A 72,089-nucleotide genomic window follows, 5' to 3' on the forward strand; every position below is an offset into this window, starting at 1 on the left:
CGGTCTGCTGAAGGCCTGCAGTCAAGGCACATATGAGAAAGCAATCAATGAACAACTAAGGTGTTGCAATGCGCAATGAAAAACTAATGATTGATGCTTCTCATCTCTCTCCATTCCTGTCTGTCTATCCCTGTCTATCCCTCTCTGAAAAAAAAAAAAAAAAGTAAAGAAATGTTGATTTGGAAAACTGTTCTGTGCTGGTCCCTTATGATTACCATTTCTTGATTATTATCTATTAATCTGGTACATATTTCTCCTGAGTTGAGATAAAAATCTCCAGACCTCCTTACTTTATTTTTGAAGAATCAGGAAAAGTGCATTCCCTCTCTAGTTCTCTAGCAACTGAGCTTCTCATTCCGCATCTTTACCTTAACATTGTAGGTTACACTTCGTTTGTTAAATGTGTATATTCATTGAGAATTTTGGTTGCAGATATTCGGAGTCCTTTCACAGAAACAGTGTGATATGATGGAATAATTACCACACAGGGAGTCAAAGAGGTGATTCTAAGCCAAACGTAGCCACTGATTTCCTGGGTGACTTTAGCCATTTATCATTCCAAAGCCTCAGTTTCTCATCTGTACAGTAAAAGCACTGATTCATTAATCAGGGTCTGCTGTTTCTCTAGACTCTAGAGTCTAGGATTCTCTCAAATTCTACTGTGCTCTCTTAGAATACTGAGAGTTGATCTTAGCTTTTCATGAAACTGAGCAATTGCGCTTGACTTTAAAGGTCAGTGCTCAACTCAATGTGGGAGTAGGCGCTATAGCCCTCTGATTTGTTTAGGCACTGCTTGGATATTTCCTGTACTTTGACCTTACTTCTGCAAGAGGTATCTCATTTTGTTCAAAATAACTCTCACTGCAAGTTTTCCATTGACCGTAGTCATATTTAATTTTCTGTAGCTTCTATGGCTTGATTCTGCTTTTGCCTGTGGAGTTTCTCTTTTACATTTGACATATCTCCAGATATTTGAAGGCAATGATAACATGCCAACCACAAATCTCTTATTCTCCAGGTTAAAAATACCTAGTTTCTTTAACAATTTCTCATGACCATATTGCTCTTATTCCTGCTGAAGCATAATTGTGTGTTTGCATCTTAGAGACTTCGGACCTGCCATTCTTCTGCTAATAGGACCCTTCCTGCCTTTCTCCACACACTGATTTACTCATTCTTCAAGGCCCAATTTAAACTTTCGCCTCTTCCAGCCATATTTTCTTCCTCTGTGCTTTATAGATACTTTGCTATGTCTTACATTCTCTTTACTACAATGACTTTCATACTGTAGTTTAAATTTTCTTTTTCTTTTCTTTTCTTTTTTTTAAAACATACCTGTGTGCTCTGATTGCAGAGACCTCAACTGACTTGTTCACGGTGCCTGGAACATGATGAGAATGCAGGAGTGAGTAAATGAATAAATCAATGAATAAATCTATTTTTTAATGTATAATATGGGCTACAGTGTAAAGTATGTGCTCAGGAAGTATTCATTGAAGAATAAATGAATTAATGACTGAACAAATGAATATACAATAGCTTTGGTGTACTTCATGATCCTTTGAATCCTCTTAAAATGTTTAACCTAGAGAAAAACTTAAAACTCTCAATGTAATACAACTGGTGTAGGGTGTAGAGCAGTGGTCCCCAACCCCTGGGCCCCAGACCAGTACCGATCTGTGGGCCATTTGGTACTGGTCCGCAGAGAAAGAATAAATAAATAACTTACATTATTTCTGTTATATTTATATTTAAGTCTGAACAATGTTTTATTTTTAAAAAATGACCAGATTCCCTCTGTTACATCTGTCTAAGACTCACTCTTGATGCTTGTCTCGGTTACATGATATATTTATCCGTCCCACCCTAAAGGATGGTCCGTGAAAATATTTTCTGACATTAAACTGGTCCGTGGCCCAAAAAAGGTTGGGGACCAGAGGATCAGTGACTCACCTTATTCTTGAAATGACCTTCTTTTAACTTCATATTCACATGCACATTAACAGAGAAAAGAGAAACTAAGCTCTGACATAAGTAATTTTGTTTTGCTTTCTAACCTAACTCATAGCACTCTGAGACATTCTTTTGTTTTCACTTTTGTTCTTTTTCCTGTCTTTCAAACTTGTCTGGTAAAACATGCTTGCTTTTTGCGTTTATTATAACTGATTATTCTTATAGTGTGGTAACTTCATGTTCAAGGTCCATCTGACACACATGAACTATATCATTCTTTAACACATCTTGTAAGAGTTAAAGAAAAGTGATTATTTAGAAACCCTGTTATGTTTTAATGTAATATAAGCTTTTTCAAAAATAAAAATTATAATTTAATGCAGTTCTAGTATACTTAATGCAGTATAGATTCATGTGTAATTTGCTCAGAACTACTTAGAATGACATTTCCTCCAATTATTAAAATGCAAATAATTTTCATGCCTTCCACATCTTATATGTGTAAGCAAATGCCTACAGATAACAGGTGGCAATCACCAAATGGATCAAGGTACAAGTGAAACAGAAATATAGAATATAGGTTTGAGTGTGAGAATAATAGAAAAATGCAAAATGAGACGACACCAACTATTGCTATAGGTGCCATGAGCTGTCTGTCCTGTTTCTTTGATTAGAAAAAAATGCATGAATAAAAGCCAGTCAGGCTAAGGGGAAACAAACAAATTGTTCAGAATTTTTATATATGCACATATACCGAATGGGAAAAAAATAGAAGTATTTTAGAAGTATAAACAAAAATTTATTGTATTACTTTACTGGAAAATTATATATTATCTACAACCCAATTTCCAGAGAGTAATTAAATGGGAAGAATGACAAGAAGAAAGAGAAAACTACAACGAGCCAGATTCTAGCAATGGCATGACCTTCAACTTAAAATGCAAATTTAGAAAATTATTCAACTACTTAAAAAATAGAAATGGTGAAGGAGTCCCTCTCATATCTAGAAGTAAATGAGAGAACAGCAGAAATCAGTATTTCAATCAATAACTACTTCTTTTAAATATTAAACTCTATACAGAGAATTAAACTCTATATAGAACATAAACAGAATGATCTGTTCATGTTTTTATGGTGGATGAGATAAATATGTCAGGGAAATTTGTTCATCCACTTTATGGGTTGGTCTGACCCTTCTAAAAGTCAGGCTGGAGAAGAACAGTTCATTATAACATAGAAAGTCAGTCCACTATTAACTGAGAATCCTGCCTGACCAGTGATGGAACAGTATATACAGCATTGACTTGGGACATTGAAGTCCCAGGCTCGAAACCCCAAGGTCACTGGCTTGAGTGCAGACTCATCAGCTTGAGTGCAGGGTCACTGGCCTGAGTATGGGATCATCAACATGATCCCATGGTCACTGGCTTCAAGCCCAAGGTCACTCACTAGCTTTGAGCCCAAGGTTGCTAAATTGACCAAGGGGCCACTGGCTCAGCTGCTCCACCCCCCAGTCAATGCTTAGATGAGAAGCATTCAATGAACAACTAAAATCCTACAACTATGAGTTGATACTTCTCATCTGTCTCCCTTTCTGTCTCTTTATCACTAAAAAAACAAAACAAACAAAAACCCTGAGAGTCCACTGTTCTCTACCTTCTCATAACCATTATTTACTAGCTTTTAAAGAGCTCTGGATTACAACCCAGATGATTTACCTGGAGGATTTCCAGGATTTGTCATAAGGTCCTAATAAAATAAGGCATGGCAAAGCATGTTATAAAATCTAAACTGCTAATTGGTACTTTCAAATGGTATTAACCTCAGTTTGTAATGTGATTTGAAACTAGTCTAATGAATATGTCACCTTAAAATTTCTACAACTATAATTAACACATTACATACCATTTAATAAACTTTTAAAACTGGTTGGTGGTTTGAACCTATTCAGTTGATGAAGAGACAAGTTGCTTGGAATGTGGGGATACCAATTTTCCAGAAAGACCGTCTTGCTAATGCAAAAGGAAATTTGCAATGACTAAACAAGGGTGGAATTTGCATTTAAGTCATTGGGTTTTGCTTGTAAATCTGGGAGAAGATCAGAGATGTTTGGAATTGTAAATATTATCCAGAAGAGTTTCCCAAAAACTCAATTGCAAAAATATCTCTTGATTTTTATGACTTGTTGGTAAGTTTAAGTGATAGAAGCTGTAATTCCTAAACTCACTTGATAAATCTGGTTATTTCTGATAAATCTGGTTATTACCATAATGCAAGATTACAGTAGACACATTTTGTATTAGGGCATTGGGTTACTCTGGCATTGCTTATTAAATTTTTTTTCTTTCTTTTTCCAAGTGAGAAGAGGGGAGAGAGAGAGAGACTCCCTCATGTGCCCTGGCGGGGATCCACCTGGTAACCCCCATCTAGAGCTGATGCTCGCAACTGAGCTATGTTTAGCACCTGAGGCAGAGCCATCTCAGTTCCTGGGGCCGATGAGCACAAATTAATTGAGACATGGCTGCAGGAGGGAGAGAGAGAAAGAGAGAGAAGGGGGTAGGGACAGGGATGGAGAAGCAGATGGCTGCTTCTCCTGTGTTCCCTGTCCAGGAATTGAACTCGAGACATCCACACAATGGGTCAATGCTCTACCATTGAGCCAACCGGCTGGGGCTGCTTATTAAATTCTTAAGTGGCTTTCTTCTCATACCACTTTCTGTGCTTCCTCTGTTCCACACTACTTGACTCCTCATTCTCTTAGTCTAAGATCTAAGTTTATAAATCTTTTTTTTCATCAATACTACTAATTTAAAAATGTATACATAAGGCCTGTATATGTAAAGTTTGTATTGAATATTCAGTAGAAATTTTTTTAAGCTAGATTTTTAAAATGTCTTTTATTTATTTATTTATTTATTTATTTATTTATTTATTTATTCAATTTTAAAGAAAGGAGAGAGAGAGAGAAAGAAGGGGGGATGAGCAGAAAGCATCAACTTCCATATGTACCTTGACCAGGCAAGCCCAGGGTTTCGAACTGGTGACTTTAGCATGCCAGGTCGATACTTTATCCACTGTGCCACCACAGGTCAGGCCAGGAATTTCTTAATTGTAACTCTTAAAATTTACTTTCAACTGATTGAATATTCTGTTCAAAGAAAATAAAAGCTACTTTCTTTCCTTAAAAAAAAATCCATTAAGCAATGTTTATTGGGCATTTCCAACAGTTACGTGTGAAATCTTGGTTTAGAGTTATTTTTATTGCCATTTCAACTGCCTAGTTTTAAACAAAAAGCAACAATTCAATATATATCTATAAACTCATGATGTTTCTTCAAATGTCACAACACTAAAAGTACTTATGATTCACGTTATAATTTTTTAAAATATTTAAAAATTACACAAAGTTCATATTTCATTCTTGTCATAAAATAATTAAAACAATTTTATTATCTGGTAGAAAATTACTGAAACAGAGTCCTTCCAATATAACTATATATAACCTCGGTAAAACTCCAAACAACAACAGAAAAAACCAGAACATGATGAAATAAGGATTTCTAAGTCACTGGGAGTGTTTGAACTTTAAAATAAGAAATGGATTGGTATTCAATTGTTTTCTGTGACTTTAGAGCTTATCGATAGCATTGGGATGATTTACATGGCTTTCACCTTGGTTTGTTTCATTTTCATTTCCTTCTTTTCCAATGTCTTTTGTTCATATCTCAAGACAGCTTCCTCCAGCCTGTGCTGTTTCTCAGATCTTCCTCACTTAAGATTTGCTCTTTCTCCTCACACCGAGGATGAGGCACTTCTGGTCTTTGCACATGCAGCAGCGCCAGCAAGTTCTCTTTGACTTGAGCTCTGTTCCTATCCACTCTTTGTTTGCCTTCTCTGTTGAGTCAGAACTTTTTGGCTTTGTCAATAGAATAAATCACCATGTTCATTAGAGGTAGAAAAGCCTCCATATCCTTTAGGTAAATGTCACCTGAGCCAGGCACAATAAATGTAAGCAGCAGTGTCCTCTTAGTGCCCAGTAGATTTAAAGGCTGACCTTTCTCTCGCATAATTTTTGGACTGAAGAATGGAATAAAAAATGAATGGGTTGAATCTTGTCAGCGTACTATATAAGAAAGTCAACCGTCCTTGTATCCATCATTCTCTCTGTGACTTCTCCCACCTCTGACAGGATGGCCAGGGAGCCATACTTTGCTCCAGAATTAAGTTTGTTACTATCATACTTACTCCTGCATCTCAGCAGTCTCACAGCAAACACATAGGTATTTATGTCCTTACCATTCATGGTTACTTTTATTTGCACTTGATCCCTCATGAGCCTCACTGTCTAAGCTAGGAGCCTGAGCTGGATAAGCATCCCTTCAGTGCACTCAACCACAACACCCCAGAGCAGGAGTCGGGAACCTTTTTGGCTGAGAGAGCCATGAACGCCACATATTTTAAAATGTAATTCCCTGAGAGCCATACAACAACCCGTGTAGGTTACACATTATCCAATAAAAATTTGGTGTTGTCCCAGAGGACAGCTGTGATTGGCTCCAGCCACCCACAACCATGAACATGAGTGGTAGGAAATGAATGGATTGTAACACATGAGAATGTTTTATATTTTTAACGTTATTATTTTTTAATTAAAGATTTGTCTGCGAGCCAGATACAGCCATCAAAAGAGCCACATCTGGCTCGCAAGCCATAGGTTCCCGACCCCTGCCCCAGAGGCTTAGATATGCTCATTCTTCTGGTTCAGTTTTCCTGTGCTTGTGCTTCTACTAAGATAAAGTAGCTCTCCAAAAGCTTTTTATGATCGTTGAACCAAGTCTGAGCAAGGTGACTGTTTTCATTCTTCCCAGTGATGGAGAGAAGAATATTATCTAGAAATATTCTATTATCTAGAACAGTGGTCCCCATCCTCCGGGCAGGGGACCGGTACCAGTCCGTGGGCCCTTTGGTACCGGTCCACAGAGAAAGAATAAATAACTTACATTATTTCCGTTATATTTATATTTAAGTCTGAATGATGTTTTATTTTTAAAAAATGACTAGATTCCCTCTGTTACATCCATCTAAGACTCACTCTTGAACTTGTCTCGGTCATGTGATACATTTTTCCGTTCCACCCTAAAGGCCAGTCTGTGAAAATATTTTCTGACATTAAACCAGTTCGTGACCCAAAAAAGGTTGGGGACCACTGATCTAGAAGATACTTCTATTATCTAGAGATTTTGATAATAACAACTATTCTGGGGTTGTGCAAGAACATCAGCAATTATTACTAGGTCTTTATTTTCTCTGGGAGATGTATCTATTTGTCTTCATAACCTTTAAATTTTTCATCATCATCTAGCTCACTGTCAGTATCTCCCTCCTGGGTATAAGCATCTTCAAAATCTCCCTCTTGGTTTTCATCCTGCCTTCCGACTCCACAGTGGTCTCGTTTTCATCATCTTCAGTGTAAGAGAGATCAGTAACAGCCTCTTCTGTGATATCCTCAAATTCAGCAAAATCACTATCATCATACTCTACCATGTCTTCTTCAGCCTCGAAACATCAAACTTGGCTACACTCCCGAACACCAAAGGACAAGACGGCATGGAAGGCTCTCGCTCTCAATGCACCTGTATGGGGGCGAGAAACCGGCCCAGCGTTCCTGTGGCCACCACTTTACCGGCCTTCATCGAAGCCTGACAGCCGTCTGCGCGGGATCGCGTTTTACTGCCCCTGGTGCCTCTAAAACACAACTGTACCAGCTAGCTCAGGTGGCTGCATCACTTCACACAGCCTGCGCCATCCATTCAGCGCTATTTTCCTGAAGCAAATTTCTTTGATGCAAAAATAAGCAGGAAGTATTAAAATTGACTAAATGAAATTAATCTTTTATTTAAAAATTCTAGTTTTAGAGGGTGATGGGCTGTTTAGAATCCTGGTGGTATGGTGGAAGGTGTTCTTACCTCACAGTGTTCTTAGAGGATTAAAGGAATTAATACATGTAAGTGCTTGGAATAATATAGTGTCTGGTGCGTGATATGTGCTATAAATATTTGCTATTTTCTTCTGATTATTACTTTAAATAAACCCAGGGGTATTCGGTGAGAAAATGTTTTGCCTGCCTAATACAACTAGTAGGAATTATTTTTTTTTCCATATGGAAATTAATTTTTCCCTTTTTCTGTATATCTTATTCTCCTTGCGCTATTCTCCTTTCTCTATTGGATTTTATTGTTGAAAACCTAAACTTGTGCTTTGGTGACCCCAAAACAACAGCTTAATTTAACCTGGCCATCTGTTAAGTAATATGCTTTGGGTTTGGTTATTCAACTAGACACTCACCCATCTACCTTGGCCAACTTCAACTTACACTTTTTGTTTTTTTAACTCATAAAAGTACTAAGCAAGAGTTGGTCAGATATATCCCAAAACAATGGAAGTGATTCCTTGGTCTACTGTTATAGAAGGAAATTAGATCTGCTAATATGACATGATTCTAGTGACCCCATTCGTACTTATTTATAGTTGATGCCTATTTCTCTTCAAGTCTTCACATACCTCTGTTTAATTGTTTTTTCTAGACTTTGGTTCATCTTCTCCTTAGCTAATTCCCATATGTACCTCCCGGGGATGCACACGCATGCAAATATTCTCTCCAACATCATCCTTGCTCTCTGTTTTTGCTCTTTTCTCAGCTCAATCAATCTTTTCAAGTTAGTTGTTTATCTTAAATGCATTATTGAAATAGACTCCTTTCTATCTTTAGTTCTCCAATTTTTATCCCTCTCTTTTTCTACCTGGATTCTTCCCTTCTTTGGACCAAAATTGAATATATTTATATATAATGTGTTAAATAAAATTTTATGTTTACAAGTATTATTTTTTATAAAAAACTGAAAAAAATATACTTTCTTTCCACCTAAACAAAACCAAAATCTCTGCAACCAATACAATTATATATTTTTTAAATTCTGTTGACAGATGAGTGGGTCAGTAGTCCTCAGATGGAGAGTCTTTGTTTTCTGGGGGACTTATTACAATCTGGATGATCAACAAAGATCCAAGAAGTAACCTCCTGCATAATTTTGATTTGTGATTTTTAATATTTATTTATTTATTTATTAAGTGAGAGGACAGGACAGTGAGACAGACTCCTGCATGCACCCAGGCTGGGATCCACCCTGCAACCCCTGTCTGGGGCCAGTGCTCAATCACCAAGCTATCTTAGGTTCCTGAGGCAGATAGTTGAACCAATCTGTGAGAGGGGACAAGGGGAGAAGGGGGAGAGGGAGGATAGGAAAAGTAGATGGTCACTTCTCCTGTGTGCTTTGACCAGGGATTCAACCTGGAACCTCTGCATGCTGGGCCAACACTCTATCCACTGAGCCAACTGGCCAGAGCTGATCTGTGATATTTTATAAGGTTAGTTGTGTTTTCTTCAGAAAACTAAGAATATCCTATTAAATCATTATGAACCCTGTCTTGTTTACCATTACCTCTTGAGTCACAGCTTAGGTTTCTGTCATACAAGGAGGCAGGTATGCCTCAGACTGGAAATAGAGTTAATGAGGCCACTGATAAGAATCTGTGTTTAGCTTAAAGAAGTATCCTCTCATTTACTGAAATTGGATATACAATCCTCTGCTATTTCCTGTATTTTGATAAATTGTAATATTTTCTGGGGTAGAAAATATGTGTCATTCTCTTAAAGACTTGATGTGATTTTAATCTGAAAGTAATTAGTAAGCACATTTCTTCAGATATATTCATACATTTTACCAATAGTCTTTACTGGGAATTCCATGAGTACCATCAATAATACATTACATTTTAATCCACATGCCAGCTTTTTGAAAAGTTTGTCCATGATGATAATATCTTTTATATTTGAGTTATTTTCTGTTTTCTTTTTCATGTAAGAAGTATATGAATTTACACTTAGAATGTTGGCTTACCCCATCTGGTAGTTGTCATGTGACAGTATGTAATCTCTGAATTCAATTAGTGGAAAAATACATGAATCAGAAAGTACAGAAAGCAATGCAAAAGAAGTCTTATAATGCAGTCTTATAAGTTGTGCCTTGATCAGGAACTAAGTTAACATGTGACATAAGGACTACATCTGCTACTAGGCACACTCTTAGAATCTCCGCTAGCATTGACCTGACCACACCTCAGGTGTTAAGTACTGTACGCCTAGGATACCATTGAAGCTTTATTAACTTCACTTATTTATCTGCTTTTTCTTTTTCGTATTTTTCTGAAGCTGGAAACAGGGAGGCAGTCAGACAGACTCTCACATGTGCCCGACTGGGATCCACCCGGCACGCTCACCAGGGGGCGATGCTCTGCCCAGCAGGGGCATCACTCTGTTGCTACCAGAGCCACTCTAGTGCCTGAGGCAGAGGCCATGGAGCCATCCCCAGAGCCCGGGCCATCTTTGCTACAATGGAGCCTTGGTTGCGAGAGGGGAAGAGAGAGACAGAGAGGAAGGAGAGGAGGAGGGGTGGAGAAACAGATGGGCGCTTCTTCTGTGTGCCCTGGCCGGGAATCGAACCTGGGACTCCTGCACGCCAGGCCAATGCTCTACCACTGAGCCAACCGGCCAGGGCTATCTGCTTTTTCTATTAGACTGTATGCTTTTTGGATGCCGGGTCTATAAAAAGTATTTATAAGAGAACCAGAGTACTTAATAGTCTAGTTTAAACAATGCCTCTAATGAAGTATATAACCTTGAGTAATTAACCTTTTGATGTCGCTGTAATAAACTATTGAAGAAGAATAACAGTGTCTCTTTTGTAGTTACTGTAGTTTTCATGAAGATAAAATAAAATCATATAGATGAAAATAATTAAAGTAACTTGAAATATAAAGAATTTATACAAAAGGAGAAACTATGAATGAAAAGACTTAAGTATTTAGCTATAAATATAATTAAAAGGTAAATGGCAAACCAGGCAAAAATATTGGTAAGAATATAGGACAGATGAAGCATCATTAAATATATAAAATATATAAGTATATATATAGGAAAAAAATACTAAAAAATATGGGAAAAAAGACCTACATAAATGGACAGATATATTGTACTATGTTCACAGATTAGAAGACAATTTTGTTAAGATAAATTTTCTCCCCAGATTAAATTGTAGATTCTTCAATTCCAAATAAGATCCTAGCATGCTATTTTTGTAGAAATCTGCATGTTGATTCCAACTTTTATATAAAAAAAACAAAAACACTAGAAAAGTCAAAACAGTTTTGAAAAAATAACAAGGTTGAAGAATTTCCACTACTTGATTTTAAGACATCATAAATTGAGAGTAATCAAAGTAGTATGGTATTATAAAGAGGGTAAACCAAGAGATAAATGTAGAACTAGAGTAGAGAAATAGATCTACACACGTATAGCTAATTGATTTTTTTTATGAAGGTACTAAGGCAATTTAAAAGAGAGAAGAAAATTTATTTTTTTTTAATTATCGGTAACAATTAGACATCCAGATGCCAAAATAAAAAAAGTAAATAAGTAAGTAAATAAGTAAATAAATAAATAATAAGGTACTTTGACCCGTTCCTTACATCAGAGGCATAAATAACTGAAAGGTGATTATAGACCTAAATGTGAAACCTAAATTCATAAAACTTCTGGAAGACAACATAGGGAAAATTTTTGTAACTTTGTGATAGGCAAATATTTCTTAGCTAAGACACAAAACATATTAATCATAAAAGAAGCAACTGATAAATTTGACCTAATGAAAATTAAAGACTTAAGTTCTTTAAAAATATATGGTTAGGAGAAAAGACAAGCTACAGACTGGGAAAAATATTTATAAAACAAATATCTGAAAAAGAACTGGCATGTAGAGTATGTAAAGACATTCATAACTAAACAATAAAAAAACAAACAACCTCATTTTAAAAATAAGCAAAAGATTTAAACACTTGACCAAAGATGTAAGACTGACAAATAAACACACGAAAAATGTTCACCATTATTCGTTAGAGAAGTGAAAATTAAAACCACAAGATACTACCATACACTTATTAGAATGGGTGAAATGGAAAAAGAAAAAAAGGAAAAAGAAAACAAACTTGACAATGTCAAGTAATGTCAAGGACAGGGAGCAGAGGCAGTTGGAACTCTGGTAGGAATGCAAAATAGAACAGCCACTTTGGAAAAGAGTTTGGCACTTCTTACAGAGTTCACTATACCATGCTCCTAGGTATTTAACCACAGGAAATAAAAGAAATAAAAACGTGTCTATCAAAAATTGTTATGTTAATGTTAATGGACACCTTTATTTTTTAATTCGTCATCATCAAACACTGAAAACAATCAAAATGTCCATCAAGTGATAAATGGATAGAAAACTGTGGAATGCACAGACTAAAACCTACTCAGCAATAGAAGGAAACAATTACTGATACGTGGATAAATCTTAAATATATCATGCTAAATGAACAAAGCCAGCTTCGAAAGGCTACATACTGTAAGATTTTATTTACATGACATTTTGGACAAGGCAAGACTAGAGGAACAGAAGACAAATCACTGATGATGAGAGAGAGAAAGGTGGGGAGAGGAGGGAGCAAGAGGGAACTTCTTGAAGATGATGCAACTACTTTGTATTTTAATTGTGGTGATGGTTGCATGCGTATATGCATAGAAAAGGGAAATTCTCACTTTTTCTAAATTATATCTTAATTAACTGACCTTTAAAATATAATAACTTCTAAAAAACAAATGACAAGTTGGGCAAAAGTAATTGTAGCACGTGAAGTAGATAAAAGTTATTTAATATATAAAAACTTTAATACATTTATAAGGAAAAGACAAACAGTCCAATTTATAAATATCTAAAACAGAGGTCAGGAACCTATGGCTTGCGAGCCAGATGTGTCTCTTTTGATAGCTGAATCTGGCTCGCAGACAAATCTTTAATAAAAAAAAAATAATAATGTTAAAAATATAAAACATTCTCATGTATTACAATCCATTCATTTCCTACTGCTCATGTTCATGGTTGTGGGTGGCTGGAGCCAATCACAGCTGTCCTCTGGGACAACACCAATTTTTTTTTTTTTTGTATTTTTCCGAAGCTGGAAATGGGGAGGCAGTCAGACAGACTCCTACATACGCCCGACCAGGATCCACCCAGCATGCCCACCAGGGGGCGATGCTCTGCCCATCTTGGGGCCTCGCTCTGCCGCAATCAGAGCCATTCTAGTGCCTGAGGCAGAGGCCACAGAGCCATCCTCAGCGCCCGGGCAAACTTTGCTCCAATGGAGCCTTGTCTGCGGGAGGAGAAGAGAGAGACAGAGAGGAAGGAAAGGGGGAGGGGTGGAGAAGCAGATGGGTGCTTCCCTTGTGTGCCCTGGCTGGGAATTGAACCTGGGACTTCTGCACACCAGGCCGACGCTCTACCACTGAGCCAGCCAGCCAGGGCTTTTGGATAATGCATAATGTACACGGGTTGTTGTATGGCTCTCACGGAATTACATTTTAAAATATGTGGCATTCATGGCTCTCTCAGCCAAAATGGTTCCCAACCTCTGATCTAAAGCATTTAAAATAACAATATACAAAAGAAAAAATACAAGTGGCCAATCAACATAAAAAAGAGTGGATCCAAACTTATCAAACTGACAATTATAAAAAAGAATAGTAACCATGATTGAGAGTGCAGAGAAAGGCCACTCACACACTGCTGATGAGAGTACAGTATAAACCAACACCTCCTTTTCACAGGTAATTTAGCAATATGTTTCAAGACCTTAAAATTTTACAATCATTTTGGCAAGAAATTTCACAGCAAAATATCTAAAATATTAAAATAACTTAAATTATATTAAAAATATTAAATGTGTGCATCAAAATTATCTACAAAATTTTTCATACATCTAATAATTTGTAGAAATCTAAAATGCTGACTCATTGACATAAAGTGAAGTGGTGACCGGGGGAGGCAGGTGTAGGGGAGGGAGATGGGGAAGGAAGGGGAGAAACGGTATAAAGAGGGACAAATATAAGGTGATGGAAAATAATTTTACTTTGGGTGTTCAAATGCTATAAAAATGTTCACTTGAAACCTATGTACTCTTATTGATCAATGTCACTCTGTTAAATTTAATTTTCTAAAAAAAAAAAGAAATCTAAAATGCTCTCACCAATAGGGCACTGGATATGTAAATTGTTTCTTAATACAGTGGAGGCCCTGGCCGGTTGGCTCAGCGGTAGAGCATTGGCCTGGCATGCGGGGGACCTGGGTTCGATTCCCGGCCAGGGCACATAGGAGAAGCGCCCATTTGCTTCTCCACCCCCCCTCCTTCCTCTCTGTCTCTCTCTTCCCCTCCCGCAGCCAAGGCTCCATTGGAGCAAAGATGGTCCGGGCGCTGGGAATGGCTCCTTGGCCTCTGCCCCAGGCGCTAGAGTGGCTCTGGTCACAACAGAGCGACCCCCCAGAGGGGCAGAGCATCGCCCCCTGGTGGGCAGAGCGTCGCCCCTGGTGGGCGTGCCGGGTGGATCCCGGTCAGGCGCATGCGGGAGTCTGTCTGACTGTCTCTCCCCGTTTCCAGCTTCAGAAAAGAAAAAAAAAAATCAATTATTTGGTTGACAATGATCTAATTTGGTAAATTATCTAAACCTCCTCGTTTGCTCCTCTCTGTAAACTTTTTCAAATCTCTACTCCCTCTGGTGTGGAAATTTTGTTCTGCGAGTGATGCTTCTGTGAGCCACTTAATGCAAATGCATGTTGAAAGTTTATCTGTGTTCAGAGTTTGTGATACCCTCTCAGTTCTGTGTCCAGGCTATGCCTGTCTCCTTTCATCATCAGCCACTGAGAGTACTTTAGCTTCAAAGGCATGAAAACACTCATCAATAAGACAGGTAATAACAAGTGTTGAAGAGGCTGTGGAGAAAAAGAAACACTCATTCACTGCTGGTGGGACTGTAAACTGGTACAGCCATTATGGAAAAGAAGTATGGTGGTCTTTCAAAAAATTAAGAATAGAACTACCATATGACCCAGCAATCTCTCTACTAGGCATCTACACAAGACACTCAAGAATGCTGGTACTTACACCCCCATGTTCATCAGAGCATTATTCACAGTGGCCAAGACATGGAAACAACTGAAGTGTCCCTTGATAGAGGATTGGATATAGAAGATGTGGTTTATACACACACACACACACACACACACACACACACACACACACACACACACACAATGGAATACTACTCAGCCATAAGAAATGATGACATAGAGACATTTACGACAACATGGATGGAACTTGAGGACATTTTACTAAGTGAAATAAATAAATCAGAAAAAGCTAAGAACTATATGATTTCACACATAGGTGGGGTATAAAAATGAAACTCATAGACATAGACATAAGTGAAGTGGTCAACAGGAGGAGTGGGTATGGGGGAATGGGAGTAGAGAGCAACAAATATACGGTGACAGAAAATGATGTGACTGTGGGTGATGGGCATACAACACAATCAGCAGTTCAATGCTATAGAAATGTTTACCTGAAACCTGTGTAACACCTATTGATCAATGTCACCCCATTAAATTTAATTTTCTAAATAAAAATTATTAGTTCTATAAATAAAATTGGAGCGAGGGCAAGCAAGAGTTGGGGAGGAGGGAGTACCGTTCAAACAACAGAAACTGGGCATACACAGACAAGCAAGCAATAGAAAGCCTGGCAATTTAACAGAATTATATGTCATTTAGGCTGGAGTGCCACAGGGGGGAGTCAAGGCTGAAGATCCAAAGAGGCAGAAACCAGGTACTTAAGGAAGTTGCTTATGTGGTATGTCAAAGGGTTTGAAACAAAAGAGGAACGTAGTTACTCCAACCAGGTTGGGAGATGAATCCAAAGTCCCTAAGACAGAAACCAGGAAAAGGTCATTGCCATGATCCACAGGATGACTCGATCTATTTGGTGCTGAGGAGGTATGATCTGTTCCAAGATCTATAAATTGGAAAGAAAAGTATGTTCTCTAAAATATGAAAAACTGCAAAAATACAAATTAATTTGCTTAATTAAAATTTCTATCAAATGTACAGTGTCTATCTAATAAATTATTTAATGTAACAGTGGCAAACATCCCATTGCTTTCAAAACAGTTAATAATGTAGGTTTTCTCACTCTGCAAGAGTTGCAAAGAATGCAAAATTATTGCTGAGAAATCATAGCAAACCAAAAGACTAGTAATTTCGAAAGGAAATTCTTTAAAAAGCCCTTGTTCATGAAAAGAAATATTACTTCGTGGAGTTGTGGGTGCATTTTTACGTGTTTCATATGGTGTGGGACAGGGCTCCTGAAAGAGTCGGAATGCCCAGAGTTCCCAATGTCTTAAAATGGCCCTAACCTCCGCAAGAGCAGCTGGAGGTAGAATTGGTGGTGCGAGAGGATGAAGAGGCTCTATAGTGTGCTGTTACTGGACAAAGAAGAAAGTTTGGGCAGAAAGAAAGCACAACCAAGAGTGTGTATGTGCTCTAATATAGGTTCTTCCACTGATTGGCAGTGATCTCAGAAAAATCACTCACATTTCTGTGCCTGTTTCCTTTTCTGTCAAATGCAAGGTTGGTCTAAAATCAGCTGGCACATGGCCCACAGAAATATTATAATTGACTGGCATAATATCTTTTTAATTTACTTTTTTGCTCTTTTCCTCCTATTTTTAATATGAATTTAAATGAGGTGACATTGATCAATAAGAGTACATAGGTTTCAGGTGAACATATCTATAGCATTTGAACTGTTGATTGTATTGTGTGCCCGTCACCCGAAGTCAACTCATTTTCCATCACTGTATATTTGTTCCCTTTTATAATTTAATTTTTTAAATTAAATTAGTACATTCAGTTTCAAAAGTCAATTAATACGTCAAGGCTTATAGCAATAAAAAAAAAGTGGTCCTCTGCTTTACCCTCCTTCCCTTTAAGTCCTGTTTCCAAGATGCAATAACTCTTAATTCCTTTAGCAGTTTTTCCTGGTATTCCTAGCTTTCATTTTTTTTTTTTTTTTTTCTGAAGCTGGAAACAGGGAGAGACAGACAGACTCCCGCATGCGCCCGACCGGGATCCACCCGGCACGCCCACCATGGGGCGACGCTCTGCCCATCCTGGGTGTCGCCATGTTGCGACCAGAGCCCCTCTAGCGCCTGAGGCAGAGGCCACAGAGCCATCCTCAGCGCCCGGGCCATCTTTGCTCCAATGGAGCCTTGGCTGCGGGAGGGGAAGAGAGAGACAGAGAGGAAGGCGCGGTGGAGGGGTGGAGAAGCAAATGGGCGCTTCTCCTGTGTGCCCTGGCCGGGAATCGAACCCGGGTCCTCCGCACGCTAGGCCGACGCTCTACCACTGAGCCAGCCGGCCAGGGCCCTAGCTTTCATTTTTAAGCAGTATGTTATTATATCATTTCTTAGTTTTTCAATTTTATATCCTATGAGAGCCGGAATTATGGTTAGGTAGTGAGGCACTTAACTTCAGGCACAAATTTATAGGGGTGCCCCAAAACTCAGTTATCAAAATAAATAACATTTTAATGCAATATTTTAAAAATCAAAATTTTGCAAAAAAAATTATGTATGTTAAGCAAAATATCAAAATTTTCCATGAAAGAAAGTTGTGACAGGACTAAGATTAAGGGTTATAGAGTGAAGTCAAGTTGTATAGGACAGGGCTAAATTCTCTCTGTATTTCAACTTTTGATATTGGGTAGTAAGAATGCCTGCTATGCAAATTATAATTAGCTGTCCTGTATCACACACCAACTCCCCTTCTTTCCTCCTTTGCCCCATCCAAGTAATGGAGCACACTGGAATTGCCTAAAGGCCTTTTAAAACTGTCAGTGTATCCAAACCAATTAAATCAGAATGTCTGGGTTAAAAGGCAGGTGTCAGTATTTTTTTTTTAAAAGCTGTCTGCATCGGGGCTAGAATGGCTCTGGCCAGACGGAGCAGCGTGTCAGATGAGCAGAGCGTCGCCCCCAGGTGGGCATGCCGGGTGGATCCTGGTCAGGCACATGCATGCGGGAGTCTGACTGCCTCTCCGCTTCTAACTTCGGAAAAATACAAAAACAAAACAAAAAAACCCAAAAAACACCTGTCTGCATCTTTGCAATGTGCAGCTGTGAACCACTGTAATAGAGGTGACAGCACATTTTTGGTTGAATCACTCTAAAGTGCTCACGTCAATCATTTGAACCAGGTACAAACTGTTCACAGCTGAGTCCTGTAGTAAATTATAATTAATGCTTTGATATTGTATACGTTTAAGTTCTCTTGTAAATAAAAAAGAAAAGCCTTAATTCTACAGTTGTTTAACTCTTTATACACTGATCACTCATTTATCAAGAACTGTCTGGAGAACTCTGAAATGTTTCTCATACACATTAGGTAACTTATCAGGGGCATATTTTTTCCTGGAAACACCCCTGCTAGAGTCTATTTCATGTTCTGTCTTGTCCTGCTCTGCAGCTGTCCTCTGGGGCATCCTTCCTGCTTCTCCTGGCTTAGGTCCCCTGTTTCCTGGGGTCTGCGTCATTTATGCTTCGTTGTTCAAAACTTTCTGTTCTGGAACATTTCCCTGTATTATTTCTTTTATAATTTTCTCCCTTTCATTGTTTTTCCTCTGAAACTTATTATTTAGTTGTCAGATCTCCTGCATTGGTACAACAATTTTCTAATCTTTTCTCTATGGTCTTTTTTTGTTTTATTTCCTAGAAAATGTCCTCAAATTTTCTCTCTCTGGTCTGCTATGATTTTTTAATGTCTCATTCACTATATTTTTATCTCCTAAGTTTTCTCCTCAGTGCTCCTTTTTTTTCCTTAACATCCACTCCTTATTTCATGAATACAATAATAACTAATCCATTTCTGAGGACTTTAATATTTTCATTACAATCAATTTTTTCAACAATTTCTGTTTCCTCAAAGTTTCCTGTGGTTTGTCAGTTTTGGCACTTTGCTTTCACAGTATTACCTTTCCTTAAATATCGGGCAATTCTTTTTTTAATTTTTGTGACAAAGACAGAGAGAGGGACAGATAGGGACAGACAGACTGGAAGGAAGAGAGATGAGAAGCATCAATCAATTCTTTGTTGCAGCACCTTAGTTTCTCATTGATTGCTTTCTCATATGTGTCTTAACTGGGGGTGGGCAACAGCAGACTGAATAATATTGGACAATTCTTGAACTCTGCAGACCTTTTTAAGAGTGAGAAACTTAAGAACAAGGGTCCCCAAACTACGGCCCGCAGGCTGCATGCAGCCCCCTGAGGCCATGTATCCGGCTCCGCTGCACTTTCGGAAGGGGCACCTCTTTCATTGGTGGTCAGTGAGAAGAGCACATTGACCATCTCATTAGCCAAAAGCAGGCCCATAGTTCCCATTGAAATACTGGTCAGTTTGTTGATTTAAATTTACTTGTTCTTTATTTTAAATATTGTATTTGTTCCCGTTTCGTTTTTTTACTTTAAAATAAGATACGTGCAGTGTGCATAGGGATTTGTTCATAGTTTTTTTTATAGTCCAGCTCTCCAGCGGTCTGAGGACAGTGAACTGGCCCCCTGTGTAAAAAGTTTGGGGACCCCTGCTTAAGAAGCTGGTTGGAACAGTGTTGACTGGTGGCCGGCCCACAGTGGGCTGAACCAGCTTTTTTGCTTTTTTTTTATTTTTATTTTTGCCTTTGCCCCTTTCTACCCTTCAAATATCACCATCTATAGGTCTTTCCTCTTGGGCTGCCTTGATAGTATAAGCCTGAATGTCAAGGCTCCTAGAGTTGAGGATAATGGTGGAAAGTGAGGTGGACAGGGACGTCTATATATTTTACTGTTCAGAATGCAGAATTTTAACTCAATCTCTGTTTTTAGTAAAATACCAATGACAGAACTGGCTCTACCCACAGAATTGTATTTTATTTGGTCTAGGAGTCCTTGTTTTAATAACTTTTAAAGGCTCACCAGTTGACTCTAACCCACAGTCCAGGAGGATGGAAAGTCTACTATGGTAAAGTAGCCATTAACAGAAGGGGGTAGGGCACAAAAGACTGAGTACTTACATGTGTCCTGGGGAAGGTGGAGAGGCCTCCAAGAAAAGGTCACCTTTAAACTGAGTTCCCTTGTGAATTTAGAATTTGAAACCTTAGGAAAAGGTAACTGGAGATCTGGCTTTATATTTTGTGTGTGTGTCTGTTGGGAGAAAGAGGTGCTATGGCCATCAAGGGGCAACAACCTGACTTGTGCCAGCGCTGCTGGGGAAACGCAGGAATGAGGTCAGAGTCTTATCCTCCAGCCCCCTCACTGGTCCTCAGAGTGGTCTCTCATTATTTTATAATTCCCCAAATTATGCCTTATGATCTATTGATATTTTCAATTTATAGTTTCTCAATTAAAATTTATATCTTAATCTTATTGGCAATATATTTACAAATTATTGTGTAGAAAGGTTTTGCAGAAAACAAATGCCACTGGCTGCAATTTTTGGTCTTCTCAGTGCACAGTGATACTCATCCTGGTTTCAGTGCCTGGGCTCTCTCCATTTTTCACACAGTCAAGCATAACTGGATCCTTTATTTCACTTGATATCATCAATGCCAGGCACAGTGTTCATCCTTATGTGGCTCTTTTAATATGCCTCTTCTGTGCATGCGGAAAGATAGTGGCTATGGCCTCCTGAGAGTGGTGGATCACCCTGCTCTCCTCAAATCTGTGTTATAACCCCCAAGCGCAGGCAGTGGTGTGTTCGACCGCACCTGGCCTAGGTGAGCACACTGCACACTCTGTTCCTGTGTGGCTCGGAATGATGTGTTGCCAGCGGTGTTCGATCTACTAGAAGAAGGCAGGAGAGCGGGGCAGGGCCGGGTTGTGGGGGAAGAGGGTGAAGGGTGGCCAGCTGAGCAGCAGGAATCAGAATGGGCTGTTGCAGAAACTGCCCAGCCTGCTGGTGGACCCAGCAGACGAGACGTCTGCCTCCAGTGCCGAGACCCCATCAATGTGTAGTGCTCACTATAAAAAATAACGATTAAGGCCCCTGGATGGGTTGCTCAGTGTGTATAAGTCGTGTGCTGAGGTTGTGCGTTAGATCCTGGATAGGGGCACATAGGAGAAGCAATCAATGAGTGCAAAACGAAATGGAATAACTAAGTGGAACAATGAGTTGATGTTTCTTTCTTTCTCTCCCTTCCTCCTTCACCTCTCCTCTCCCTTTCTCCCAAATCAATGGAAAAGTTTTAAAGAAAGGATTAAGCTCTGTCAGGATAGATGAGATGGTTAGAGTGTGTTCCCCGTAAGCCAAGGGTGCAGGTTGGATTCCCAGTCAGGGCACATATAAGAATCAACCAATGAGTGCATAAATGAGTGTATTTGTGGGAAGTGGAACAGAATCACTTAAGTAGTAAAGTGTCTGAAGGTTAGGGACCTCGTCATCTACAAACAAACACCCAGTGAGGGGATTAGCCAAATTATATATACATAACACATAGATACAGACAACAGGGCTGCAAGTCCCAGAGGAAAAGGGGGGATGGAGGTAGGGGCAGGGGAACAAAAGGGGTGAAATGGAAATGGAAACTTTGCATGGGGAATGAGGGGCATGTTATGGAGGGTTGGGGGTGTTATATTGAGTGGGACACTTGAAACCATGTCAACACAGTGAATTAAAAATAAAATAAAATAAATAAATAAAAACATCCAGAAAACCCTGATAAAGAAGAAAATCCCCCACAGCAAAGTAAAGAATTGCTTGAAGTGAGCAATTGATAGGACATGAAAATTCATGTATTGAGTGTTTTGGGGAAATTTGGTATGGCAGATTACTCATCAAGTTTGATTCTCAGAGCTGTAAATCACCCGTGGTGTTCCCTCATTCTCAGTCAGTAGCAGCAGTAAGGCCAATAGTGTCTTTGAGTTCTTTACTACTTAGATTACTGGGTTATTATAATTTCCACATTTAAAACAATTCTTCTTATAATTATTCACTGCTTTTTGTTAATGAAAGAGATATCCTGCCCACTGAAATAACTTCATCATAAAGAATATCACTAAAACAGATGGTCAGGCCTGAAATGGACAGTTCTTCATAGACTCTACCCCTTCCTTCAAGGACCACATGTTGTTATCACAAAAGCAATTGCCTTACACAAGTTCCTGTCTGCAATTAGCTGTTATACATTGGATGGGAGTGCACACACATCTAAACGTGATATCTTTGTACATAGCTGTATAATGTTTAGATTACTTATGTGTGTCTAAGTGAATCTTTTCAGCATTGTATATATGGAAATTAACAAATTCTCTAATTTCTGTAGTATCTGTAATTTACTAGAATCCTGTGAATGACAATTAAAGAAGAGTTTTCCCCAAACTTCTCCATGTAGAAGTATCCTAAGTATGCTATACATTTAAAGCTCATGGGCTTAATTAAAGAATTTTAATATGATTCCCAGTGTAAGAATTAGATTTCAAGCTACTTACAGTTATTGTGTCTGAACAGATCCAGTGACATGCCTCAAGTCTTTAGGGACAGGTGTAGAAATGCCATCAGGTAGTGGCTTAATTGATTGTAAGCCACAAATTCAATTACGGTGACAATTGAAAACTATTTTAACCTTTTTTGCCAGCAGATTTTGTAATGTTTCTGTGGGCAGCCTTGCTCTTCAGTCAAATGAGTTTACTCAGGAGTTGCTGAGCCCTGCCCTCTCTCCAGCTCTAGTTCTCCATTTCCAAGTACCTAGCTAATTCAATCTCCTTGGGTAAATAAATCATTTACCACACTGTGCCTCAGTTCACTTAATGGTTTACCATTAGATTGTGAGCTCCTTGAGGAAGTTTATCTTAATCATTGTATGCCCATAGCCTGCACCATGCCTGGAACATACACAGTGCTCAGTAAATATTTGAACAAATCAGTGAGTGAATTGTAAAATTAGATTAGTAACACTTAGCTTGTCTACCATACAGAATTCTTCTGAGCATCATTCAGATTTATATTTTAAACGTCTCTTGCTTTCAAAGAAAAATTTGAAGCCACTTGAAATTAAGACCGTGTATAAAAATATTTAAAATAGGAATCAAAAATCAAAATATTAAAAAATAACACCAAGTGTTTAGGATTGACATACTTCTGTGCTGCCGTGACTTTCACCTGTCTTGTCTCTCTGCTGCGCCCTAGTGTCCTCCCTCCCAGCAATCCCTGCTGGCTTTCTCTCTCGGCCAGGGACTGCTAGTAATGCTGATCATTTGGGACATGCTGGTGAACCTGAGGCTTCAGGGAGGAGTGTGTGTATACAGATCAGGTGCTCAATGAGAAGATCTGGGGTCTGCAAAGTAGAATTGGCAAGTGTCAGTTTGTATGTGATGGCTAAAACCGTGAGCAGATGAGGTCATCTAATGAGGGTATAACAGGAAAGGAGAGGCCCATGAACATCTATATTTAAGGAGAAATAAGGAATAAAAAGCTTTTCCTGAGAAGGAATAATGGGGGTAGGGGGATAAAGAAGGTAGTCGCCCAAAAACCAACAAAGGAAGCATGGCCAAAGGTGATAGCATTATTTCTGAGCAGCGGCTCCTTACTTGTAAAATATGACAAATGTTCTACTTTACAAATTAGTCCAAGGGGTAAAATATCATCTGAACAAAAGTTCTTTGTAAACATAGTTGTGTTACATAAAGGAATATTTCCAATTACTCAAAGAAAAGAAAAGAAAAAATATGCGTCTGTACCTGATAAGTGCTGCCTGTCTATAACCTCATAGAGGAATAAATTCTAAAATGTACTTCCATCCTGCCCCTTCCCTTTGGACCTCTTGGAAACCTTCTCATTTACTTTTCTGATGACTGACTTCCCTAATTTTGACTGGCTGAAAAGCAAGAGCGTGAACAGGAACGTATGAACTCTTTGTGGAGCAAGAGAAACCTTCATGCAAAGAATACTTTGAGATTGTATTTACATTCAAAAGCAATTAGTCAGTATATCAAAGAACGCATATCCGGAAAATGATTTGGGCAACCTGATCATTACAAAGTTATTTTGTCTTATCAGTGGGTGGAGCAGGGAAAATACAGTCAGTTCCTGGGAACAAGTTGCTTGCTTATACTTGATGGCAGAGACTTCATCATCATTGCCCAGATCCCTGGGTTAAGGTGCCTGAAGCTGAGGAAGAAAAGAGAGGCATTGTGTGGGCTTAGTAAGTGGGAGAAGTCATCACAACCTTCCCAGTAGGGAAATCCTGTGATTTCAGGTAATGCAACCTCCTTCTCTCTAGTGCTTCTCTTTAGTTCATCAATTGGCTGGTCACTTCACCACTATGAAACTCTGTTTTCTCACTTGTAAGGTGCAGGGATTAGACTCTGGACTTGTACTTCTCACTATGAAATCCACTAGTAACATGTGACTATAAAGCATTTGAAATATGGCTAGCCTAAATTGAGAGGTGCTGTAGGTATAAAACAAGCGCTAGATTTTGAAGATTCAGTGCAAAAAAATGTGAAATACCTGTTAAATCTATATTGGAATGATAACATTGGCTTAGTTAAATTATGTTATCAAAATTAACTTCACGGCCCTGGCTGGTTGGCTCAGTGGTAGAGCATCAGCCTGGTGTGTGGAAGTCCTGGGTTCGATTCCTGGTCAGGGCACACAGGAGAAGCACCTATCTACTTCTCCACCCTTCCCCCTCTCCTTCCTCTCTATCTCTCTCTTCTTCTCCCACAGCCAAAGCTCCATTGGAGCAAAGTTTCCAGGCTCTGAGGATGGCTCTATGGCCTCCAACTCAGGCACTATAGTGGCTCCAGCTGCAACGGAGCAATGCCCAAGATGGGCAGAGCATCGCTCCCTGATGGGCATGCCAGGTAGATCCCTGTCGGGCGCATGCGGGAGTTTCTCTGACTGCCTCCCCGCTTCTAACTTCTGGGAAAAAAAATTCACTTCTACTGGCTTTTAAAATGTGAAAGCTGGACAATTTTCATTATGAATAATGTTATATTTGTATTGAACAGCACGGCCTTTGATGGTACATGAGATCCCTCTTGATTCCCCAGTTCTATAGCCCTCAGTATTCTTTTAAGTACTGATTTCCTTCTAGATACTAAAGAGAAGAAATAATTCAGAGGATAGTTAAAATAATTTTGCTTTCACAGAGCTTAGAATCTCACTATAAAGGCTAAACTTATAAGTCAACTATGAGCCCTAGAACTGACCTTTGAGTCATCAGCCTCTGGTATAATGTCTGATCTATCCGACTCAATAAAAAAACATGGAGCAATTAGAAAACAATCAGGGTGTATCTGTTTTTAAACTAACAGAGTGTAAGGAAAAGCAAGGTAGCCTCAGGTGAACTCAGTATTTTATTTTAGGAAAATTCCTAATGCACCTTGAATTTTCAAGCATTCTTCTACCAAGGAGGCAAGACATAATTTCTTCCCCTGCCAATGACCTCTAAAAGCTATTGGCTTGTATAGTGCTTCCTATTTGACAGCAGAAAAATACTAGAAGTTTAAAGGAATGAAAATGTGTAATGCTAATAAATTTAAAATGTATAGTAGATGAATGAAATTTTGTTTTTAAAAACATTATCAGCCTGGCTGGTTGGCTCAACAGTAGACTGTTGGCCTGGCGTGTGAATGTGCTGGGTTCAATTTCCAGTCAGGGCACACAGGAGAAGCAACCATCTGCTTCTCCACCCTTCTCCCTCCCCCTTCTTTCTTTCTCTCTCTCTTCTCCTCCCACAGCCACAGCTTAATTGGTTCAAGCACATCCCGGGTGCTGAGGATGGCTCTGTGGAGCCTTCACCTCAGGTGCTAAAAATAGCTCAGTTGCAAGCATGGCCCCAGATGAGTTGAGCATCAGTCCCAGATGGGGGTTGCCAGGTGGATCCCAGTTGTAGCATGTGTGAGAGTCTGTTTCCATCTCCCCTCCTCTCACTTGGAAAAGAAGAAAAAAAATATTACCAATACCAAAAAGCATAAATTTATAAATTTGCCAAGGTATCATCACGGTCACTTATAATCATATAGCAATGGCTCAGTTAATATTTTGGGGAGTGTAATGCCAGTGGCTGAGACCAGGCAGGTCCACATTGGATTCAGGTAGACAGTAGAGAAACTGTAGAGCCAGAAAGCGTTGGACCATTCATTTAATAGAGTTTCACACAGCGGACAAGCACACAGGCAGGGGAAACTGCCTCTCAGGCAAACAAACAGCAAAATGGCCCCTCACAGTGGCAGGCAAGCTATCCACAATCCCCAATCTCTCTCCAATGCAAGTACCCATAGCCTTATATACAGTTGTGTCTGTAAAGTCATGGTGCACTTTTGACCGGTCACAGGAAAGCAACAAAAGATGATAGAAATGTGAAATCTGCACCAAATAAAAGGAAAACCCTCCCAGTTTCTGTAGGATGATGTGGCAGCATGTGCGCATGCGCAGATGATGACGCAACACCATGTATACAGTGGAGCAGCCCACGGCCATGCAAGTTGAGATGTGGACGGTACAGAGGAAAGTTCAGTGTGTTCTGTGGCTCGCTAAATTCGAATCTGTGACCAAAGTGCAACGTGAATATCAGCGCATTTATAATGAAGCGCCACCACATAGGAATAACATTAGTCAGTGGGATAAGCAGTTGAAGGAAACTGGCAGTTTGGTGGAGAAACCCCGTTCTGGTAGGCCATCAGTTAGTGACGAGTCTGTAGAGGCTTTACGGGATAGCTACCTAAGGAGCCCTAAAAAATCTGTGCGTGAGCCCACATCAAACTGCACTGAATAGGTATGAAACTGGGAGAGTTTTCCTTTTATTTGGTGCAGATTTCACATTTCTATCGTCTTTTGTTGCTTTCCTGTGACCGGTCTAAAGTGCACCATGACTTTACGAACACACTGTATCACACACACAGCACTGCAATGCACACATGCACGAATCAAGCAAAGTGATTGCAGCTGGTAATCCTGTGAGCAAGCCTAACATGGCTGCACCACAGGCAGGAAGAGACATTGTCAGAAGAAAAACTATACAGACATCTCAAAATGACCAACTATAAATATAATACGATAAAGTGACACGAACAGTCAACTCAGATTCCAAATGAACTTCCTGGCAACTTCTTGGACTTGCTGTTGAAACATCAGATATTTTGAAGAAATGTTTTGTTGTTTTGGAACATTTCCTCAGCCTGAAATTTTCCTTCAGAAGATAGAGGAAATAAAGTCACTGCTGTAACTGAGCTGAGTTCTTTCATTTGAAAGTGGGAATGCATTGACTCATTTAAAGAAAATCATTCAAATCTCTCCAATCCCTTTAATAATCTTCATTTTACAATTATTTATTTATTTATTTATTTTTCTGAAGTGAGAAGTGAGGGGCAGCAGACAGACTCCTGCATGTGCCAGACGAGAATCCACCTGGCATGCCCACCAGGGGGCGTTGTTCAGCCTATTTGGGGTGTTGCTTCACTGCAACCAGAGCCATTCTAGTGCCTGAGGCGGAAGCCATGGAGCCATCCTCAGCATCTGGGCCAACTTTGCTCCAATGGAGCCTTGGCTATGGGAGGGGAAGAGAGAGACAGAGAGGAAGGAGATGGGGAAGGGTGGAGAAACAGATGGGCGCTTCTCTTGTGTGCCCTGGCTGGGAATCGAACCTGGAATTTCTACATGCTGGGCCGATGCTCTACCACTGAGCCAACCGGTCAGGGCCCATTTTAGAATTTTACTGTAGTTGAGAGCAAAGCGTAATTAGGTTCTATAATGTTGGTGGCCAAGGCCAGGCAGGTTCACATTGGGTTCAGGCAGACAGTAGAGAAACTGTGGAGCTGGAAAGGGTTGGGCCATTCTGTTTAATAAAGGCTCACAACGGCAGACAAGCATACAGGCCGAAGAAACCACCTCTCAGGCAAACAAACAGCAAAATGGCCCCTCACAGTGGCAGGCAGACAATCTGCCATCTGCAGTGTCCCTGAGCTCAAACACCCATAGCCTTATATAGGTCATATGCACGTGGTACTTCCACGTGCTCACACACTAATCAGGCAAAATGCTTGCAGCTGGTACACTAGTAAGCAAGCCTAACACAGCTACCCTACACATGGCATCACGCTCTCTGGAACAGAGACGGATCATAAGGCTGTGAGGGCTGCTGCCCGTGCTGCCCCTCAGACTAACAAGAGACATGGACCTGTGAAAGTTACTCAAACACAGGTGTGGGTAGATTTGATTGTGGCCGGGGCAGATAGGGAGAAATTAGATAGCAAGCCTCATAAAGTCTTGTTGGAGCTTTGATGGCAGCTTGAGTCAGAACAGAGGTTCCAGCCGCTGAAAAAGCAGGGGAAGTGAGTGGCCCGGCATCTGCCAGAAATATGCTGTTCAGGTTACAGGATCCCCAAGACCCATTGTCCCAGTTTGAATAGGGGGAAGGGCAAAGGACAGTCTAAAAGGAACAGGTGGGGACAGGAGGCCACACATGGAACTGGCTATCCACTGGTCCCCTTCTAATGTGCAGCAGGTATTTGCATTAGAAGATAACAGGTGCCTTTTTTTTTTTTTTTTTTTAACAGCTGCAGCAGCTAAGAGAACTGTTAAGGTGACACAGGCCTTGAATGTATTTGACCACGCCAGGCCCTGTAAACTTGTTAATAGGTCTGGATGGGGTTTGCGGCAATGGACAACACATTATGGAAAAGTGCTGAGGTCCGTTAATAAAGAGCTGTATGGCTAGTTGTCAGTAATGGACCTTTATCTCAGTGATTTGAGACAGCTAGACTGTCTATCGTGGACTGACTCTTGCACTTTGACAAGAGAGGGGCACTGCTCCCTTGTTGGATGGACATGCCACCTTTGGACAGTATGAGAGACCCTGATGGGAGGGCAGCTCCAGTGGAGGTCCTCCTGCACTGGGAAGCTGCTCTCAGCCTATTGGAGAGATGCACCAAGGACACTTTAAGGCAGCTGTTCTCAAAGTGTGTGCCAGGGAGCACTGGCGCACCCTAGAAGATTTCCAGGTGCGCCCTGTGGTATTCCAGAGAAATATGTGTCTGTTGGGGACCAAAAAACCAACAGGGTTTTTGGAGTTTAGATTTTTGGGGGGACAGAGGTGTGGGGAATTGGCTATAAGCTGAAAGTCTGCCCAACCCCACACCTCACTTGCCTGATTAGGTTGCAAAAGGCTGTTAAGCTGTAGTGCTGGATTGTTTACACTACCCCCATGTTCCCCTGAAAGACTGGAGGCAAGTTTCTTCTATCCTTTGTTTGGTGTAAAGTTAAGATGATATGTGTGGTGGGAGTTTTCTGCACTCAACACAAGAGTAAAAAGAAGAATTCTTCAATGTATTGATGAGGAAATGAGAGTTTGCCTTTCAAATACAGTGTGTCCATAAAGTCATGGTGCACTTTAGACCGGTCACAGGAAAGCAACAAAAGACAATAGAAATGTGAAATCTGCACCAAATAAAAGGAAAACTCTCCCAGTTTCATACCTATTCAGTGCAGTTTGATGTGGGCTCATGCACAGATTTTTTAGGGCTCCTTAGGTAGCTATCCCGTATAGCCTCGACAGACTGATGGCCTACCAGAATGGGGTTTCTCCACCAAATTGCCGGCTTCCTTCAACTGCTTATCCCACTGACTAATGTTATTCCTATGTGGTGGTGCTTCATTATAAACGCGCCGATATTCACGTTGCACTTTAGTCATGGATTTGAATTTAGCAAGCCACAGAACACACTGAACTTTCCTCTGTACCGTCCACATCTCGACTGGCATGGCCGTGGGCTGCTCCACTGTATACACGGTGTTACGTCATCATCTGCACATGCACACATGCTGCCACATGATCCTACAGAAACTGGGAGGGTTTTCCTTTTATTTGGTGCAGATTTCACATTTTTATTGTCTGTTGTTGCTTTCCTGTGACCGGTCAAAATTGCACCATGACTTTACGGACACACTGTATATGCCCAAACATTGAAGAAATCTCTAGAACACATCAGGCTTATGTTTCTCATAAACACAAGAATGAAAAAAACTTAACACATTTGTGCCAGGACCTGCCGAATTTACTAAATCTTACTAATAGTGTATCTATATATAGAAAAAGATAACATTTTTGTTCTTTTATAATTTTTTAACCCCTTTTATATGAATTTTGAAAAACATAACAAAAAATGTAACACAAAAATGTTTTTTAATGTCAGAATAAATTTAATTTTGTCATATTTATTTTGTTTAATTACCATAAAAGCATGCTTGGACTTCATATTTTTTTCTTTAATATTTGACTTAATTATTATAACGTATTTCTCAGAAATTTTTATGGAGTGTGCCTACAATTATTTGTAGGATTTTAAATGTGCCCCGACTTCAAAAGTTTGAGAACCACTCCTTTAAGGTTTTCATGGGCACAGCCCTGGACTATACAAACCCTCTCACCTACCGTGGGATAGGGAGCTAGAGAAGGGCCTCCAGTTAGCACCTTGGGCAGAGTGCTCAGGGAGACATTGTGAAAGACACCTTTGTAATTATTATAATTATTGTGTAACTTTTGTTTTTGCTGTATTCTCTGATGTCATGTAGATTGTGAAGCGAGCAACCCTAAAGGGGTGGAATGTGGGGCAGCTGTGTTAGGCTTGCTCATAAGGTTACCAGATGTAAGTACTTTGCCTGACTAGTGCGTGAGCACGTGGCAATGCCACGTGTGTACGGCCTATATAATAAGGCTGTGGGTGCTTGTGCTCAGGGGAATTGTGGATGGCGGATTGCCTGCCCACCACTGTGAGGGGCCATTTTGCTGTTTGTTTGCCTGAGAGGCAGTTTCCCCTGCCTGTGTGCTTGTCTGCCGTTGTGAGACTTTATTAAACAGAATGACCCAACCTTTTCCGGCTCCACCATTTCTCTACAGTCTGCCTGAATCCAATGTGAACCTGCCTGGCCTTGGCCACCGACATTACAGGCACCTTAGCTGTTCATTGACTGCTTTCTTATGTGTGCCTTGACTGGGGGCTACATCAGAGCAAGTGAACTCTTACTCAAGCCAGCGACCTTGGGCTTTAGGCCAGCAATCTTTAGGCTCAAGCCAGTGACCATGGGGTCATGTCTATGATCCCATGCTTAAGCCAGCGACCCCATGCTCAAGCTTGGAGTTTTGAACCTAGTCCCAGTCTGACACTCTATCTACTGTGGCACTGCCTGGTCAGACCGAGCTGGGACTTTTAACACATCTTCATATCTGCTTTATTTATTTATTTATTTATTTATTTATTTATTTATTTATTTATTGACTCTATTGGGGTGACATTGGTTAATAAAATTATATAAGTTTTAGGTGTACAATTCTATAATACATTATATATATATTGTATTATGTGTTCACTACCCCTAATCAAGTCTCCTTTCATCACCATTTATTTCCCCACACCCTCTTCTACCTCCCCTACCTCCTTTCCTTCTGGTAATCCTCAGACTTTTGTCTGTGTCTCAGTATTTGTTTGTTTTTTCTTAATCCCTCCACCTTCATCTCCTCCCATGGGAGAAAAAGAGCACATGTTATTTCCAATGGAAGTGTAACCTCTTTGAGGCCAGGAACTCATTTATCTTTTCAGAAACTAGCATAATATTTCAGTCAAACACAACTCACTAAATGGTTAATTAAAAGGGATTTTTAAAATAGTTTTTGGACACAGCTACTTCACTTCCTTAAATGAAAGCTAGGAGACAGGTATTTCTGAGAAATAACTAGTTTATACAGAGGTTTAGAATGAATAAGTAAGAGTTTAGATGTTTTCTAAAACTTTAAGAAGCTTAAGAAGACATGGCTGGAGAGTTGTGTTATTTTAGATCTGAATTACTTTATAGCAAAACACAAACAGGAAGAAGGCAGCCGGCTGTCTTGTTACAGGTTACAATGGCAGAATGCAGACATCATTTTAGAAAAACAACTGACTGCAAATATTCTTCTAAATAAGCAGGAAGGGAAGATGGGGAGAGCTTCTGAAAACATTTCATACTGGGGTTTTTCACAGCTTTCCCAACTGTGGAGGTTTTAAGAGAACCATTTCATGTGGTCTTTGGTTTCTGCTAGCAGCCTATTCGTGAACACAAAGAGGTGTTTCAGGATGTCTAGTGAGTGAACAGTGGCTTGTCTTTTAACTTTTCAAAAATACATAAATTAAACTGGTCACAAAACTTTTTTTGTTTTCAGGGATCAATAGAATCTTATTTCTTAGCACTCTCTTCTGTGGTTTTTGTTCTTATCTTCTAAAAAGATGCTCTCAAAGTCAAGAATAATATTACTTTTCACCAATTCCAAAAGTCCTCTCTTGGGCTTTGTTTTCTATGATGCTCTATGACCTGCATTTGATATCACCAGCCACCTGCTTCTTGAAGCCTCCTCTGTTTTGATGTCCAAGATATCACACATTCCAGACTGCCTAGCTGTTTGATAGTGTGTCTGTTTTCTCTAACGTCTCTAATTCCTTTTGACTCATTGCTCCAGGCTCAGTTTTGACCTTCTGGCTCTCTCCATTCTTCCCAAAATAGTTGATCCACTTAAGCCTCTGCCCTTCCTCTGTGCTATTTGGAAGCTCCCAGATCTGTATGTTATACAGTCTATGCCTTCATAGGAACGTTTCCATCAGTCAGCTCTCCCTCAGCTTGACTCCTTGTCTCAATCTCTAACCCAAAACCTCCTTTCAGTTGGTTCTTCTCCATCAAGGGAACCATTCTCATGTGGTTTCTGTTTTCCTTCATTCTTCATAACTAGCCAAACACACGATCCTGTAGGTTGTTCTCTATGAAATGTCTCATAGCTCTCTCCTCCTGCCTCTTTTGTGTGCACCACCACCACACAACTCACACTGAGATTATTGCACTCATTCTCCAGCTGGCCACGCAAGATTCATCCCATCAGTCCTTGTATCTGGACTCCTTTCCTTTCTGGTATATTTGCATCCTGGTACTCACCTGATCAAATATCTCTACTGACTTTATTTCCTTTCATAGAAAATCGAATCCCCCTATGGGGCAGCTGTGTTAGGCTTGCTCGCAGGGTTAGCAGGTGCAAGCACTTTGCCTTATTGGTATGTGGGTGCATAGCAGTGCCACATGTCTATGGCCTATATAAGGCTATGGGTACTTGTGTTCGAGGGAGATTGTGGGTTGCAGATACATGGATTCTTGCCTGCCACTGTGAGGGGCCATTTTACTGTTTGTTAGCCTGAGAGGTGGTTTCTCCTGCCTGTGTGCTTGTCCGCCATTCTGAGACTTTATTAAATAGAGTGGCCCAATGCTTTCTGGCTCCACAGTTTTTCTACTGTCTGCCTGAATCCAGTGTGAACCTACCTTGCCTTGGCCACCTGCATTGCATCTGGCATCGTGGGCAGGGTTTGGAGCAGATGGGTATGGAGCCACCGATACCCTTGAAGGGTGGGGCAGAGGAGCGGTTGCTGTTCTCTAGCATATGTTTCCCCATGGCTGTCCTTTTGGGGCTGTAGGCTGGGTGTTTTTTACAGCCCTATGAGAGGAAATCGAGGGTTCTGTGCGAGAGACGGCCTGAAGTCGAGAGCTCCAGGGCGAGCTGTGGACCCAGTGAAAGCGACGGCTTGCACTGGAGTGAGCACTGGAGAAGGAGGCTGAACAGGTTCATGAGTTGTAGTTTGCACTGGAGGTTGAACATTGGCAGCAGCAGTTGTTGGAGGAACAGCTGTGGGTTCAGCTTCAGGCCGAGAGCCAGCAGCCACAGGAACCAAAGATGGAGCTGTGCTGGCTGAGTGGTTCAGAGTCAGTGGGAGCAGGCATTTCCAGCTCCTCTTCTGAGGCTGAGGAGGCTCAGACTGAGGCTGCCACCCATTCACTCAGAGCTTGGCCAGTGGTTATCCAGAAGGTAAAATTCCAGCAGCAAAGAATACCTACTGAGCCCCTGGTAGGCTTGCTGTAATTGTGGAACATAGGTGTGGTTGGCATCATACTCTCTGGAGCAGAGATGGAGAGGTTGGCCGCCACTGCCATGTGCTCCTCCTTGGGGCAGCATCTTCAGAGCTGCCGTGATGGCAGGGATGAGGGGGGAGGCCTGAGGCCCTATGAGAACCTAGTTGCCGGTAATGGACCTTTACTGTGGTGATTTGCACAGACATCTGGGCTGTCTATCGTGTACTGACTCTTGGACTGTAACCAGAGAGGGGCACTGACTCCCTTATTGGATGGACATGCTGCCTTTGGACAATATGAGCAACCCCGATGGGGAGGGGGCAGCTCCAGTGGATGCTGTCCTGCACAAGGAAGCTGCTCTCACCCAGTTGCAGAGATGCACCAGGGATATTTTGGTTTTCATGGACATGGCCCTGTACTGTACAGGCCCCTCATCTAAGTTGGGTGGCCTTGTCGGCACTGTGGGGTGGGGCCTCCTGTTAACTCCCTGGGCAGGGTGCTCAGGGAGACATTGTAAAGGGTACCTTTGTAATTGTCATTTTTTGGTATGTATATAATGTACCTATTGTGAAGAGAGCAACCCTAAAGGGGTGGAATGTGGGGCAGCTGTGTTAGGCTTGCTTGCAGGGTTACCAGCTAGAAGTACTTTGCCTGATTGTTGTGTGGGTGCATAGCAGTGCCACATCTATATGGCCTGTAGAAGCCTATGGGTGCTTGTGCTCGAGGGAGATTGGGGATTGCAGATGCCCGGATTGCCTGACCACCACTGTGAGGGGCTATTTTGCTGTTTGTTTGCCTGAGAGGCAGTTTCACCTGCCTCTGTGCTTGTCTGCTATTGTGAGACTTTATTAAATGGGATGACCCAGCACTTTCTGGCTCCACAGTTTTTCTACCTCTGCCCAAATGCAATGTTGACCTGCCTGGCCTCGCCCACCAACATTACGCCCCTCCCACCCCGTGTATTTAATGGTAAGGTAAAGGGATTGGATATAGCTAGTTTGGCAAAATTAGAGGAGTTGGGAGGGAGCATAAACTCAAGGTGAGGCCAGGGGTCTTGGGATGGTAAGGGCTGTGCTAAAAATTCTGATCTTTATCTTAAGAAAAATATGGAGCCACTAACATATGTTAAAAAGTAAAGGATAGCCTTGGCTAGATAGCTCAGTTGGTTAGAGCATCATCCCATATGCCAAAGTTGTGAGTTTGATCCTCTGACAGGTCACATAGAAGAAACAACCAATGAATGCACAACTAAATGGAACAATAAAAGTGGAGCAACAATTTGATGCTACTCTCTCTCTCTCTCTCTCTTCCCCCCTCCCTCCTCACTCTGTTTCCCCCTTTTCCTCTATCTCCTTTCCTCTCTCTTCCTAATATCAATCAATTGTTTTAGAAAAGTGAAGGATATGCTGGGTGTGGCAAAAGTAGGTTTACAGTTGTGAATATGCAAAACACATTTTTCTTATTTATTTATTTATTTTATTTTATTTTATTTTTTTAAAGCCATCTTTTTTTTATTTATTCATTTTTAGAGAGGAGAGGGAGAGACAGAGAGAGAGAGAGAGAGAGAGAGAGAGAGGAGAGAGAGAGAAGGGGGGAGGAGCTGGAAGCATCAACTCCCATATGTGCCTTGACCAGGCAAGCCCAGCGTTTCGAACTGGTGACCTCAGCATTTCCAGGTCGACGCTTTATCCACTGCGCCACCACAGGTCAGGCTTATATTATTTATTAAATATTGTATTATTTTTCATATGTACTGTAAACCTAGTTTTGCCCCTCCCCATATATGTAATGTGACAAGTTTGCATTAAAAAAGAAAAACATTTCAAATACAGCATAAATAATGGACTGTAATAAAACAACAACAGAAGCAGAGCACCTTGTCAGTCAGAAATCTACTTCAAAAAAATCTACTTCAGTAGTTTTGGGGAGAGATAATTGTGCTTGGATGAAGGTGATGGTCAGAGACAGAGAACTTTATAGATTTTAGAGTTATATATGAGATACGGTTTTAAGGCACTTGAAGTTTAAGAAGAAATACTGACATATAAAAATATAGTGAGAAATGGAAGAAAGAGGCACATACAGATTTCCTCAGTGGGATAAAGGAGAGAGTCATCAACTATAGCTCTGGTAAGTCAGAGAAGGTCTTACAGAGGAGGAGATACCTAAATAGTCTTTGAAGGTGTTTAGACAGAGCAGGAAGAGATTTAATAGTCCAGGCAGATGGAATGGCATTTACAAAGATACAGAGTGATGAAATATGATACTGTGTTTAGAAAACTCTAAAAATTTAAATTTGGTTGATATTAGGGTGTAAGGGTGGGGGTGGTAGTGACAAAAATGACTCAAGGATTAGTGTACATATTATGAAGGGACTTGGACTTTATCTTATGGGATTGAGAGTCATTTAGAGGTTTTGGACAGTGGAGGGTCATGATAACATTGGCGTTGGGACCATTACTTCAGTTGCAGTGAAAAGACTGGGCGAGAGCAGCAATTTTGAACCTTTTTCATCTCATGGCATACAGAATCTAATTGTTAAACCTCTGGGGCACACCAAAAAATATATTTTTGCATATCTGACAAAAAATAGGTATCTTTTTTATTCATTTGTACAGATGGCTATTGTTGTGTTGGCTATTGTCCTTTTTTAAAATTTGACAATCTAAAAGAAAAGAGGTCAGTGCCCCTGACTGAATAGGTATTACATGTTTTAAAAATTCTTGTGACATATACCAGATGAAAATTGCTAGGTTAGAGCAAGGGTTGACTGGTCAAGGAAATGAGCTGAGGAGACTCTTATGGTTATCTAGGTTAGAGATAATGAGGACAAGAATTAAGGCAATAGCAGTAGAAGGGACGAGAAAAGAACAGAATAAGGAAACATGTAGATGATAAAATAGGTATTCCAAATGACTACATGTGGTGATTTAAGGAGAGGGAGAAATCTAAGCCCCATTCCAAGTTTCTGGTATGGGTAAGTGGGCCATTAACCAGAATATGGATGCAATTAGGGTGAATGATAATAACTTCATTGGGAACCAGAAAGGGTAATGAGCCTCTGAAATGCTATTTGGAGAGGTCCAATAGATTGTTGAATAAAAGACTCTGGAACTGAGGAGGAAGATCTGGACTGGAAACACACACAGGAGTTATCAAGATATAGGTGTTAAATGAGAGGTTTCCATGAGGTCAGAAGACCTGATTCTTTCTTCTAATAGAAACCCAAGTTTATCCTCTCATTGACTTTTTTAATGGAAGACAGTCAATAAGTGATTATATAATAAATGGATCAAACTGAAAATTTAAGAGTGACTCATATGAATATTTAAAACCTTTTTATGATCGTAACTCCACAATTATTACTGAATTTTCCCATCTATCTTCTTCATTAGATTATAAACCCCTTAAGGGGAGGGACTGTCTTACTCACCAAATTCTCATTTCTAGGATTAGCTCTTAATAGAAATGCCATGTAATAAATATTTGTTGAATGAATGAACAAATAAAGTTTAGTCAGAAAATGTGGGAAAAAGCTCCCTGGGCAGAAGCAGCGCCCAAAGGCACTGAAATGTGTTCAGATAATTACAGTGTTGTGAAACCTTTCCTGATAACCTTTCAAAAATGCATGTTTGTGGGAAACTTGAAAACCACTTTTTCATATGCATTATTCTGTAAGGCAGTGTTCTAGATATGACAACAAGCTAGAGTAACATATCATGAGTTTAGTTGTTTTATGATTTCCCTTAGGCATTTCTCCCTAAAATGTAGTTTATAGCTTTATCCAAAGGCATTTTAAAGTCTACTGTTAAATGAGCACCATGAGAGAAGCTATATTCTATGTAGATTTTTTTTTTTTTTTTACAGAGACAGAGAGAGAGTCAGAGAGAGGGATAAATAGGGACAGACAGGAACGGAGAGAGATGAGAAGCATTAATCATTAGTTTTTCATTGCGCTTTGCAACACCTTAGTTGTTCATTAATTGCTTTCTCATATGTGCCTTGACCATGGGGCTACAGCAGATCGAGTAACCCCTTGCTCAAGCCAGCAACCTTGGGTCCAAGCTGGTGAGCTTTGCTTAAACCAGATGAGCCCGTGCTCAAGCTGGCGACCTCAAGGTCTCAAACCCGGGTCCTCCACATCCCAGTCGGACACTCTATCCACTGTGCCACCGCCTGGTCAGGCTTTATGTATATTCTAATGCACCTTGGGACAGTATCAAGTTCCTAATAGAGGTAAACTGGCTGCTAAACCAGCATGATAAATCTTAAAGTGTTTAAAGTGCAGATAAAAGATTATATTCCATGAATTGCTCATTTAGTTTTTAGACTATTGGATTACAAGCCCTCAAGGAAGAAGATACAAAAAATTTGTAGGTGAAATTGTTCATACTTGCTTGACAGGTGCTGTGCTGTTTTGCTTCTTTATTATATACAGTATGTGTCTGTCACCATGGTTTTAACAGTCTCAGACAAAACACCTCAGGCAAAATTAGGATACACGTAAAAGAAATAATTGATCCCTTAATCTCTTCTGACTCTGTGCTTAGTAGATTTGGGATGCCAGAGTTTGAGTCACAAGATTAAGGGAAACATTCAGATATGGAATCTCAGGACTGGCTTTTCAAGCATGTGTGTGTACATAGGACTAAATTTTACAAACTCAGTGCTAGATAATGAAGTAAAGTGTTGGTCAAAACAGATGTGTCCCGCTTTTGGGGAATTTACACTCCAATCTGGCAGAAAGACAACTTAATTCTATAAAAGTATATAACTGTGACAAATGCTATGAAGAAAATGCACAGGGAGATAGTAGATCACTTAAAAAATTTTTTTATTTTTTATTTTTCATTTTTCTGAAGTGAGAAGCAGGGAGGCAGACAGATGGACTCCTGCATGCGCCTGACTGGGATCCACCCGGCAAGCCCACTAGGGGGTAATGTTCTGCCCATCTAGCTCCATTCAACTGGAGCCATTCTAGCTCCTGAGGCAGAGGCCATGTAGTCATCCTCAGCGCCCGGGCCAACTTTGCTCTAATGGAGCCTTGGCTGTGGGAGGGGAAGAGAGAGGTAGAGAGAAAGGAGAAGGGGAAGGGTGGAGAAGCAGATAGGCACTTCTCCTGTGTGCCCTGGCTGGGAATCAAACCCAGGACTTCCACACACTGGGCTGATGCTCTACCACTGAGCCAACCAGCCAAGGCCCTATTCCTTATTGAAATAGCTTATTCTACTCTGAGGTGAGTGAGCCTAATTCATTTCTTCACTGATCAGTTTAACTAAAACTTGTTCAGTACTTAATAGGTATTTGGTTTTGTGTGGCTGTTGTAATTTTTTCATTATATAGACCCCAAAATATACTTCTTTCTTTTACATTAATTATTTTACTTTTGTTTTCCAGAGGAGTACATGAGCGTCCTTTTGTAACTGGAGGATCCTTATTTTATGCTAAATATACTCTGCTCCCTACTCTGTTCTTCATAAGAAATATGGGCTGGGTTTCAGATTTTTGTTCAATCCTTTAAGATTTAATTTAATTTTTTTTATTTCTATACTGTGGTGGTCTGAACTGATTTTAACATGCTAGAGTGGCCAGACTAGTAGAGAACAGATATATCTTGATCTGGATTGTATAAGGTTACTGATACAGCCTAATATTAATGTTAATTTTTGTCAGCAACATTATAAAATAGATCAAGTCGATTTTACAGTCAAGAAAAGTCAGTAAAAATAAAAAGACAGCCCACCTTTTGGGAAAAAGTATTTGGAAATTATATAACTGATAAGGGATTTGTATCCAGGTTGGGTAAAGAACACTTGCAAGTCAATTAAAAAACAGACAGATAACCCAATTAACTGATAGGTATTAAGTTTGAATAGGTAGTTCTCCTAAGAGAAGATACAGTAGGTCACTAAGCATGTGAAAATAAGCTCAACGTCATTAGTCATTAGGGAAATACAAACTAAAACTATGAAATACCACCTTATACCCACTAGGAGAGCTGTAATAAGACAGATAAGAGCAAGTGTTGGAGAGCAGGTGGAGAGACTGAACTCCTCATCCATTGCTGTGGGGATTGTAAAATGGTGCAGCCATTCTGGAAGCAGCCTGGCCATTCCTCAGAAACTTAAATAAAAGGTTGCCCCAAATCCAGCAATTCCTCTGCTAAGTATTGGCCCAACAGAAATGAAAAAATATATCCACACAAAAATTCGTACGTAAATGTTTATAGAAGCATTATTCATAATAGCCAAAAAATGTTCCAAATGTTCATAAACTGATGAATGGTATACTCATATTGAAAACTATTGGTCAGAAAGAGAAATGAAGTATTGACATAGTCTACAATATGAATAAATCTTAAAAACATTATGCCAGTCATAAAAAATTCATAGGAAGCCAATCATAAAGGACCACATATTGTATGATTTTCTTTATATGAAGGTCCAAAATCCCAAATAGGCAAATCTACCCAGACAAAATGTAGATTAGTGATTGCCAGGCAATGAGCAGAATAATGGGGAAGGACTGCTAACGAGTGAGGTTTCTTTCTGGGGTGACGGAAATGTTCTAAAATTTGATTGTGACAATGGTTACATACTGTTAATATACTAAAACCCACTAACTTTTATATTTTAAAAGGATAAATTTTATGATATGCTATTTATATCTCTCAATACAGCTATTTTTAAAAAGCAGAGTCTGCAGGTTGGGATTCTTAATGATTTTGTGCCAGTGGATTCCATTGGCAACCTGGTGCTGGATTGCTTTTTGGAATGTTTTTTAAATGCAAAAATAAAATACACAGGGCTTCAAATGAAAGCAATTAACTGAAATACAGGTTTATTCTTAAACTTTTCCACCTTTTGAAATATTGTCAAATCATGTTTTCATTATTACTGGTGATTTTGAACATTCATACAGAATTTATATTTATTTTTATTAAATTTAATCTCAACTGCTTTTTATCTCTATGGTTTATCAAGATCTTTCTTCTATCTGCTATTGTCATTTCACATATGTCTTCCTGAGTTTTACTGGAGGTGTGATAAACATTCCTTTTTCTCTACCTGAATTCTTTTTTTAAGTTTATTTCATTTTAATTTTATTTTGTTGACATGGTTTCCAGTATCCCCCTCAATATAACACACTCTACCCCTGCATCATGGCCCCCTATGCCCCATGCAAAGTCTCTTTCCATTCTCGTTTCACCCCCTTCACCACACTTCCCTGACCTCCATTTCCTCTGGGACTTGCTACCATATGAGATATGTGTGTGTGTGTGTGTGTGTGTGTGTGTGTGTGTGCGCGCGCGCACTCGAAGTCAACTCGGAGACAAAACTTATTCCCAAGTGCATGAAAGGTATCTCTTTAGTAATCTCTTCAATAATTTTTTAGGAGGTTGGCACATGGATTGAAAACCAAAATAAACTGTGAGCAACAAGAAAGAAGAGAAGAGCCACCTCACAGAAAGGAGTAGTCAGAGGAGGGAAGTAGACATAGGCTGGGCAGTGTTCAAGACTGAGTTCAAATGGTTCCTGACTGCAAAGCCATTCCTGGGCTTTGTGACACGGTGATGTATTAAATTTTCTCTCTCTCTCTCCCTCTTTTTTTTTCTGCTTAAAATGTTTTGAGTTTTTTGAGGCTTATTATTGAAAGGCTTATAGGAAATACAGATATTTTATCTTCTATGCCTTTCTGAAAATGTATATGCCATCTTAAAGTATAGTGTGACTTCCCCTTCTCTTCTATTAGCTCTGTTTCTCTGAACCAGACATTGCTCTTATTTTCCATTGTTTTCACTTCATTTTTTTCTCTTATACTGTTCATTCCATCTGTAATACAACCCTATTCAAAATCCTGTCTTTCAGAACTCACAGCAAATAAATAGACAAGCCACAAAGTCTTTCCTAAGACTGCCCAATAAAATGTAATGTCTGTCCTAATTGAACTCCCTTTATTTTATCTGTTAAGTTTTTTTGTTTTTTAAGTCTTCTTTTAAGATTTCTCTTTTAAGTTTTATTTTAAAAGTAAATATTTTGAAGACAAGATATACCATACATATTTTTAAATCTACTTCAACCTCTAACAGACCAAGCCTAGTTCTTTGTACATAATACTTGCTCAGTATATTTTTTGTTGACTTGAATTGAAATAATACTTACTATATACTTACTATACACCATCATTATGCATATAACAAAAAACAAACTACCAAATTCAGTAATTTTCTGTCAGATAAACAACTATTAAGAAGTAAGTATGGAGCTATAATCTATGCCTGGTATTAGTAGACATACAATAAGTATTATTGATAAACTCATTCTTTCATACCACAGCTATTTTTGAGTTTCTTCTATGTGTTAGGCACTCTCCTAGTTACTGGATATTCATCAGTGAATAAAATCACAGCATATAAACTAACAATAGGGAGCTCATATTAAAGTCTAGGAGACAGTAAGTAAAAGAACATAGTGTTAGAAAAATAAAGCTGGGAAGGATGGATGGGTGAGGGAGAAGATGGCAATTTTAAAAATGTCATCAGAGAAAGTCTTACTAAGCTGCTAATATTTTAGTGAGAACTAAAAGTTAAAAAAGCAAGTCGTGCAGGTATCTTGAGTAAGAATGCTCTTGGGATAGGGAAAGAATAAACCAGAGCAAAGGCTCCAGAGGCAGAGGCATACCTGCTGGAAGACCTGGTGGCAGCGAGGAAAGATTATGATGGACAAAATTGGTAGAGGGTGAGGCCCTGGCCGGTTGGCTCAGCGGTAGAGCGTCGGCCTGGCGTGCGGGGGACCCGGGTTCGATTCCCGGCCAGGGCACATAGGAGAAGCGCCCATTTGCTTCTCCACCCCCACCCCCCTTCCCTTCTGTCTCTCTCTTCCCCTCCCGCAGCCGAGGCTCCATTGGAGCAAAGATAGCCAGGGTGCTGGGGATGGCTCCTTGGCCTCTGCCCCAGGCGCTAGAGTGGCTCTGGTCTCCGCAGAGCGACGCCCCAGAGGGGCAGAGCATCCCCCCCCCTGGTGGGCGTGCCGGTTGGATCCCGGTCGGGTGCATGCGGGAGTCTGTCTGACTGTCTCTCCCCGTTTCCAGCTTCAGATAAAAAAAAAAAAAAAAAAAAAAAATTGCTGGAGGGTGAGATCAAAGAGACACCTAGAGGCCAGATCAAGTATAGTCTTTCAACCCTTTAAATACTTTGGCTTTTATTCTAGTTCAGTAATTTTTCAAGCAGTGTGAACCCCAATAAAATCAATTAAAAATAAGTGAAATAAAATTGCCCACACACAAAAAAATAAAGCACAAATATAAAGAAAAAAATAACAGGCAAAACAACAGTAGCCATTTGGTGTAAATCAGGGGTCAGGAACCTTTTTGGCTGAGAGAGCCATGAATGCCACATATTTTTTTTTATAAATAAATTTTTATTAATTTTAATGGGGTGACATCAATAAATCAGGGTACATATATTCAAAGAAAACATGTCCAGGTCATCTTGTCATTCAATTATGTTGCATACCCATCACCCAAAGTCACATTGTCCTTCATCACCTTCTATCTAGTTTTCTATGTGTCCCTCTCCCTCCCCCTTCCCCTCTCCCTCCTTCCTTCCCCACATCCGTAACCACCACACTCTTGTCCATGTCTCTTAGTCTCATTTTTATGTCCCACCAATGTATGGAATCATGCAGTTCTTGTTTTTTTCTGATTTACTTAGTTCACTACATATATTGTTATCAAGATCCCACCATTTTGTTGTAAATGATCCAATGTCATCATTTCTTTTGGCTGAGTAGTATACCCTAGTGTATATGTGCCACATCTTCTTTATCCAGTCTTCTATTTTTTTTTTACAGTGATTAAAGCTTTTAAGCAAACTCTTGGCCAATACAACAACAATCCATAAAAGAGTAGTGTCCTTAACATGTTCACCAAGTCCAAGTTGGCACCAACACCATTCCAAATCCCTGCAAATGCAACCCAACCCCAGTTCAGTCCATTAGGAGTTGTCACAAGGAACAGGAGTCCAGGAAAAGTCCACATCCAGGAAAAGTCCGCATGGCACTGGAATTGTTGTCAGAATTCTATACTTTGCAGCTCACGTCCAAGTCCCAATGACTGTTGCTTCTAGCTGGTAATGATTCAGGTAGGCTGGAAAAGCCATCTGCAGCATGTGTGGAGATGGAGCTTCTGTTCTCCTCTGCCTGGAGAGATGAGACCAGGGTGCTTTTCCCTGGAGCTCTGCAATTGTGGTGTGGTGAAGAGAACCTTGGGATACACTAAGCTGGGTGGCAAAGGTAAATTTATAATAGAAGTTGGCAAAAGGGGGAAAGAGAGCTCTAAATTAGGAGTAGGTCCCAGCCTGAAATTATGAGTGGGGCATTGAGGTAGGAGGAATAAAGGAAACACTATATATTAAACAAAGCAGCAGAAAATAGAATTATCAACACCCACATCAGAGATCTTCGAGGGAAAAATAAAAAAACTGACTATTCAGGCAAGACATAATTAAGTGGCCCTTTTGTAAATAAGATTAGTTTACCTGCTTCTTGGAAGGAATACCCTAGGCTCATCCACAGTGTCGTAGATGGGGCCAACGGCCCTGGGCACCTTCAGCCTTCAGTGGCAAACCCCAGCATTCTGGGCAAGGTTAGGTCATAGGTGGCTGGAGCAGGACTGGAAGAGACTGAACCCTCCCTTAGAGGAGTGAGGGGGAAGCCTACCTTCCAGTGTCCCTTTTTCCTCACAGCAAAGGCATGTAAGCCTGGCAGGCTTTAGCTCAATGACCTTCCTTTTCACTATTGAAGCAGGACCCAGATGGAATCCTATGAGACTCCTTTAGGGCATTGGAGCCTTTAAGGGTGTATCCTAAAAGCTGGTAGTTCACCTGATCTCTATTGGGCTTTTTCTGCCTCTTGGTGCCTTAAAAGCCATGCTCAGAATATCTCGCTGAGGGGTTTGAGGATCCCCATCCGCCTATATAAACCTTTTTCGTATATCTTGAGCTATTTGGAAAAAGATAAAACAGTGTTATTAGCTGGATCAAATAACAGAAGGTAGAAGTTTGCAGGAGAAAAAAATTTGGCGTCTTTTGTTCATCAGCATTCAAAAGAAATTTAAAAATTTTTAAGTAAAAAGCATGATATGGTAGACCCATAGGAGTTCCAGGATATGACTCCCCCCTTTAAAAATTTTTTTTAAATTGACCTTAAAATATTTTCTGGGTACACTTTAATAATACCTTGACTTTAAATATTGTAAGAAATACCCATAATTCGAAAGGTTTGACAAAATACAGTAAAAGCTTTTGCTACATATGCAGGAGTATTGTCAGTTTTAACCAGTTTAGGAAATCCAATAATAGAAAAATGCATACAGACAATGAGCTATAACATGCTTAGCAGCCTCTCCTGTTCTGGCAGAGGTTACTATAAATCCAGAATAAGTATCCACTGTAATGTGGACATAGGACTGTTTGCCAAATGAAGGTTTATGAATAACATCCATTTGCCAAAGTTGTCCTGGTAGGAGTCCCTGCAGGTTAACTCCAAATGAAGGGACAGATTGTAGAATAGGACACCTTGGACAGGATTTACCAATCTGCCATGCTGCTTCCCGAGAAAGTTGAAACTGTTTACACAGGGCTGCAGCATTCTGGTGATGAATAGTATGAGACTGAATTGCTCGATCTGTCATGGTTGCTCCAAATAATTTTCTTTGGGGTAGCTTGATCAACAAGGGCATTCCCTTGTGCTAAAGCTCCAGGGAGCATGGAGTGAGCTTGAGTATGTCCTATAAAACATGGAGCTCAATGTTGATATAGGAGTCTTTGAAGAAGGAGGAACTGCTGAAATAGTTCATCAGCAGTTGTCCCTAAGACAGCAGTCTTTATAGTGGAAACAACCATAAGTAAATATTTGCTGTCTGCATATAGATTAAAGGAGGAATATGGCAAATGCTGAAAAGCCATGATAATGGCATATAATTCTAGTCTTTGAGCTGATTTTAAGTTGACTGTTTCAGAATAAAGTTGCCCATTGATGTGCAAAAGCAATTTGCCATTTAGTGGAAGTTTCCCAGAGCCATTGTTGTTGATCCTTTGAAAAAAGGAACAATAATAATTTTGAGGCTCAAAACCTATAAGCTGTAAGAGTCACCTATGCCCCTTGATAATCAAGGAGGCAACAAGATCAAAATATGGAAGTGTATTCCATGGGCTATTTGATGGTTCAATGTGCTCAAACTGTAGCTGCTCTTGTACCAATTGAGCAACTGCCCTAAGTTTACCTGAGAAAGGGGCCATTGGTCTACCCATACAGGATTATCTGATTTCCAAGTAATTGGGTCTGCACAATGCAATATTTGGGGAGCAGGAGCTACCAAGGCCCCTATGCTAAATTTTGATATCCTAATCCACATCTTCTGGTATTGGGTCCACTTCTATGGGGATGAGAATTCCTTGCTGTTCTTTCCCTAGTCCCTTAGTGGGAAAAAATTCCCAATCAAGCATCTGAGTACTGACTAAACCCTTAGGACTGACAAGCAATGCCCCCATATTTTTCAAAACATCTCTACCCCACAAATTAACTGGCCATCCAGGGAGCACATAAGGCTTAAAAAATCCAGAATGGCCTTCTTAATCTTCCCAATGTAAAAAACTAGAACTTTTTTGAGGAGATTTACTCTGCCCTATACCTTGTAATTCTGTGGCTGCTGCATGAGTGGGCCAGGAATGAGGCCCATGTAGCTTAGCAATAACAGATACATCAGCTCCAGTATCTAAAAGTCCTTTAAATTTATGCTCTTTTATTGTTAGTTCCATTTCACGGCGTTCCTGACCTATTTTTTTAAATCCAATTGGCAAAACCAGAGGAGCCAAATCACCAATTTTCTTGGGGCCCCTTTTGCAGGATGTGGCCAGAGAAGCAGAATTAGCATCCTTATACTATTCTTCTAACTGCCTGAATTAGCCATGATACAATTTTTTTTTATTAATTTTGATGGAGTGACATTGATAAATCAAGGTACATATGTTCAGAGAAAACATCTCTAGGTTATTTTGACATTTGATTATGCTGCATTCCCATCACCCAAAGTCCAATTGTCTTCCGTCACCTTCTAACTGGTTTTCCCCTCCCCTCCCCAACCCCCTCCCTCTCCTCCCCCTCTCCCTGTAACCCCCACACTCTTGTCCTTGTCTCTGAGTCTCATTTTTATGTCCCACCTATGTATGGAATCATATAGTTCTTAGTTTTTTCTGATTTACTTATTTCACTCAGTATAATGTTATCAAGGTCCATCCATGTTGTTGTAAAAGATCCGATGTCATCATTTCTTATGGCTGAATAGTATTCCATAGTATATATATACCAAAGCTTTTTAATCCACTCGTCCTCTGATGGACACTTGGCTGTTTCCAGATTTTTGCTATTGTGAACAATGCTGCCATAAACATGGGGATGCATTTCTTCTTTTCAAACAGTGCTATGGTGTTCTTGGAGTATATTCCTAACAGTGGTATAGCTGGGTCAAAAGGCAGTTCGATTTTTAATTTCTTGAGGAATATCCCACAGTTTTCCACAGTGGCTGCACCAGTCTGCATTCCCACCAGCAGTGCAGGAGGGTTCTCTTTTCTCCACATCCTCGCCAGCACTTATTCTGTGTTGTTTTATTGATGAGCGCCATTCTGACTGGTGTGACATTTTAATTTGCATTTCTCTAATGATTAGTGATGTTGATCATTTTTTCATATGCCTATTGGACATCTGTATGTCCTCTTTGGAGAAGTGTCTATTCATTTCTTTTGCTCATTTTTGGATTGGATTGTTTTCCTGGTATTAAGTTTTACAAGTTCTTTATAAATTTTGGTTATTAACCCTTTATCAGATGCATTGTCAAATATATTCTTCCATTGTGTAGTTTGTCTTTTTATTCTGTTCTTATTGTCTTTAGCTGTGCAGAAGCTTTTTAGTTTGATATAGTCCCATTTGTTTATCCTGTCTTTTATTTCACTTGCCTGCAGATACAAATCAGCCAATATATTGCTGCGAGAGATGTCAGAGAGCTTACTGCCTATGTTTTCTTCTAAGATGCTTATGGTTTTACGGCTTACATTTAAGTCTTTTGTCCATTTTGAGCTTATTTTTGTGAATGGTGTAAGTTGGTGGTCTAGTTTCATTTTTTTGCAAGTAGCTGTCCAATTTTCCCAACACCATTTATTGAAGAGGCTATCTTTACTCCACTGTATGCTCTTACCTCCTTTGTCAAATATCAGCTGTCCATAAAAGTGTGGGTTTATTTCTGGGTTCTTAGTTCTGTCCCATTGATCTATATGCCTGTTCTTATGCCGGTACCAGGCTGTTTTGAGTACAATGGCCATATAGTATAACTTGATATCCGGGAGTGTGATACCTCCCACTTTATTCTTCCTTTTCAAGATTGCTGAGGTTATTCGTGTTCTCTTTTGGTTCTGTATAAATTTTTGGAATATGTGTTCTATATCTTTGAAGTAAGTCATTGGTATTTTAATTGGTATTGCATTGAATTTATAAATTGCTTTGGGTAATATAGACATTTTAATGATATTTATTCTTCCTAACCATGAGCACGGAATATGCTTCCACTTGTTTGTATCTTCCCTGATTTCTTTTATCAATGTTTTATTATTTTCTGAGTACAAGTCTTTAATCTCCCTGGTTAAATTTATTTCTAGGTACTTTATTTTTTTGGTTGCAATGGTAAAGGGGATTGATTCCTTAATTTCTCTTTCTGACAGTTCATTGTTAGTGTATAAAAATGCATCTGATTTCTGAGTATTAATTTTATATCCTGACATCTTGCTGAATTTATTTATCAGGTCTAGTAGTTTTTTGACTGTGACTTTAGGGTTTTCTATATACAATATTATATCATCTGCAAATAATGATAGTTTTACTTCTTCTTTTCCAATATGGATGCCTTTTATTTCTTCTTCTTGTCTGGTTGCTGTTGCTAGAACTTCCAGAACTATGTTGAATAAGAGTGGTGAAGGGGGCACTCCTGCCTTGTTTCTGATCTTAAGGGGATTGCTTTTAATTTTTGCCCATTGAGTATGATGTTGGCTGTGGGTTTCTCATAGATGGCCTTTATCATGTTGAGGTATGTTCCCTGTATTCCCACTTTGCTGAGAGTTTTGATCATGAATGGGTGCTGGATTTTATCAAATGCTTTTTCTGCATCTATTGAAATTATCATGTGGTTTTTCTCCTTCCTTTTGTTTTTGTGATGAATCACATTGATTGATTTGCAAATATTGTACCAGCCTTGCCTCCCAAGAATAAATACCACTTCATCCTGGGGTATAATTTTTTTTATATATTGCTGGATCTGGTTTGCTAATATTTTGTTGAGGATTTTAACATCTAAATTCATCAGGGTGATTGGCCTATAATTTTCTTTTTTTGTGTTGTCTTTGCCTGGTTTTAAAATCAGAATTGTGCTCGCCTCATAAAAGGAGCTGGGAAGTCTTCCTTCCTCTTGAATTTTTTGAAATAGTTTGAGAAGGATAGGAGTTAGTTCTTCTTTGAATATTTGATAGAATTCACTTGTGAAGCCATCAGGCCCAGGACTTTTCTTTTTTGGGAGTTTTTGGTTACTGTTTCAATCTCATTTGTTGTAATTGGTCTGTTTAGGTTTCCTGATTCTTTCATATTAATTTTTGGAAGATTATATGTTTTAAGGAATTTGTCCATTTCATCTAGGTTGTCTAGTTTTTTGGTGTACAGTTCTTCATAGTATTTTCTTACAATATTTTGTATTTCTGTTGTGTCAGTTGTTATTTCTCCACTCTTGTTTCTAATTTTATTTATTTGAGTCCTCTCTCTTTTTTTCTTGGTGAGTCTGTTTAAAGGTTCATTGATCTTGTTTACCTTTTCAAAGAACCAGCTCCTGGTTTCATTGATCCTATGTATTGTTTTTTTTAGCCTCTATGTCATTTATTTCTGCTCTGATCTTTATTATTTCCTTCCTTCTACTAGCTCTGGGCTTTACTTGCTGTTCTTTTTCTAGTTCTTTTAGATGTAGGGTCAAGTTGTTTATTTGAGCTTTTTCTAGCTTCTTGAGGTATGCCTGTAATGCTATGAACTTCCCTCTCAGGACTGCTTTTGCTGTGTCCCATAAATTTGAGTTGATGTATACTCATTATCATTTGTTTCTAGGAATTTATTAATTTCTTCTTTGATCTCATTGTTTACCCATTTGTTATTTAATAACATGCTATTTAGTTTCCAAGTGTTTGAATATTTTTCAATTTTTCTGTTGTGGTTGATTTCTAGTTTCATGCCATTGTGATCAGAGAAAGTGCTTGATATGATTTCAATCTTCTTAAATTTGTTGAGCCCGCTTTTGTGCCCTAACATGTGGTCTATTCTAGGGAATGTACCATGAGCACTTGAAAAAAAGTGTATATTCTGCTGCTTTAGGGTAAAAGGTTCTGAAGATATCTATTAAATCGAGTTGATCTAGTATATCTTTTAAGTCTGCTTTTTATTGTTAATTTTCTTTCTTGAGGATCTATCTAGTGATGTTAGTGGGTTACTAAAATCCCCTACTATCATAGTATTGCTGTTGATCTTGCCCTTTAAATCTATCAAAGTCTGTTTTATTTATTTAGGTGCTCCTATATTTGGTGCATAGATATTTATAACGGTTATAACTTCCTTTTGGATTGCTCCCTTTATCATTATATAGTTACCTTCTTTATCTCTTATGATAGTGTTTATTTTAAAGTCCATTTTGTCTGATATAAGTATTGCTACCCCAGCTTTTTTTTTTCATTTTCATTTGCGTGAAAGATTTTTTCCATCCTTTTATCTTCAGTCTATGTGCATCTTTTGTTTTAAGGTGTGTCTCTTGTAGACAGCATATGTATGGGTCCTGTTTTCTTATCCTATGTCTTTTGATTGGATCATTTAGTGCATTTACATTTAAGGGTATTATTGATATGTAATTGTTTATTGCCATTTTATTCTTTAACACTGTATTCCTCATTTGCTATATTCTTTTTCTCCTTTGATCTGTTTACAATAAGCCCCTTAGTATTTCTTGAAGTCTTGGTTTGGTTGTAGTGAATTGAGTTTTTTTTTGTGTGCAAAGCTTTTTATTTTTCCTTTAATTTTAAATGATAGCTTTGCTGGATAAAGTAGTCTTGGTTGTAGGCTCCTGTTCTGCATTACTTTGAATATTTCTTGCCATTCCCTTCTGGTTCAAGTGTTTCTGTTGAGAATTCAGAAGTCATCCTTATGGGGGCTCCTTTGTAGGTGATAGTCTTTTTTTCTCTAGCAGCTTTTAATATTTTCTCTTTATCACTTAGCTTTGGTATTTTAATTATGATGTGTCTTGGTGTTGATTTCTTTGGGTTTTTCTTTAATGGAGTTCTCTGTGCTTCTTGAACATGTGAGATGTTTTCCTGCCTTAATTGAGGGAAGTTTTCAGCTATGATATGCTTGAACAAAGTCTCTATCCCTTGTTCTTTCTCTTCTTCTTCAGGAACCCCTATGATGCGGATGTTATTTCTCTTCATGTTGTCACAGAACTCTCTTAGAGTTTCCTCAGACTTTTTGATTATCTTTTCTTTTTTTCTGCTCTGATTCCATGCCTTTATTTATCTTGTCCTCTAACTCGCTGATTCGATTCTTAGCTTCATTCATCCTGCTTTTAATTCCTTCCATTGTGTTGTTCATTTCTGATATTGTATTTATCATTTCTGACTGATTCTCTTTTATTATTTCAATGTCCTTTTTTATATTTGCTACCTCTTTATTTAAGTGTTCATAATGACCATTTATTGTTGTTCTAATATCTTTGAGCATCCTAACAATCGTTATTTTAAACTCTGCATCTGGTAATTTGGTTATATCTGATTCATTCAGGTTCTTTTCTGGGCATTTCTCTTGATTCATTTGTGTTGCATTTCTCTGCCTTCTTATTTTCTCTGTGTAAAAGAAGGTTTTGGCCACTGGAGTCTACCGGGTATGACATCTGTTCCCTAGGTATGGTCTGTTTGCAGTCCCGCCAACCCCTCTGCTGTTGCTGCTTAGGGCATTTAGGTATGGGCATTGCTGGTGCCTGCTCACTGGGGCTGTTGCTGTGGTTTCCGCCTCTCCTTCACAGGAGTGGCTGTGATCACGTGCTCAGGTGTACAAGCCTTGGTGGCCTTGGCCTTTGCCCCGCCCCCATGGGTGGCATTATGCTCAGCCCTGAGGGCAGTGGTGAGCACCTTTGCTCAGCTGCGGGTCTCTGTCTGTTTCCGGGCTTTCACCCCACCCTTGCAGGAGGAGCCTGCTCATGGGACAGCTGCAACCCTTGGCTCCACTCTGTGCCCACGCTTAGTAGCAGGACTCTGCCTGTTCTGGGTTTCTGGCTCCAACTTCACGGGAGGAGCTGGCTTTCAAGTCAGGCCACAAGCCTCGGTTCTGCGGGTGGGGCAAGGCTGTGCTCCTGCACCCTTGCTCAAGGGCTGGTCTCCACCCCTTCTGGGGTTCCCGCCCTTCCCACCACAGGCTGGATTGCAGGCTGCCCACAGCTGGGCTTGACCGCTTTTTCAAACCCCCTCCTCCCCAGCCAGGCAATACTGAGCTCACACCTGGGCCCAGTGGTGGCCAGCCAGCTTTCACCCTTGCTGACAGAACCACGCTTCACATCCCACCACCACCCACCCTCCGGTGAGCCCTCAGACGTGTGGGTGGGGGCACTGCAGCTCAGACCTTAACACTCACTACTGTAGTCCCGAAAGCTCCCTCCTTCTAAGCGACTCTGCTCTGAGTGCTGAGGGAGAGCTTGTTTGGCTGGTGTCATGCTTCCCTTTGCTGGTATTGCTGTTTCCAGGGGAAATATTCACTTCAGATTTGGGGAATGACTCATCCCAGGGGTTAGGGTGGTTGTCTCCCAAAATGTTTCTCCCTGTGCCTCCTAGATTACACTTTCTTCCTGCTACTCCGGTCCTCTCCTCTCTCCCTGACTCCCAGAACCCCAGGTGAGTGGTTGTGAGAGTGGTGTTTTGCACGGTCCCTTTAAGAAGAATCCTGGGTCTGAGAAAACAGTCTCTTTCTCACAAACAGTATCCTGTCTTGTTTCCAGCTAAATACTGTCCATATACCTCTTCTAGGCTCTGGGGCTGCAGGCTGGGGCTTTGTTCCTGGGACTCAGGACCCTCCCCTCTCTGCTAAACTCACTTCCCACCATGCGAGTCTCTCCTGGCTGCCGTTCGCTCTGGGGAGTTGGGCAGCCCTCTTCACATTTCCGCATTTCCTACCAGTCTCGGTGTGGCTACTTCAGTCTTTCTTGGTTGAAGAGTCCTCTTAGTTTAGTCCAAAGTTGGTTTTTCCAGATAATAGTTTTTAAAATTAGTTTGTAATCCACTTTGGTTCTGGGAAGTGGAAGTTGGTACGTCTGCCTATTCCATCGCCATCTTGTCTTCTCTGAATGCCACATATTTTAAAGTGTAATTCTGTGAGAGCCATATAATATATTTAACACTAAATACAAGTAAATGTGTGCATTTTATGTAAGACCAACACTTTTAAAGTACAATAAGTCTCTGAATTCTTTTTAATAACATTGTTATGCTGTTGCTAACCTATGATGAATAAAGTACTTCTTACCATTAATGCGACTTCTGGTGCTGCGAGGTTTTGTGGATGGCTTCAAAGTCTGAATGATATGTGGTGAGGTTAAGCTTCATGCAGGCATGGAAACTTTCATCCATTAAACATGATTGTAGGTTGGTCTTAACATTCTTTAGATGTGAGAAAGACTGCTAACATACATACGTAGTGTCAAACATTGTCCATACAGCAATACTCACACACTGCAGTGTGTGGTATGTGACGGGAAGTGTGTACCAAGTTTTGACAATCAGCTAGTCTGCAGGTTGAAGTTTTTTCATTTCTCCCCACTTGTGTTTGCTCACCAACTCTGCTTGCTGTCATGCAAGTCTTTCCAAATTTTCATTAAGTGACTTGAACTTATTCACCCACATGTCTGAGACCTTCAGGTCAGCAGCTTATAGCTCAAAATCTCTCATGGAGACATGGGGGATGTAACTCAGGTCGGCGCTGTCCATTGCACACTTGTGTGGATGGGTGATGAACTTAAAAAAACGAGTGCACTCAAGAAATTCTCAAAAGTGTGCTTTGAATGACTGCAGGAGATTAGATGTGAAGCCCTCTAGCTACTGGAGATCAAGATGTTGAGCAGGGTCATTTTCTGTGCATGCATCTTTAAACTTTCCCAGTTTTTCAAAGTATAGTAAATGACCTGTTTCAATATTTGTGATGAAGAGTTCCAGCTTGTTTTCAAATGCAAACACTGTTTGTTGAAGGGATAAGACAGTATTTCCAATGCCTTGCATTTCCACATTGAGCTGGTTCAGATGTTCAGTCATGTCCACAAGATAGTAGAACTTCAGGAACCACTCAGTGTTAGCTAACTCAGGATGCTTAACGTTTTTCATTTTAAGAAAAGTCCAGATTTTGCTCAGACAAGCCGTGAAATGGCTGAGCACCTTCCTCTTGACAACCAACGCACATTGCTGTGCAGAAGCAGACCAGGATAATTATTCCCAACTTTATCCAGCAGTGTTTTAAACTGGGATTATTTAAAGCTTGGGCAACAATAAAGTTGACCACCTGAATGACCAGCGACATTACCTCAGCAAGCTGCTCACCCCACAGCTGAGCACAAAGCGCCTCCTGATGTAGGATGCAGTGAAAACTTAGGATGGGTTTATTTTCATGTTCACAAAGAAGCACTATGAATCCTGTTTTTCCCCACCATGCACGGAGCACCATCAGTACACACCGAAATAAGTTTATCCATCGGTAGATTTTTTTCTTTAGTGAACTCAATGAGAGACTTGAATAAATCCTCCCCCCTTGTTGTCTCTTTCATAGGCAAAACAGCAGGACTTCCCTCACGTATTGTGTCACTGACAGCATATCTTGCAATTACGCTGAACTGGGATAAATGGCTTGCATCTGTTGATTCATCCAAAGTGAGAGAAAAGAATGGTGCTGCATTTATGTCCTTCACTTTTGCCTCAATTTGATTTGCCATCATGATGGTATGATTGTGAACAGTTCTTGCTGACAGAGGCATGTCTTTTATTTGTTTGATTATCTTGTCTTTATCTGAAAAGTCATCAAAAAGTTCATTGGCAACATCAAGCATGAATGTTTTGGCATACTCCTCATCTGTGAATGGCTTTCTGTTTCTCACAATTGTTAAAGCGCCAGCAAAGCTGGCCAAATTCCAGTCACCTTGTTGAGTCCAAACACGGAGTTGCTGCTGACTAGCTTGCACACTGCACAGTAGCTCTTGACATGCTTTCTTGCTGCTGTCCCCTGCTGGATATTTCGATGCAAATGTAGTATGACATGTGTCGAAGTGCCACTTTATATTTGACCGTTTCATCAATGCAATTTTATCATTGCATATTAGACACACTGCAGAACCTGCTCTCTCCACAAAGGTGAATTCCTCTGTCCATTTCTGCTAAAAAGTACGATACTCCTCATCTTTTTTTCTTTTTCTTTTTATTTTTATTTTTATTTTTTTTTATTTTATAATTTTATTTTTTTAATGGGGTGACATCAATAAATCAGGATACATATATTCAAAGATAACAAGTCCAGGTTATCTTGTCGTTCAATTATGTTGCATACCCACCACCCAAAGTCAGATTGTCCTCTGTCACCTTCTATCTTGTTTTCTTTGTGCCCCTCCCACCCCCTATCCCTCTCCCATTCCCCCCTCCCCCCCGTAACCACCACACTCTTATCAATGTCTCTTAGTTTCACTATTATGTCCCACCTACGTATGGAATAATACAGTTCCTGTTTTTTTCTGATTTACTTATTTCGCTTCGTATCATGTTATCAAGATCCCACCATTTTGCTGTAAATGTTCCGATGTCATCATTTCTTATGGCTGAGTAGTATTCCATAGTGTATATGTGCCACATCTTCTTTATCCAGTCATCTATTGATGGGCTTTTTGGTTGTTTCCATGTCCTGGCCACTGTGAACAATGCTGCAATAAACATGGGGCTGCATGTGTCTTTACGTATCAATGTTTCTGAGTTTTGGGGATATATACACAGTAGAGGGATTGCTGGGTCATAAGGTAGTTCTATTTTCAGTTTTTTGAGGAACCACCATACTTTCTTCCATAATGGTTGTACTACTTTACATTCCCACCAACAGTGTATGAGGGTTCCTTTTTCTCCACAGCCTCTCCAACATTTGCTATTACCTGACTTGCTAATAACAGCTAATCGAACAGGTGTGAGGTGGTATCTCATTGCCGTTTTGATTTGCATTTCTCTAATAGCTAAAGAAGATGAGCATCTTTTCATATATCTGTTGGCCATTTGTATTTCTTCCTGGGAGAAGTGGTTGTTCATGTCCTCTTCCCATTTTTTTATTGGATTGTTTGTTTGTTTGTTGTTGAGTTTTATGAGTTCTTTGTATATTTTGGATATTAGGCCCTTATCTGAGCTGTTGTTTGAAAATATCATTTCCCATTTAGTTGGCTTTCTGTTTATTTTGTTATCAGTTTCCCTTGCTGAGCAAAAACTTCTTAGTCTGATGTAGTCCCATTCATTAATTTTTGCCTTCACTTCTCTTGCCATTGGAGTCAAATTCATAAAATGCTCTTTAAAACCCAGGTCCATGAGTTGAGTACCTATGTCTTCTTCTATGTACTTAATTGTTTCAGGTCTTATGTTTAGATCTTTGATCCATTTTGAGTTAATTTTTGTACAGGGGGAGAGACTGTAGTCCAGTTTCATTCTTTTGCATGTGGCTTTCCAGTTTTCCCAGCACCATTTATTGAAGAGGCTTTCTTTTCTCCATTGTGTGTTGTTGGCCCCTTTATCAAAAATTATTTGACTATATATATGTGGTTTTATTTCTGGACTTTCTATTCTGTTCCATTGGTCTGAGTGTCTATTTTTCTGCCAATACCATGCTGTTTTGATTGTCGTGGCCCTATGATAGAGTTTGAAGTCAGGTATTGTTATGCCCCCAGCTTCATTCTTTTTCTTTAGGATTGCTTTGGCTATTCGGGGTTTTTTATAGTTCCATATAAATCTGATGATTTTTTGCTCTATTTCTTTAAAAAATGTCATTGGAATTTTGATGGGAATTGCATTAAATTTGTATATTGCTTTGGGTAATATAGCCATCTTGATTATATTTATTCTTCCTAGCCAAGAACAAGGTATATTCTTCCATCTCATTATATCTTTTTCGATTTCCCTTAACAATGGTTTATAGTTTTCATTATATAAGTCCTTTACATTCTTTGTTATGTTTATTCCTAAGTATTTTATTTTTTTTGTTGCAATCGTGAAGGGGATTATTCTTTTGAGTTCCTTCTCAGTTGTTTCATTGTTGGCATATAGAAAGGCTATTGACTTCTGTATGTTAATTTTGTATCCTGCGACCTTACTGTATTGGCTTATTGTTTCTAGTAGTCTTTTTGTGGATTCTTTGGGGTTTTCGATGTATAGGATCATATCATCTGCAAAAAGTGATACCTTTACTTCTTCTTTTCCGATATTGATGCCTTTTATTTCTTTGTCTTGTCTGATTGCTCTGGCTAGAACCTCTAGTACCACATTAAATAAGAGTGGAGAGAGTGGACAACCCTGTCTTGTTCCTGATTTAAGGGGGATAGCCTTCAGTTTAGTGCCATTTAATATGATGTTAGCTGATGGTTTATCATATATGGCCTTTATTATGTTGAGATATTTTCCTTCTATACCCATTTTGTTGAGAGTCTTAAACATAAAATTGTGTTGTATTTTATCGAAAGCCTTTTCTGCGTCTATTGATAAGATCATGTGGTTTTTGTTCTTTGTTTTGTTGATATGGTGTATTACATTAACCGTTTTACGTATGTTGAACCATCCTTGAGATTCTGGGATGAATCCTACTTGATCATGATGTATTATTTTTTTAATATGTTGTTGTATTCGATTTGCTAGTATTTTGTTTAGTATTTTAGCATCTGTATTCATTAGAGATATTGGTCTGTAGTTTTCTTTTTTTGTGCCATCCTTGCCTGGTTTTGGTATGAGGGTTATGTTGGCCTCATAAAATGTGTTTGGAAGTATTGCTTCTTCTTCAATTTTTTGGAAGACTTTGAGTAGAATAGGAACCAAGTCTTCTTTGAATGTTTGATAAAATTCGCTGGTATAGCCGTCAGGGCCTGGACTTTTATTTTTGGGGAGGTTTTTAATGGTTTTTTCTATTTCTTCTCTACTGATAGGTCTGTTTAGGCTTTCTGCTTCTTCTTGACTCAGTCTAGGAAGGTTGTATTTTTCTAGGAATTTATCCATTTCTTCTAGGTTGTTGAATTTAGTGGCATAAAGTTTTTCATAGTATTCTACAATAATTCTTTGTATATCTACGGTGTCCGTGGTGATTTCTCCTCTTTCATTTTGGATTTTGTTTATATGAGTTCTTTCTCTTTTTTCCTTGGTAAGTCTTGCCAAGGGTTTGTCAATTTTGTTGATCTTTTCAAAGAACCAGCTCCTTGTTCTATTAATTTTTTCTATAGTTTTTCTGTTCTCTAATTCATTTATTTCTGCTCTGATTTTTATTATCTTCTTTCTTCGGCTGGTTTTGGGTTGTCTTTGTTCTTCTTTTTCTAGTTCCTTAAGGTGGGAAGTTAAGTGGTTCACTTGGGCTCTCTCTTGTTTGTTCATATATGTCTGAAGCGATATGAACTTCCCTCTTATCACTGCTTTTGCTGCATCCCATAGATTCTGATATGTCGTATTGTCATTTTCATTAGTCTGTATATATCTTTTGATCTCTGCACTTATTTCTTCTTTGACCCATTCATTTTTTAAAAGTATGTTGTTTAGTTTCCACATTTTTGTGGGATTTTTTTCCTCTTTTTTGCAGTTGAATTCTAGTTTCAAGGCTTTATGATCAGAAAATATGCTTGGTACAACTTCAGTTTTTCTGAATTTGCTGATATTGTTTTTGTGGCCCAACATATGGTCAATTCTTGAGAATGATCCATGTACACTGGAGAAAAATGTATACTCAGTCACTTTGGGATGAAATGTCCTGTAGATGTCTATCATATCCAGGTGCTCTAGTGTTTTGTTTAAGGCCACTATGTCTTTGTTGATTCTCTGTTTAGATGACCGATCTAGAGCCGTCAGCGGTGTATTGAGGTCTCCAAGTATGATTGTATTTTTGTCAGTTTTTGTTTTAAGATCAATAAGTAGCTGTCATATATTTTGGTGCTCCTTGGTTTGGTGCATATATATTAAGAATTGTTATGTCTTCTTGATTCAGTGTCCCCTTAGCCATTATGAAATGGCCATTTTTGTCTCTAAGTACTTTTCCTGTCTTGTAGTCAGCATTATCCGATATGAGTATTGCTACACCTGCTTTTTTTTGGATGTTATTTGCTTGGAGTATTGTTTTCCAGCCTTTCACTTTGAATTTGTTTTTATCCTTGTTACTTAGATGAGTTTCTAGTAGGCAGCATACAGTTGGATTTTCTTTTTTAATCCATTCTGCTACTCTGTGCTTTTTATTGGTGAGTTTAATCCATTTACATTTAGTGTAATTATTGACACTTGTAAATTCCCTATTGCCATTTTATATCTTGCTTTCTGTTAGTTTTGTGTCTTGTTTGATCCTTCTCTTTCATCTTTTTCTTTTGTTTTTATTTGGTTGTATTCCATACATCTTTCCTCTGTTGCTATCTTTTTTATCTCATGTGCTTCTGTGGTGGTTTTTTCAATGGTGGTTACCTTTGAGTAATGAAAAGGGTCCCTACCCTGTTCATTGTAGCGAACTATTTTGTGAGTACTTTTGCACTCCATCGTCCTTTGCTACTGTTAATCTCCGTCTTCTCCCCCTCTTTCTTTTTGTTGTTGTCACAGTTTAAATTTGGTTTTATTGTGTTCTTCTTGGAGCTTTTACTTGTGGCTCTGTTTTTTTTTGTTCTTTGTATCTGATTGGAGAACCCCCTTTAGTAATTCCTGGAGTGGGGGTTTTCTGATGATAAATTCCCTCATCTTTTCTGTATCTGTGAATGTTTTTATTTCTCCTTCGTATTTGAAGGATAGCTTTGATGGGTATAGTATTCGTGGCTGAAAGTTCCTCTCTTTCAGGACTTTAAATATTGGGGTCCACTCTCTTCTAGCTTGTAGAGTTTCTGCTGAGAAATCTGATGATAATCTAATGGGCCTTCCTTTATATGTTGTATTCTTCTTTTCCCTGGCTGCCTTGAGAATTTTTTCTTTGCTGTTGGTTTGTGTCAATTTCATTATGATATGCCTTGGAGTAGGTTTGTTGGGGTTAAGAAAACTTGGAGTTCTGTTTGCTTCTTGAACTTGAGGCTTTAGTTCTTTCCACAGGCTTGGGAAGTTCTCATCAATTATTTGTTTAAGTATGTTCTCCATTCCATTTTCTCTCTCTTCTCCCTCTGATATACCTATTATTCTTATGTTATTCTTTTTGATGGAGTCAGATAATTCTTGTAGGGCTATCTCATTTTTTTTAATTTTTGAGTCTCTTTCTTCTTCTCTCTGTTGTGCCTCAAGTTGCTTGTCTTCTATTTCACTAATCCTCTCTTCTATCTGACCTGTTCTATTAGCTAAGCTTGTTACTTCGTTTTTCAGCTCGTGAATTGAGTTTTTCATCTCTGTTTGATTTGTTTTTATAGTTTCAATTTCCTTGGACATATATTCTTTGTGTTCATGGAGTTGTTTTCTGAGCTCCCTATATTGCCTTTCTGTGTTTTCTTGTATATCTCGGAGGATTTTTAGGATTTCTATCTTGAATTCTCTGTCATTTAGCTCCAAGGTTTCCAATATATTAAATTTTTTCTCCATAGATTTTTCCTCATCTATCTGTGTTACCTCTCTTTCTTTTGTATCCATGATATTTGATTTTTCTTCCTTAATGGCATCTGAGGGTGGTTTTGTTGATAGTATTAATGAGATTTAATAAAGAATAAAAAGTTAAAAAAAATAAAAAAATAACAAATTGAAAAGAGTTGTTTCTTTTAAAAAAAATTAATAATGAAATAAAGAAAAATAAAATAAAATAAAAATTTTTTAAAAAAAGGAAATTATTCCCCCCCTCTTTTTTTCCTCTCCTCTCCTCTCCCCTCTTTCTTGAGAAAATCTTGTGGTGGACTGTGAGTTATAACAAACAATGCCTGTGATGAAGGGCCTGAATTGGGGAAAAGTAATAAAGGGGCAAAAAAGAGAGAAAGAAAAAAAAAAAAAGAAAAAAGAAAAAAAAAAGAGCGTATGGACCCACAAAAAGCAAATAAGGAAAAAATTTGGGTCAAGAATAAAATGATTTGCTTTTAGGTGTTGGTTTTCTAAGAGCTATGATGAGAGGAATAAGAGGAAAATGGAAAAATGGGGGGACAAATTAAAAACTTACTATTGTATTTAGTGGAACAAGAACTAGATAATATGGAGAGCCAGGGATGGGAGCACTGCTAGTGAGTTAAAAAGGTGAAGTAAAAACCCCCCAAAATGCCACAAACATAGGTTTGAGTCCCAGATAAGATAATTTGTTTGTTATTGAGGTTTGAATGAGAGGAGATGTAAAGGAGAAAGGAAGAAACTAATATAGAGGGAGAAAAGAAAGAGAGAGAGAGAAAAAAAGAGGGAACCACTAAAAGAAGAAAAAAGAAAGGAGAGAGAGAGAGTTAAGGGTTTTGGAGTGCAACCCTCATAGAGAGAAAGGAAGAGAAGAGAAATGATAATGGGAGATGTAACACTTATGGGTAGTGTAGTTCAGGGAGAAGAGAGAGTAAGACCGGTAGAGAGTTAATCGGCCAAATTGGAGGAGGAAAAAAAAGTCTCAAGAATGAAGATAAGAGAAACAAATGAACAAATATAATAAAATGGGATAGGTTATAAAGTCTGCAGATTATTCTTGATTTTGAGAGGTTATCTTCTTGCTTTTTCTTTTCTCTCCCTCTTCCTGGTCGGTGACTCTGTACCCCGGGTTCTGCCCCTTTGGCACGCTCAGGTAGAGGTTTGCAGTTGATAAGTCTCTATGGCAATGTCATGTATTGTGCTTTATTCTCGTTGGGAGTCGAGGCTCATTAGCATTTATAGGCTCCGACAGTGAGAGAGGCCGTGTTCCTGGAGCCTTTCTCCTAGTCTTTCCTTCCTCAATTAGTAGCCTGATAGTCCAGGTATGGGGTTGCTGCTGCCTCTGCCTGGATAGTAAGAGGCTCAAATTGCTGGCAACTCCCCACTCTATTTCCACTCAGCACAGGGCTCTGGGTAAGGCTCAGTCAGTCAGAGCTGCTAGCATAATCAGGCGGGCTTTCCGCCCACTCGAAGACCTCTGACTCTGCCACTCTATCCGGTAACACAAGCGGGCGCCCACTTCCGGGGCGCTTGGAGGAAACTCTCACTCACTGTCTGCAACCAGGATATCCGGCCAGCAGTCTCACGCTCTGAGTGAAACCCCCAACCGCAGGGAAAAGTTGCAGCGTTGGAATTGAGTCTCGCTCCGTCCCCGTGTGCGGCTTTTGCAAGGCGCTGGGGCGGCCCGAGATTCCGCTTTGGCCCACACAAAGGCCCCTGACTCTGCCCCTCTGTGCGATAACACGGGCGCGCACTGCCGAGGCACTCAGAGGAATCGCTCACTCCTTATCTGCGCGCGCAAACCAGGATATGAGGCCGGCTGCGGTTCCCTCTGAGTGAAACAGCCTCCAGCACGGAAAATTTCCACCGTTGGGATTAGTTCTCACTCCCTCCCGTGCGTGGCTTTCCCAGGGCGTTGGGGCTGCCCAGAGACTCTGGCCTCAGCCCACAGAAAGGCCTCTGACCCTGCCTCTCTGTGGGGCAACATGGGTACCCACTTCCGCGGCTTAGGAAGAAATCTCTCTTCCTCTATCTGCGCACCGACCAGGAGACCGGGTAAAATGGCCGCTCCGCTTGTCTTTCTTTGTTTGGGTTTGGCGCGAGTGTTAGCTTGTATTGCCCGGGTTGCCACAGGATCAGATTTTCCTCGGCTTGGATCTCTGAGCCACAGCCTGGTTCGGCCGTTTTTGCTGCGGCGGCCTGGATCTATTCACCCCCTTTGCCCGCCTCAGTTTCTATATTCACAGTTACCAGAAAAAGCCGCCCTGTTTAGGTTAGTGAGGAAGGCGGAGCATTTCTTACTCCCTATTTCCTTCGGGGTTTGGTTATATATTTAGCCAATTTTTCACTCAATCATACCTCTGGGTGTATTGCGAAGAATCTGGAAGCTCCAAGTATAGGTTTTTCTGTTTCTGGTTGAAGATCTTGTTGAGTTTTGGGGGAGATTTATCGGTATCGCTTCCTACTCCACCATTACTCTTCATCTTTTTTTCTTTTAGCCATCTTTTTCGTCAAAAGGGTTTCTGCAATTAGCTAGCTGACTACTTGATTAAAAGGAGGGAAGTTTACTTCCTGACCTCACAATGACCTGTGTATGTTATGTATTATCCAATAAAAATTTGGTGTTGTCATGGAGGACAGCTGTGATTGGCTCCAGCCACCCGCAACCATGAACATGAGTGGTAGGAAATGAACGGATTGTAATACATGAAAATGTTTTATATTTTTAACATTATTATTTTTTTATTACAGATTTTGTCTGCGAGCCAGATGCAGCCATCAAAAGAGCCACATCTGGCTCAAGAGCCATAGGTTCTCGACCCCTGGTGTAAACGAATCAAAATTGTACCTATTTTTTTGTTAGATAGGTAAAAAAATATATTTTTTGCAGTGCCACAGGATTTTAGAAATTAGTTTATGTGAGGCATAAGATAAAAAAGTTGAAAATCACTGCTCTAGTGAGATGGAAAGTTATTGAAGAGTTTGAGTAGTAGAGTTATGCTTTATTGATTTACTAAATTGAAGAAAAGAAAAGGTATAAATTTGGTAAACCAGTTAGAAGGCTAGTGGAGTATCTAAGCCAGCGAGATGACAAAGGCTTGGTCCAGAATAGTTGCAACGGCAGTGATGGGAAATGGTCTGTTAACGGATGTGTATTTTAAGATATAATGAATGATCTGCTAGTATTAATCGCCCTAATTTACAACTCTAAAGTAGAAAATAAGCAATTAGGAAGCTCAGTAGAATTGATTTTAAATAACTTTTATAAATTATACTTATTGTTTAATAATTTTTAACACCACTACATTTTATTAAGGAATGAGAACACCTTTTTTCACCTGAGTGGCAAAATGAGATAGTCAGTAGTATGAATCTGGTGCCGATAGAAGGGATACGGGTTTGAAGCCTGGTAGACCTGGGTTTGCTTGTATCCCATGGTTTCATTTACAAGCTGTGCAGCTCAGGCAAGCAGCTCAGAGGCTCTTTGTTCTCATGTGTCAGATGATTGTGTGATTAAATGAAATAATGTGTATTGTGTCTAGCATAGCTCCTGGCTTATAGTAAATACACACTCAAATTAGTGTCTTCCTTTTTCCCTTTCCAATACACAAGTCTTCACTTAATGTCATTGATAGGTTCTGTGACTTTAAGCGAATTCCTGTAACTGGAAAAAACGACCTGCGGGTTCTGCTGCCTGCTGCAACACTCAAGGCCAATATCCTTAACGCAGGTGCTGGTGAAAAGGAAAGAGGTTTATTCAAGAGCCGGCAGCCTGAGAAAACGGGGGGACTCCTGTCCTCAAAAACCCATTTTAACAGCTCAGACACAATTGCCAGATTATACATGGGATCAGGGGAATTTGAGAACGGGAGAAAACTCCTAGGGGAAGGGCAGATGTGCAGTTTCTCTTGAGAAAAAGACTTTCTTATTTTCATGTCTGGCTGGACTTCTGTGTTCTCTTGACCTTGTAACTGGAACTAACACTAGTAAGTAATTTATAAACTAGAGTTATTGTTTTTCTGAAACTGGTGTCTCCACATTCCTATAGTCACGTTGTCTTCTTGGTTTATCTGAGAATCAGAACTGTAAGCCTCAGCGTGGTGGAAGAGGGTGGAGGGGGCTTAGGCAGAATCACTTAGATTCCACTTACATCTATTTTTCTCGCCCTGATGTCATCTCTCCATGAGCTGCCAGCCAGAGGGGGATAGACTGTTCAACTGTAAGGAGAACTTGGCCAGAGGTGAAAACATGGGGTTGATTGTATACTTCTGATTTGTTACAGAATATGTAACTTTGATTACTAGATTGGTAATATCAAATCAGTTACATTTATAGTAACAAGTTGGGTTTAATATTTATTTGAGTAACTTTACAAAAATGCTTTTATTATCTTATTTTATTAGTATATTCTTATTTAATTCTATTCTATGGTTACCCAGACTAATATCAGAAGTATAGCATATTTATTCCCCATAACAATGACATAATACAAAACCAATTTTACCATAGGGTAATTGATATAATAAGAGTTAAGTTCCTATGGATCTTATCAATATTACAATGAAATGTTGAATGAAACAGCATTAATCAAGGATCTGCTATAACTCCCTAGCTCTGCCCAGGATTATATTAACACGTTAGAAAATCAAAATCTTAAGTGTGCCTTTTATAACTAAAGAAAATGCATTTCAGAAACAGGAGAATAGAAAATAAATATTTTCATGATGTACTTTTATAAGAAAAAGTGTTTAAATCTGATCAGAGCTATCTATCTAGTTTATTATCAAAACTAATCATTTTTTAGATTTTTACATTGAAACAGACTTGATGTTTTCTAATGACTCAGAAGTAGAGCAGCTGTCTTCAAAAAATTTCAGAGTTTTTACAGATTTTATTCCTCTTGAATAAATAACCTCTTCCCAAATACCAAGATTTCAAAAAGGTAAAACAAAGTTTAAAATCCTTGTTGTTCATTTGAGAATTTCAGCTAGGTGATTTCACATTCTGGGAACAAATTAAAAAAATATGTCAGCAATCACTTTAAAAAAAAGCCAACCACTTACCATGCAGACCTCAACAATTTCCTCTTAGATTTATGTGCACACCGCATTTAGATCTCCCCCACCCCACCCTCTCTGTCTCCCACACACACATTTATAAGCACACTCCGAGGAAATGTAACTCTTAAATCCCAAAACATTATCCTTGGCTCAGATGGTTTTTAGAAAGTCGTGCCAAACAACTTCTTATTCCATACTTTTCCTTTTCAAAAGTTTCTATGTTCCAAAAGTAGCTGTGTTCCTGTTATGCCTAGATAACAAATTAATTGATGAAAAAATTAATTTATCTAATATTTTTTATCTGTATAAAATAAAAAACTTGTTGGACAAAATTTTGCTCCAATTACATACTAATTTTTGGACCTCTACGCTTTGCTTTCAAGATCATTTACCACCTGGTCCTTTTTTGACTAAGTGTGTCCATTTCCTGCTATGATGGTACTTCCTACGCAGCAGGGAAATCTGCTAGCTACCTTATGCACATGACTCACCTACTCCTTCCTTTTAGTCATTTTTCTGACTATATCCTAGCCTGAATTTCTTGTTGTGTCTATACTTTATGCCACTTCCTTATTTCAGAACATTTCTCAAAATTCCATGTGACCTTCCAAGAAGATTAACCTGCTCTTAATAGTTCCAATGACTTCTTTGAATATAGGGATTTACATTAAAAAATGATGCTATTAAGCCTCTTATCACATCAAGAAATAGATGATGTTTCCAGTACAGAAGTCTGAAGCTGGAAGGCATCTTAAAAGTTATTTAGTGTAACCCAGGGGTCCCCAAACTACGGCCTGCGGGCCACATGCAGCCCCCTGAGGCCATTTATCCGGCCCCCGCCGCACTTCTGGAAGGGGCACCTCTTTCATTGGTGGTCAGTGAGAGGAGCATAGTTCCCATTGAAATATTGGTCAGTTTGTTGATTTAAATTTACTTGTTCTTTATTTTAAATATTGTATTTGTTCCCGTTTTGTTTTTTAATTTAAAATAAGATATGTGCAGTGTGCATAGGAATTTGTTTATAGTTTTTTTTTATAGTCCGGCCCTCCAACAGTCTGAGAGACAGTGAACTGGCCCCCTGTGTAAAAAGTTTGGGGACCCCTGGTGTAACCCTTATACTTTACGGATAAAGAACACTGAAGTCAATCCCTGGCTGGATGCTGGGTTGGTTGGAGTGTTGTCTGGGAGCTCAGAGATTGCCAGTTCCATTCCCCGTTTGGGGCACATACAAGAACAGCTCAATGTTCCTCTCTCTCTCTCTCTCTCTCTCTCTGAAAAATAAACAACAACAAACAGAAAAACCCAACAACTGAGGTCTAGAGAGCTTACTTTGCTTTGGACCAGATCTCCAGGTTTCCTGACTCCCAGCCCAGTGTTCTTTCCATTACTTCTTGCTCCATTTTAGAGATACCTCCTTCCCTCAGGACAATTCTTCTAATCTGGTTACTTACACAACTCAATCAGTCATAATACCAGAGTTTCTGTCTTCCTTCACTTAGTAGCTGTTAATATTTGAAAATTACTTAACCTGTTTGTCTCATTTCTTCATCTATGAAATGAGAATAGTGGTAGTACTTACTCTATGGGATTATTGTGAGGTTGCAATGAGATGATCCACATACCTTGGCATATGGTAGATGCTCAATAAATGTTAGTGGTGGTAGCGATGATAATGAATATAGTGAGTATAAAATATTTATATGGGTTGATTTAGTTTATTTGGGGGGGCAGTGTCTTGGTTTCTCTTTTACCTTTCTTAAACTCACTGTCTTCCCATGGGTTCTCTCACAAATGGCGATTTACATCTTTACTTTCAGTTATTGCCCGAAGGTCCAGAGCAAAGGAAGTCATCAATATCAGATCACAGAAGCAGTGAGTAGGTATGGACTGTCTGGCAGAGGTGATGATGGAATAATAAGATCTCATCTTCAAATAACAAGGAATTTAGTTGGCAAGTCATGTCTGAAACCTCAGGAATAAATTATAATTAAGTATCCAATTCTTATGTGATTTAAAGTGCAGCAGGTGATTGGAGAATTAATTGCTAAACTAGATTAGAGTGGTCAATGAAGATTTCTGATGACAAGGGACTTGTGTCATGACCTGGGGTCTCAGTTACTTGGAGAACAACACCTACTTCAGAGAGCAGGCACAGAGAGGAATGCTCTGTGGATGCAGAGGGGAGGGCAAAGTCTAAGACACAGCATCGCCATGCATTTCCCACTTACTGAAACCAAAGCGTTGGCTCAATCACAGACCCTCCCTTCTCTCAATCTGTTTATCAATCACCTGCTAAATCCTGCCCTTCAGAGTTTTTTTTTTTCATTTCATTTGCAGCCCCATTTCCTATAGTCATACTCTCAATCTCTTCTCTCTTGAAGATTGCTCAAATATCCTCTTGTCACTTTATCTCTAGTTTCTCCTGGTTTCTGTCCACTCCTAGAACCACTACCAGATACATCTTCCTAAAACACAGGAATGACAAAAGTAACATTAGTTGTATTGCACTGAGCACTTAGTTAATCTAATAATATATTATATTTAACCCCCTTTATAATAAAGGTAAATGTTCAGATTTACTTACTGAGTTAAATGACTGGCCCAACGCTATACAACTGATGGAAGTTAAATGGAGGATTGAAACCCACCTCATTCAGACTCCAAGACCCATGCATTACCCCAAACCATATGGCCTGAGTTACTTCAAATAAACCAAACACAGAATAGTGACAGATTATTTGCTTATGGTCTCCAATATCTCTAATCCTGAATCCTTGCAAGCAGTCTTACTTAAACTCCCCATCATCAGACGTAAACCCATGCCCCTATCCCAGATTCCACCCCACTATACATGCAAGCATGCACTTGTATGTGTACACACTGTCTATTTGTGCATCAAACATTTTATGACTTAGTGAGATTTGAGATATTACTAAAATTTCCACACTGGCTGCACACAGCTTTCTGACAACTCCTGGCTTCCCTTTGTTCTCTATTTCAATGGTTAAGTGTTCACCTGATCCAATTTTGATTCTGGAATTAACAACAACAACAACAACAACAACAAATTTCTCCCTTGTCTTGCCCACACCCAGGTCACAAAGTGATCTCTACTTTGACCTCAGGGGGAATGTCAATGAATAGCATTTTCTCCCTCTTCCTACATTAGAAAAAACAAACCATTCTGCAAACCTGAGGTTACTGTTTTTGTAAATGAAGTTACAGGTAGAGGGAAGCATCAGATTTTGGTCAAAAATATAATCACTTTCTGTATCTGAAATCCTCATTTTTAAATTCATTTTTTAAAAAAAGGTCAAGAGGGAATATGCTAGTATATAGAAAGAGGAGTAAGTTCCAATTCTTCCCTAGAACTGCTTAGTCTTGTGGGGGAGATGGACACATGCACAGATTATAAAACTACAGTGTAGTAGTTCTTCATTAAGAATCAGCAAAAATGGGCCCTGGCCAGTTAGCTCAGCGGTAGAGTGTTGGCCTGGTGTGTGAAAGTCCTGGGTTTGATTCCTGGTCAGGGCACACAGGAGAAGCACCCATCTGCTTCTCCACCCCTCTCCCTCTCTTTTCTCTCCCTTTTCCCCTCCCGCACCAAGGCTCCAATGGAGCAAAAGTTGGCCAAGTGCTGAGGATGGCTCCATGGCCTCCTCCTCAGGCGCTAGAATGGCTCCAGTTGCAGTGGGCCAATGCCCCAGATGGGCTGATCAACGCCCTCTGGTGGATATGCTGGGTGGATCCTGGTAGGGCACATGCGGGAGTCTGTCTATCTGCCTCCTTTCTTCGCACTTTGGAAAAATACAGAAAAAAAAGAATAAGCAATAATGGCCCTGGCCAGTTTGCTCAGTGGATAGAGCATTGGCCTAGCATGCAGATGCCTCAGCTTCAAACCCTGGTTAGGGCACACATGATAAGTGACCATCTTTTTTCCTTCCCTTCCCTCTACCCCTTCTCTCTCTCTTCTATCCCACAGCCAGTGGCTCAGTTGGCTCAAGTGTTGGCCCCTGGTGCTCAGTTAATTCCAGCATTGACCCCAGATGGTGGGTTGCCAGGTAGATTTCAATCAGGGTGTATGTGGAGTCTGTCTCTTTATCTCCCCTCCTCTCACTTAAAAAATAAAAAGCAAGCAAGAGTAGAGTGTAGATGCACTTAAACAAACCTGGAAGAAGTGATATTCAAGTTAAGCTTAGAAGATATCTAGAGTTAGACGTAGAGGGATGGGAAGTACATTCAAGGCTGAAGTACATTCAGTGACATAAGCAAAGACAAGGAGTATTGGAAAGGAACAGTTAGTTGTTTAGAAGAAGATATGGGTGTAGAATTTGGAAGGGGTAACGTCTTGAAGGACCATGTTTGCCATACTAAATTTAGGGCTTAGACAATTACTTAGAGGAAATAGAGACACAGTGAAGCATTCTAGGCAAGGCAATGGCATGGATAGATTTGAATGAGGCCAAACTGGGACCAAGGAGTTCTGGAGACTAATACAGTTGGGTGAACTGGGATAGAATCGTCACTAAAAGACAAACGGGGGGTAAAATTAGAAGTCCCAAGTAATACATTGAATGTGGGGACTAATGAAAGGGATGGTTTAGGAGTCCAATGTATACTTGTGTCATTTACTAACCCAGGAAACACAGATTCACCAATTCTTATTCTTCCATGGCAAAGGGAGAGGATGAGCATAGTTTTGAGTATGCTAAGTCTTAAGTGACCTAAGATATTAGAATGGAGAATCATTAACTGTCCACTCTCACTCCTTCAGATTTTTATGCAAATGTCAACATCTCACTGAAGACTTCTTTGCATACTACTCACCCCAGCAGTGATCATCCTCTCCAACCTTCCATATTTATTATTTCCCAGTGATATATTTTTTAGTTATCTGCTTTTTCTCACTAAAATATAAGCTCATTGAGGATGGAGTTTTTTGTCTGTTATATTTACTACTATGTTACCAGTACCTAGAAGAATACCTGACTCATTGTAGTAATTCAATAAATATTTGAAAACTGAAGGAATATCAATGTTGGCAGTTGATTTCATGAACTGTTCAGGGGTGGCTGAATAGCTACCTAGGGATATTAACTTCTCTATGAGCATCTCCTGCCCATTACCTCTAATCCACTCTGATATGCGCCTCTACCCTTCCTTCCCTGTCCTCTCAGAAAGAGCTTCCTGTCTTCCTGGCCTGATTATTTAGTTTCACAATTTTACAGTGACTGTGGTTCTGATTCCTGGCAAAATAAAAACCTCTGTGAGTCTATCCTATAGTTTTCTAAGTGTGCAAACAGATACCCGGATAAACTCTTGGTTATTTTTCTGAAGCGGGGACATATTGAAGTTAAATAAACAAAAAAGTATGCTGCTTGGAATCTGAGTAATAGTTTGAATATTTTCCATCACACCAGTGGAAGAGGGGAGCCTGTTGAATCCAAATGAGAAAATGCGTTTTAACTCATGGAAATTTAAAAGGCAATGTGATTTTTTTGTATATATTTTACTTGTGCTTGTTTCTTTCAACTATTTCAGAAGAAGTAAAATTGCTTTTTCCGAAATGAATGCTTTTGCCTGCACGCTTGATTTCATTTCCTCCCGACCACCCTGTGAGTCTCTTGATGCCTTGCCTGCACCAGGTCCTTGCCTCGGTTTCTAGCTCAGGTCCTGGCCTCCAGTCTCTGTTCCCTTTCTACCCAATGCTCATACTGTTTCCAGAGGGATATTTCTGACGCATGACTGATTATATCACCCTAGGCCTTCCTTTATTTAATGGAACTTACCTGTATACATACTGATCTTAATTAGAAAATGAACTCTTAGAAGGCCAGTATCACTTTATACCTGTGACTAGTATGGCACCTGTCACATTATAAGAAACAAAAATCTTGTTTCTTATTTCCTATGAAATGAAGTGAAAATTCACTTAAATGTTATTCCAAGTCCTCTGTAATTTCACCAAGCCTGTTTTGAAAAAAAAAAATCTCCTTTTCCTCTTCTATGACCTTCATACACTACCCACCAGTGAAGCAAGGTATTCTGGGAAATGAATGACCTTCATACACTACCCACCAGTGAAGCAAGGTATTCTGGGAAAAATACATTTAGACAAATGTATTTTTAAAATGTCCACATTACAATATCAATCACATTTTGTTGTTGTTGTTGCTTTAATCACCAAGTAGCCTGGATAACAAATATTCCTGTCCCCATTTTTGGCACTCATGTCCCTG

At 39.6% G+C, this 72,089-nt stretch overlaps 1 pseudogene; it reads right to left on the reverse strand.

Annotated features, from left to right (window-relative positions):
- Positions 1–5,610: 5,610 nt before the first annotated feature.
- Positions 5,611–33,332, reverse strand: LOC136319544 (PAT complex subunit CCDC47-like; annotated as a pseudogene).
- Positions 33,333–72,089: the final 38,757 nt, after the last annotated feature.

Source organism: Saccopteryx bilineata, chromosome 1 (assembly GCF_036850765.1).
Source record: "Saccopteryx bilineata isolate mSacBil1 chromosome 1, mSacBil1_pri_phased_curated, whole genome shotgun sequence".
NCBI lineage: Eukaryota > Metazoa > Chordata > Mammalia > Chiroptera > Emballonuridae > Saccopteryx > Saccopteryx bilineata.